This window comes from Capricornis sumatraensis, chromosome X (assembly GCF_032405125.1).
Source record: "Capricornis sumatraensis isolate serow.1 chromosome X, serow.2, whole genome shotgun sequence".
Classification (NCBI taxonomy): domain Eukaryota; kingdom Metazoa; phylum Chordata; class Mammalia; order Artiodactyla; family Bovidae; genus Capricornis; species Capricornis sumatraensis.
Window position 1 is genome coordinate 59,432,901 of NC_091092.1, and position 72,089 is coordinate 59,504,989.

Consider the following 72,089-nt stretch of genomic DNA (forward strand, 5'->3'; position numbering starts at 1 on the left):
CTGGAATGTGAAGTCAAAGGGGCCTTAGGAAGCATCACTATGACCAAAGCTAGGGGAGGTGATGGAATTCCAGTGGAGCTATTTCAAATCCTGAAAGATGATGCTGTGAAAGTGCTGCACTCAATGTGCCAGCAAATTTGGAAAACTCAGCAGTGGCCACTGGACTAGAAAAGGTCAGTTTTCATTCCAATCCCAAGGAAAGATAATGCCAAAGAATGCTCAAACTACCACACAATGGCAATCATCTCACACATTGGCAAAATAAAGCTCAAAATTCTCCAAGCCAGGCTTCAGCAGTGCGTGAACCGTGTACATCCAGATGTTCAAGCTGAATTTAGAAAAGGCAGAGGAACCAAAGATCAAATTGCCAGCATCTGTTGGATCACTGAAAAAGCAAGAGAGTTTCAGAAAAACATCTGTTTCTGCTTTATTGAATATGTCAAAGCCTTTGACTGTGTGAATCACAAAAAAACTGTGGAAAATTCTGAAAGAGATGAGAATACCAGAACACCTAACCTGCCTCCTAAGAAGTCTGTATGCCAGTCAAGAAGCAACAGTTAGAACTGGACATGGAAAAACAGACTGGTTCCAAATAGGGAAATGAGTACGTCAAGGCTGTATATTGTCACCCTGCTTATTTAACTTCTATGCAGAGTACATCATGAGAAATGCTGGAATGCAGGAAGCACAAGCTGGAGTCAAGATTGCTGGGAGAAATATCAATAACCTCAGATACGCAGATGACACCACCCTTATGGCAGAAAGTGAAGAACTAAAGAGCCCCTTGATGAAAATGAAAGAGGAGAGCGAAAAAGTTGGCTTAAACCTCAACATTCAGAAAACTAAGATCATGGCATCTGTCCCATCACTTCATGGCAAATAGATGGGTAAACAGTGGAAAGAGTGGCTGACTTTATTTTTCTGGGCTCCAAAATCACTGCAGATGGTGACTGCAGCCATGAAATTAAAAGACACTTACTCCTTGGAAGGAAAGTTTTGACCAACATAGATAGCATATTAAAAAGCAGAGACATCACTTTGCCAACAAAGGTCCATCTAGTCAAGGCTATGGTTTTTCCAGTAGTCATGTATGGATGTGAGAGTTGTACTATAAAGAAAGGTGAGCACAGAAGAATTGATGCGTTTGAACTGTGGTGTTGGAGAAGACTCTTGAGAGTTCCTTGGACTTCAAGGCGATCCAACCAGTCCATCCTAATGGAGATCAGTCCTGGGTGTTCATTGGAAGGACTGATGTTGAAGCTGAAAGTTCAATACTTTGGCCACCTGATGCGAAGTGCTGACTCACTGGAAAAGACCCTGATGCTGGGAAAGATTGAGGGCAGGAGGAGAAGGGGACGAGAGAGGATGAGATGGTTGGATGGCGTCACCAACTCAATGCACATGGGTTTGGGTGGACTCCAGGAGTTGGTGATGGACAGGGAGGCCTGGTGTGCTGCGATTCTTGGGGTCACAAAGTCAGACATGACTAAGCGACTGAACTGAACTGAACTGAACATGAACCAAGTAGCCTGGCTCCAGAGTCTTAGCCCTTAACTACTATGTTTAGCTGTCACTTTGCTAATGATGGGCTTCCCTGGTGGCTCAGATGGTAAAGAATCTGCCTGCAAATCAGGAGACCTAGGTTTAATCCCTGGGTTGGGAAGATTCCTCTGGAGAAGTCAATGGCTACCCACTCCAGTATTCTTGCCTGGGAAATCTCATGGACAGAGGAGTCTGACAGTCCATGGGGTCACAAGGAGTCAGACACAACTGAGCGACTAACATTTTCACTTTCACTTTGCTAATGATGTCAAATAGAATACCTGTAGTGGAATATATTCACATGGAAATTTAATGTATAATAAAGCTGGTACATCAGGTAAGTAGGGAAAAGATGAACTATTTAATAATAAGGGAGGTAAAGTTGGCTATCCATTTGGAACAAGTTAAGACCTACTTCATTCCACACCTTAAAATAAATTCCAGATGGTTTAAATATATAATAAAAAGAATATACTGAAAAATTCATGTGAAAAGGTAAAGTTAGCTGTAGACCAAAACACACCACAAATTATAACAGACTGAGGAAAATATATACAATATATATATGCCAGAGCTAGTGTCTCAAACCACCTCCTCTCAAAAATGGCAAAGAATAATAATAGACAATTTATGTATATATGGATAATACATTTATTAAAATAAGCTCAACCTTACTAAAAATCAGGAAAATGAGAAAATAAAGCATGTTCGATTGGAGAAAATTTTAACGATTGAGAATATCCAGCAATGATGATGATATATAGGGATATGAGCATTCCCTCTTCCTGTTGGTTGGAATGCCAACCAGAAAAACCTTTTTGGACAGCATTTTGGCAGTATCTATCAAATATTAAATGGGTTCATTTTAACCCAGTAAGTTAATTTCAAGGAATCTATCCTATGGATATATTTGCCTTTGTTGCTAAAACATATGAGATTATGAATGCAACATTTGTAGTAATGCTATAAAGCATATAATACATCAGTAGATAAAGAAGACTAGAAAACATGTGGCTAGAGAACCAAGAGGAAAACCAGAAATGTAGTATCATGGAAGCAAATGGAAAAGAATTTCAAAAATACAACATCAACAATGCCAAATGCTTTACAAGATAAAGATTCAATCAATTCAGGATAAAGTGTTCACTCCATGTAGCCACATGTAGCTCATTGGTTTGGAGAAGGAAACTGAGCGACTTCACTTTCACTTTTCACTTTCATGCAATGGAGAAGGAAATGGCAACCCTCTCCAGTGTTCTTGCCTGGAGAATCCCAGGGACAGGGGAGCCTGGTGGGCTGCCACCTATGGGGTCAGACAGAGTCGGATATGACTGACGTGACTTAGCAGCAGCAGCAGCAGCTCATTGGTTAACCTTGGTAAGCTCTCTTTTAGTGGAATGCTCTGGGAAAAATTCCATGGACTAAGAAGTGAGTGGGAATGAAGAATTAAAGAAAGTGAATGTAAACAATAATTTCAAGAAGTTTGGCAGCAAAGGAAGAAGATGTATAGGTTGATAGCAAGAGAAGAAGTTTGAAGATCGCCCTGAATCATCCTCTCTAACACTTTTTTTTGGGGAAAGTTAGAGTATAAGTCATAAGTCACAAACTGATTATGCCCACAGGTGTCAGAAACAGCCTAAATTAGAAGCAGACTCTATGTAAAGTGATAGATAGTAAGTGACACTAGCTTCTCTTTGGGAATCAGTAAAGTAGTAGAAACTATGGTGAATAGGAAATCACATCTCCCATCTAAAAGGAATAGCCATGACTTGGCTCTAGTAGATTATGGCTATGTTGGAATCCAGATCCTGTGTTGCTAGATCTTACAATTGTTCAACAAACAAAAAAAATCAAGACTACTAACACCATGCATAGCAATGCTGTGGACCAAACATGTCTATGGGTAATACCTAGAGCAACTACTAAGAAAATTATACAAAACATATGCTAGAAAACACTAAAAGCAAGTCAAGATGTAATCTTAAGAAATGTTCAAGTAACCCACAGGGAGTTAAGAAAAACAGAGGAAAGAAAAAGAGAAGAAGCAGAAAACAAAACAAAAAAAATGGCAGATTTAGGTGCCAACTTATCAATAAGCAATTTAAATGTAAACAGTCTAATTTAATAAAAACAAGAGAGATTGTCATATTAGGTGAAATAAAATCAAGACCCATGGTATGCTATCTACAAAAAACTCACTTTTAATATGAAAGTACAAATAGATGAAAAGCAAAAAGATGGACAAAGATGTAACATGTGGACTAATAAAAAGAAAACTGGAGGAGCTAGACTGCTATCAGACAAAGTAGGCCTCACCGTAAAGAATTGATCTGGGACTAATAGGGACAATTCAGAATAATAAAGAGGATGGTTTTTCAAGAAGATATAGCAATCCTATTGTTTTAGGGTGTATACACCAAATAACAGAGCTTCAATATATGAGACGCAAAATTTGATCAAGCTGAAAAGAGAAGTAAACAAAGTATTTCATGATCTAACCCAACCTAGCTTTCCAGGTTTCTTTCCTGCTTACACTGTTCTACATACTAGATACTCTATTGTTTTTCAAGCATTTAACAGATTTTCCCATCTCTAACTACACAGTCCTCTATGCCTAAAATGACTTCTCACCTATTACCATCTTCCCTCCACCCTGAATCCTCACATTTCAGAGACAGATTCAAATGCCACTTCATCAAAAAAAGCCTTTCCCTGATACCAGATATGATCTATCCTTCCTCTGAAACCTAACTTCACATGGTACAGAAAGTGAAAGTGTTAGTTGCTCAGTTGTGTCCGACTCTTTGCAACCCCATGGACTGCAGTTGGCCAGGCTCCTCTATCCATGGAATTCTCTAGGCAAGAATACTGAAGTGGCTAGCCATTCCCTTCTCAGGTCATCTTCCCAACCCAGGGACCAAACTCAGGTCTCCCACATTGCAGGCAGATTCTTTATCAGCTAGAGCCACCAGGTAAATGCTTCTCTTAATTATAGTACTATTTACAGGAACATTTCCTGAAGAGTAGAGATCTATCTTATTCATCACTGGTTTTCTAATGCCAAATTCTAGCACAGTAGCCAATAAATAAATGTTTCCTAAACAGGAAAAAATTTAAGCAACTTATAAGAGGAAAGTAATAGTTGAAGAAAAGGAGTTCTTAAGTGGTAACCAAGCTTGGGGTATGTTCAAATTTTATTAATTCATTTATTCATACACCCCGGCCTACTTTCTTCCTTCCCTCATTTCTAACAAGCTCCCAGGTGATTCTGAAACTGATGTTTCACTGACCACACTTTGGGTATCATGGTCTTAGAGAAATTCTCCAAAATATGTAAAAGAAGGCACATATAAGGATACTAATTAGAGCCCTGTTTGTAATAGCAGGGACGGAGAGAAAAAGAGAAGATCCCTTAAATATCCCTTAGTATAATAGATAAATAATCTGATTTTCATAAAATAGAACACTGTTCAGTAGACAAAATTGATGAACTAGACCTACCATGTATCAACTTGGATAAATATTTTAAAACATATTGATAACTGACAAAAGAATGTTTTAGAATATAGTTTGATACTTTTCAGATACATTAAAAATATGCAATTAGCCTCCATTTAAAATAAATAAATTTATATTTAAAACAATTTTACAAATATGCAATACAATATTATATATAGTTTATGGATCTATACCTGTATAGTTATAATTTTCTAGCTTTCATGGGAATGATACATGCTAACTTTAAGAGAACACTTACCCTCAGAGAGTGAAAGGAAAGAGATGTGAGATTCCATCTTTATTTTTCAAGAGGAAGTAAGGTCAGCAAGAACTTAGCTCTGAATCATATTTTCAACAAGTTACTGTCTATTGTATCCAGATGATTTGTTACATTTTTCTGAACTTCTCAATATGTTAAATATTTTTTATTAAATTTTTTAAACATCGAGGGCTTTAATTCTTATCTTATGTCTGACACTACTGTGAGGAAAGCCTTTGGTCTTAGTAATAGGAACCTCATTGTAAAATGAATTACTGTATTCTCTCTTTTGTATCTAGTCCTGCTCAGCTCCATTCAATCAGCAAATAAAAGACTCCCTCCAATACCCTCAACAGTATTCCTGTCCTTAGTCACAAACTTCTGAACTCTTTTTATACTCTCTTTGGCCCCTGATCCCTCTCTGCCTTAACATAGGAGTCTCAAGTAGAGGCTTCAACAAGTATGCTCCAAATCCTATAGTGTGACCTCAGTACCCTGGGATCATCTCTGTTTTAAGCCTCTTCACTAAGAAATAAATGTTGATGTTTTCCATAATAGGAAATTCAAGTAAAACTCAGAGAACTTCCATGTCTCTGAAGCATGTTTCTGTCTTATGACACCTCCAATTGTAATTGCTATAGCAAGATGGCAAATACTAGCATCATAAAATGAGTCTCCTCAAAATATGCCTGTTCCTATGTGATTGGGAGATGCCCCAAAAGAAGCTGTTATAACATTTAAAAACATAAATTGCAAAGTCTACCTTTAGCTATTCATTGACTTCCTTCGCCCCTAGTATGGACTAGCTTGGTGAAATGGAATAAAACTAAGGCTATAATACCTGCCAGTGACTAGAAGTCTAACTTTAGACAAGTCACCTAAGAAACATAGATGGTTCTAAAATTCCTCATCTAGAAAATACCAAATTTCTAGCCTAATATATATGGAGGACTGATAAATTTCATTATTTTTAAAGGTAAGGAATTAGTATTACTCATCAACCATTTCTCAACTTTCTCCTTTTCAGTCTCTGCTCTCCTTTCAATAATCTTTCTCTCACTTTTTCTAACACATATGTTTTTTCCTGCTATCCCTTGGGGACAGCTATCATTAAGATGCACTGCAAGTCAGCTATCAGTGATATTTTCCTTAAGTCTCTAAAATATCACTGACAGAATAAATGTCTTGAAGACCCATCTTAAAGGGCAATAGCAATGTACTTTGTACCTCAACTCACACTTAATGAATATATTGCCCAATATTTTCTGCCTGAATCTGTTGCATTTTTGTTCTACATAAAAACTTGTTAGGCATGAGCATTTCCATGGAAACCCACTAACAACTTAATTCCAGAGACTCATCTCCCTAAACATTTATAAATTTCCAACCTGCATATGGAATCAGGTGGTGTTAAGCCTTCCTGCTTAGCTATACCTACCATCTGGATGGTTTTTTGTTTGGGGACAGGGTCAAAGTGGGAAGAAGCAGTGGGAAAAGACAACAGTAACAACAATAGCCTTTCTTATGAACTGAAAAAGTTATAGCTTAAGGTCTCATCAGTTCAGTTCAGTCACTCAGTCATGTCCAACCCTGCGATGCCATGGACTGCAGCACACCAGGGCTCCCTGTCCATCAGCAACTCCCAGAGTTTACTCGAACTCATGTCCACTGAGTCGGTGATGCCATCCAACCATCTCATCCTCTGTTGTCCCCTTCTCCTCCCGCCTTCTATCTTTCCCAGCATCAGGGTCTTTTCCAATGAGTCAGTTCTTTGCATCAGGTGGCCAAAGTACTGGAGTTTCAGCTTCAGCATCAGTCCTTCCAATGAATAGTCAGAACTGATTTCCTTTAGTATGGGCTTGTTGGATCTCCTAGCAGTCCAAGGGACTCTCAAGAGTCTTCTCTAACACCACAGATCAAAAGCATCAATTCTTTGGTGCTCAGCTTTCTTTATAGTCCAACTCTCATAATCCTTTGTAACTCCCACTCATGGGTCATTGCCTGACTCAGGACACACAAAGCTTCTAAGTTTAAAAGTCAAAGCTTCCAAATCATCCCACCCTCTCCCTCTCCCACAGAGTCCAAAAGACTGTTCTATACATCTGTGTCTCTTTTGCTGTCTCCAATTAAAATAAATAAATTTTAAAAATAAAATAAATAAAATAAAAAACACAAAAAAGTCAAAGCTTCTCCGAGATGGAGCTTGTAATAAAAGTCAGAAAAGAAATAAAAAACTTTCCAAATACTTTTTCTTTAACTCATCTGTAAGAAAAACTAAAAATTAGTTGTAGGAAGGATCTGTGCATCAAGAAAGGCTGCATGGGGCTGTAGCCAGAGCAGATTTGAATTCAAGAAGACTGGCATGCCATTCTGGACCCTGCCACTTACTAGTTTACTCACTGTATACAAATAACTTAGGCTCACTGAGCCTCATTTTTCTCAACTGTAAATGGGAATCTCATCACTTCCTTGCTGGGTTTCTGTGAGGATTGTTCAGCTATAGTCTCTAATTCTCCACTGCCCCCTCTTCTACATAACCAATATATGCCCTCAAGGATGCCTCCTGACTGTTTCTTTTATTACTATTCTCTTTCCCATGATTCAGTTGCTATATGTCCATTGTTACCAAGTAGCTTGAGCTCTGAGCTTCAGACCTATGCATCAATTTGCCTATTTGATATCATGTCCCAAATGAACCTCAACATAACATGTTCAATATTGAACTAAAAACTTCTCCCTCCTTTTCTTGAACACATTTCACTTGCAGTCTTCCCAGTCCTGGTAAACGGTTTCACAAAATACCAAGACCTATTAATTATATTTCCTAAATGTTTTTTAATTCTTTCCTCTTCTTCCCAGCTTCATCATTTACTCACAAGCCCAAGCCACCATTATCTTTTTCCAGGACTCTTTCAAAAAAGATATTACTTGGTGTCCTTGCTTTCAATTTGCCCCTCTAATTAATCCTCCATGGGGTCGCAAAGAGTCGGACATGACTGACTGTCTGAACTGAACTGAACTGAATTAATCCTTCACACAGCATAGACTGTTCTTTTTACAATATAAATCAGAACCATGCCATTCCATCCCTCATTTCTGTTAGAACAAAGATCAAATTGAATATAATGTGATCTACTGGGTTCTACATGATCTGAACACTGTATACCTCTTCAGTTATGTCATGTCAGTCTACCCTACTTCTCTTTCTATTCCAATCACACTGAACTTTTTAAAAAAATATAAATTTATTTATTTTAATTGGAGGTTACTTTACAATATTATATTGGTTTTTTTATTTTTTATTTTATTTATATTTTTTTAATTTTACTTTATTTTACTTTACAATACTGTATTGGTTTTGCCACACATCAACATGAATCCACCACATGTATACATGTGTTCCCCATCCTGAACCCCCCACCCTCCTCCCTCCCCACACCATCCCTCTGGATCGTCTCAGTGCATCAGCCCCAACTTTTCTTAGTACTTGAAACATGCATGCGGGCTAAGTTATTTCAGTCATGTCTGACTCTGTGCAACGCTATGGACTGCAGCCTGCCAGGCTCCTCTGTCCATGGGATATACTCCAGACAAAAACACTGGAGTGGGTTGCCACATCCTCCTCCAGGAGATCTTCCCAACCCAGGGATTGAACCTGCGCCTCTTATGTCTCCTGCCTGGGCAGGCAGGTTCTTTACCACCAGCGCCACGTGGGAAGTCCTGAAACATACTATATCCTTTCCAATTCGGGCTTCAGCATATTCTATCCCATCTATGAGAACATAATCTACTTATAATCCCAACTCCTTTTATCTGGTTAACGTTTATTCTTTCCTTTGTCAGCAATTTAAACTTCAGTTCCCTAGGTGAACACTGATTTCCCCCACCTCAAACAATGCCAGGTCCTCTCCTTTAGCTTCCACAGAATCCTGTACTTCTTCATGGCACTTAGCACATATATAATCATTTAATCTAAACACTTAATATCTTCCCCACTCCCAAAATACTAAGCTCTAAGAGGGTAGGGGTTGTATTCTTTTGTTTAACAGTGTATCCCCAGTGTATAGCACAATACCTAGAACCTAGCTCGACTTCAATAAATTTGTGGACCTATTTCAACAACACTTAAGTATTGACCCTATTCTTATTTGTCCCCTTTAAACTTCTTTTATAACATGCAAATTTGAACAAAAGAATTAAATAGTTGCCCAGTGTCCTTGGGATAAAAGCCAAACTCAATATGATATATCATATTGCCTGATCAAGATACTTCTTGCCATCTAGGCTCATTTCCCAACATTCACCATTGCCACACTGGGCTCCATGCTAAACTATTTGCAGTTCCACAAATTCATCATGCTTTCTATCACCTCCCTTACTCTGCATATTGTTCCCTATGCCTACAAAATTCTCCTCACATTTCTTTGTCTGGGTAATTCCTATTTATCATTTAGATATCAGCTTTAGAAATTAATTCTCCTGAAAGCTTTCCCAGCATCCTCAGGATTGCATTATGTATACCTCTCATAAACTCCCATAGCATATTTTACTTATGTTATCAACGCATGTATCATTCAGTATTGCAACCAACTTTCTACATGGGTCTTTCCAAATAGACTCTAAATTCCTTAAGAGAAAGGCTGTATCACATTTACTTTTGTATCCTGCATACATGCATGCTAAGTCGCTAAGTCAGTCCAACTCTTTGAGACCCCATGAACTACAGTGCACCAGGCTTCCCAGTCCTTCGCCATCTCCTGGAGCTTACTCAAACTCATGTCCATTGAGTCAGTGATACCATCCAATCATCTCATCTTCTGTCACCCCTTTCTCCTCCTGCCTTCAATCTTTCCCAACATCAGGGTCTTTTCCAATGAGTCAGTTCTTTGCATCAGGTGGCCAAAGGATTGCAGCTTCAGCTTCAGCTTCAGCATCAGTCCTTCCAATGAATATTCAGGACTGATTTCCTTTAGGATTGACTAGTTTGATATCCTTGCTGCCCAGGGGACTCTCTAGAGTCCTCTCCAGCACTTATTACAAGATGTTGAATATAGTTCCCTGTGTTATACAAGAGGCCCTTCTTCTTTACCTATTTTATATACAGTAGTCTATATCTGTTAATCCCAGAGCAAAAATGAAAGTTGCTCAGTCGTGTCAGACTCTTTGCGACCCCATGGACTATACCATCCAAGGAATTCTCCAGGCCAAAATACTGGAGTGGGCAGCCTTTCTCTTTTCCAGGGGATCTTCCCAACCCAGGCATCGAACCCAGGTCTCCCACATTGCCGGTGGATTCTTTACCAGCTGAGCCACAAGGGAAGCCCAAGAATACTGGAGGGGGTAACCTATTCCTTCTCCAGCAGATCTTTCTGACCCAGGAATTGAACCGGGGTCTCCTGAATTGCAGGCGAATTCTCTATCAACTGAGCTATCTGGGAAGCCCAAACACCTATTTTATCTTTTTCAATTTTTATCTTTTCCAATCTTTCCCCCCAAGCCTATCCTCTATCTCTGAGTCCTTCTTGTTTCATAGATAAGTTCATTTGTGTCATATTTTAGATTCTACAATAAGTGATATAATATGTTATTTGTCTTTATTTTCCTGACTTATTTTGCTTAGTATGACAATCTTTAGATCCACCCATGATGCAAATGGTTGTATTTCATTCTTTTTTATGGGGTCGCACAGAGTCAGACACGAGTGAAGTGACTTAGCAGCAGCAGCAGCAATATGCCATTGCAGATGGTGACTGCAGCCATGAAATTAAAAGACACTTACTCCTTGGAAGGAAAGTTATGACCAACCTAGATAGCATATTCAAAAGCAGAGACATTACTTTGCCAACAAAGGTCCGTCTAGTCAAGGCTATAGTTTTTCCTGTGGTCATGTATGGATGTGAGAGTTGGACTGTGAAGAAAGCTGAGCACCAAAGAATTGATGCTTTTGAACTGTGGTGTTGGAGAAGACTCTTGAGAGTCCCTTGGACTGCAGGGAGATCCAACCAGTCCATTCTGAAGAAGATCAGCCCTGGGTGTTCTTTGGAAGGAATGATGCTCAAGCTGAAACTCCAGTACTTTGGCCACCTCATGTGAAGAGTTGACTCATTGGAAAAGACTCTGACGCTGGGAGGGGTTGGGGGAAGGAGGAGAAAGGGACGACAGAGGATGAGATGGCTGGATGGCATCACTGACTCGATGGACGTGAGTCTGAGTGAACTCCAGGAGGTGGTGATGGACAGGGAGGCCTGGCATGCTGTGATTCATGGGGTTGCAAAGAGTCGGACACGACTGAGTGACTGAACTGAACTGAACTGAATATGCCATTGTATATATCACATTCCAGGAAAACATCAACTTCTGCTTCATTCACTATACCAAAGCCTTTGTTTGTGTAGATCAGAACAAACTAGAAAATTCTTAAAGAGATGAGAATACCAGACCACCTTATCTGCCTCCTGAGAAACCTGTATGCAGGTCAAGAAACAACAGTTAGAAGCAGACATGGAACAACAGACTGGTTCCAAATTGGGAAAGGAGTATGTCAAGGCTGTATATTGTCACTCTGCTTATTTAACTTATATGCAGAGTACATCATGTGGAATGCCACACTGGATGAAGCACAAGCTGGAATCAAAATTGAAGGGAGAAATATCAATCACCTCAGATACACAGACACCACCACCCTTATGGCAGAAAGCGAAGAAAAGCTAAAGAGCCTCTTGATGAAAGTGAAAGAACAGAGTGAAAAAGCTGGCTTAAAACTCAATATGAAAAAAAAAAAAAAATAAGATCATGGCATCCAGTCCCATCACTTCATTGGCAAATAGATGGGGAAACAGTGACAAACTTTTTTTCCTTTGGCTCCAAAATCACTGCAGATGGTGACGACAGCCATGAAACTGAAAGATGCTTGCTCCTTGGAAGAAAACCTATGACCAACTTAGTGTATTAAAAAGCAGAGACATTACTTTGCCACCCAAGGTCCATATAGTCAAAGCTATGCTTTTTCCAGTAGTCGTGTATAGATGTGAGAGTTGGACCATAAAGAAGGCTGAGTGTGCAAGAATTGATGCTTTTGAACTGTGGTGTTGGAGAAGACTCTTGAGAGTCTCTTGGACTAGAAGGAGATTAAATCAGTTAATCCTAAAGGAAATCAGTCCTGAATATTCATTGGAAGGACTGATGCTGGAGCTGAAGCTCCAATACTTTGGCCACCTGATGTGAGCAACCGACTCATTGGAGAAAACCGTGATTGCTGTGAAAGATTGAAGGCAGGAGGAGAAGCGGACGACAGAGGACAAGATGGTAGGATGGCATCCCCGACTCAATGGACAAGAGTTTGCGCAAACTTTGGGAGATGGTGAAGGACAGGGAAGCCTGGTGTGGTGAAGGACAGGGAAGCCTGGTGTGGTGAAGGACAGGGAAGCCTGGTGTGCTGCAGTCCACGGGGTCGAAAAGAGTTGGACATGACTGAAGTGACTTACCACACACACATTCTGACCAATGTGAGGTGGTGCCTTATTGCACTTTGATTTGCATTACTCTAATAATTAGCAATGATGAGCATCTTTTCATGTGCCTATTGGACATCTGTATGTCTTTGGAGAACTGCTCATTTTTTCGATTGGGTTGTTTTTGTTGTTGTTATTGAATGTTTGAATGTATGAATATATGAATTTTTTGTATATTTTGGAAATTAAACACTGGTCAGTTGCATCATTTGTAAATATTTTCTCCCAAGCCATAGATAGTCTTTTCATTTTGTTTATGATTTCCTTTGCTGTGAAAAAGCTCATAAGTTTGATTACATGTCATTTGTTTATTTTTGCTTTTATTTCAATTGCCTTAGGAGACTTATGTAAGAAAACATTGGTACAATTTATGTCAGTGGATGTTTTGCCTATATTCTATTCTAGAAGTTTTATAGTGTGACTGGCTTGTTTAACTTAGCAAAATGTCTTCAAGGTTCATCCATATCGTTGCATGCATTATTGCATTGTATGTATATATCACATTTTATTTATCCATTCATTCATCCATGGACATTTGTGTTCCTTCCACTTTTTGTCCATTATGAATAAGGCTGCTGTGAACATTAGTACATAAATATCTCCTCAAGACTGCTTTCAATTCTTTTGGACATATACCCACAAACAGAATTGCTGGACCTTATGGTAATTCTATCTTTTTAATTTTTTGAGAAACTGCCACATGGTTTTCCAGAGCAGCTACCCAATTTTACATTTCTACCAGTAGTACACAAGGACTTCAGTGTCTCCATACCCACGCCAACATGTATTATTTTCTGGTTTCTTTTTTAATAGCAGCCATCCTAATGGATATGTGGTAAGCCATTAAGTTTTGGAGTAGTTTCTTACACAGGAATGAAAACTTGTTTAAAGAGGCCAGTTTTGCCCTGATTACAACCCACACAAAACATTATAAGAAAACTACATACTAACGTCAACCATGAACATGGGTGTAAATTTTTAATTAAACATTAGCATGTCAAATCCAACAATATGTTAAAATGTCATACAAAGTAAAATTTATCTCAAGAATTCAAGATTTGTTTAATGTTTATAAATCAATCAGGGTTAATTCAAGATATGCTAAGGACTGAATTTTCTTGACACCTGAAATTTATATGTTGAAATTCTAATTCTCAATGTGATTGTTATCAGGAAGGGCCTAAGGGACATAATTCAGTCATGAGGCAGAGTCTCATGAATAGGATGAATGCCCTTATTAAAGGGACTCCAGAGAGATCCTTCTCCCCTTATACTGTGTGAGAAGACAGCAAGAAGATACCAAATATGAACTAGAACAAGGGCCATCATCAGAATCCAAACATTCCAGCATGTTGGTCTTGGACTTCATAGCTTCCAGAACTGTGAGAAATAATTTTGCTGTTTATAAGCTACCCAGTATATGGTCTTTTCTTATATCAGTGCAAGTGGACTAAGATACAGTACTAACAGGTTAAAAAATACTATCACCTAAAAAATGCAGAAAAAGCATTTCACAAAATTAAACACCCATTCCTGATTTTAAAAACCTCTCAGAAAACTTGGAATAAATGTAAATTTTCACAATATAATAAAATCAATTCACAAAAATCTTACAGCTAACATTTTACTTATGAATAAAAGACAATATTCTCCCCTAAGATCAGAAACAAGACAGGAATATCCACACCCACCACTTCTGTTAAATACTGCACCATCAATTTGAGATATTGTAATCGGTCAAAACAAGGGGGAAACAAAATTCATCCAGCTTGAAAAGAATGATATAAAACTGCTTTTATTTGCAGATGACAGGATCATCTATGATCATTTATGCATCAATAGAAAACCATATGGGACTTACAGGGAAGTTGCTAATTACTAGTTATAGAAAAGTTAGCAATGTTATAAGATAAAAGATTAGTATATAAAAATCTATTGTATTTCTATATATGAGCAATAAAGAATCATTGAATAAAATTAAAAGAACTAATCAATTTCATTTATATTAGTGCCAAAAGAAATGAGCGATAAACCTGGAAAAAGATGTGCAAGTCTGAAAACCAAAAATATTTCTGAGAGCAATTAAAAATGGAGAGATATACTATATTTATGGATTATAAAAATCAATAGTATTTTGAGTCCAATGCTCTCCAAATTGACCTATAAATTCAGTGCAATCCCAACCAAAATTCCAGGAAGATCTTTTTATAAAATATCAAGCTGATTTTAAAATTGCCTTAGATAGAAAGGAAAAGAATCTAGATTAGCCAGAACAATTTTGAAAGAGAAGAAAACTGAGGGTTTATAGTACTGGATTTCAAGACATATTCTAAAGCTATAGAGCTGTGCTTGTCGCTCAGTTGTAGCCTACTCTTTGCGACCCCATTGACTATAGCCTGCCAGGCTCCTCTGTCCATGGTGATTCTCCAGGCAAGAATACTTGAGAGGGTTGCCATTTCCTCCTCCAGGAAATCTTCCCAACCCAGAGATTGAACCCAGGTCTCCCGCATTGCAGGTGGATTCTTTACAGTCTTAGCCACCAGGGAAGCCCTGGATACACCTATATACTTCCCTGTATACACCAGGGAAGCTATAGAACAAGACGGTATGATATTAGAACAAATATAGACAAATAGACCAATGGAATGCAGTCTAGAAATAGACTCATGTGTACATATGGTCAGTTGAATTTTTCCAGAGTGCAAAGGTAATTCAGTGAAGAAAGAATAATATTGCCAACAAATTGTGAAGGAATAATTGGATTGTATATGCAAAAAAATTAAACCTTGATGCAAATTGCACAGCATATAAAAAACTTACCTGAAAATGTATCATAAACTTAAATGCAAAAACCTAAATGTATACATCATCTATGATAAAATACTGTTGAGTTTGGATTATGCAAAGATTTATTACATACTAAGCTGAAAGCCCAACCAATGAAATAATTGATAAATTTAACTTCATCCAAGTTAATAAATTTTGCTCTTCAAAAGACACTGTTAAGAGACTAAATGGATGAGCTACACACTAGGAGAAATTATTCACAAATCACATATCTGATAAAGGATTGTATTCAGAATATATTCTGATGAGATGGATGAAACTGGAGCCGATTATACAGAGTGAAGTAAGCCAGAAAGAAAAACACCAATACAGTATACTAACACATATATATGGAATTTAGAAAGATGGCAATGACGACCCTGTATGCAAGACAGGAAAAAAGACACAGCTGTGTATAACGGACTTTTGGACTCAGAGGGAGAGGGAGAGGGTGGGATGATTTTGGAGAATGGCATTCTATCATGTATACTATCATGTAAGAATTGAATCGCCAGTCTATGTCTGACGCAGGATACAGCATGCTTGGGGTTGGTGCATGGGGATGACCCACTGAGATGTTATGGGGAGGGAGGTGGGAGGGGGGTTCATGTTTGGGAACACATGTAAGAATTAAAGATTTTAAAATTTAAAAAAATAAAAAATAAAAAAAATAAAATCAACAAAGTTTAATAATACGAAAACAACCCAATTCCAAAATGGGCAAAAATATTCACCAAAGCACATATACAGATAGCAAATAAGCACATAAAATGACGTTCAACATTGTAAGTCATGAAGGAAAAGCAAATTAAAATCTTGAGATACCACTTTAGGCATACTGGAATGTCTAAACTAAAAGGACTGCTCATACCAATTGTTGCTGAGGTTGTGAAGCAGCTGAACTTCTCATACACTGCTGGTAGGAATGCTAAAATGGTTCAGTGCTGGTAGGAATGGTACAATGGTACAATTTAGGAAAACAGTTTTATATATACTTACCATATGACCCAGCCATACCACCCCTAGGTGTTTACTCAAGAGAAATTAAAATATGTGTTCATACAAATACTTGAACATGAATCTTCACAACAGCTTTCTTCATAATATTTGAAAACTAGAAAGCAAGTCAATGGCAGCATGGGGGTAGGTCAGAATAATCATACAGGAAAAGGATTACCAAAGGGAGTAAGGAAACCTTTGGAGTTAGCAGATATGTTCCTTCTCTTGGTTATGGTGATGGCTTCATGGGTTAATACTTAAAACATATCAAATTGTACCACATAAATATATACAGTTTCTTTTATATCAATTGTACCTCAATGAGGCTATTTTTCAATGCTCCTCTGTTAAGAAAACTTTTAAAACACATTCAGGACTCACTTTCAAGATGGTCAATTAAGCACATGTTTACTTTTTTTCCTCAAATAGAAATGCATTGACTCAAAATAGTTCTGAAAGTGCATACTGGAGAACCTAATACAGTCTAGAAACTGAATCCAAGAAGATTTCCCAAAGGAAATGACATTTATTTTGAGATTTTGATGGTAAATAAGAGAAGGAAAGGCTAACAAAATGGGAAGAAAGTTAAGAGAGCTTCAGGTAAAATGAACCATGCGATAAATTTTCCAAGTTGGTTAAATATTCTAAACTTCCTTGGACCTTAATGAGATTAAGAAAATGAAAAATTTCAAGATATTTCTTGAGGATTTGGTTATATTTTGAATACTGATTTAAATAGAACTTGTTTTAAACATGACACCCTGGATTTTGCATCACACATAGTACCCTATAAGCATAAAGCTGGAAGGACCCCCAAGAGAGAATCAAAACCAGTGATTCTCAATTATAATCTCCCTCCCTCTATCAACAGTTATATATAATAAAAGATAACTTTCAAAAGAAAAGTAATTCTCAGTTTTCTAATATACCTTTTACATCCTCATGGGAGTCCCTACTCTCAACTGAAAGTTTTCATTTTACAAATGGAGAAACTAAGTCCCAGAGAGAGTAAGGGGTGGGGGTGGGGGGTAAATCACATAGCAAAGAAATAGCAAAGTTAGGATAAGAACTCAGGTTTTTTGAGTTGCAAGCCAGTACTCTTTCTATAACCTGTGAGACAGTATAGTGTAACATGGATTCTGGAATAAGACTGATGGGACCAAACCCTGGCCCTATTCCTTGCTAGTCATGTAACCTTGGACAACTTAATATTCCTGAGCCTGTTTCCTCCTCTTTAAAATTAAATGGTTAATATTTTGAAACATGCTTAAAAATGTATTGAAATAAGAATGAATAATTATTATTTAGGAAGAACTCTATAATGAGTTGCCATGGCTGGTATAGCACCATAAGAATTCACATCATGCCATACTTGATACATTTACTAGAATCATGGAAAGTGGGAAAAAGTCTGGCAGCTTGTCACTTGGAATGAAGTCCATCTGCATTAAATAACAGAAATAAAAACAAGTAGAAACTCAAACACTGAAAGATGCTGATCTTAAGGTATATGTCTAGCTAACTCACAGTCTCCCCTCCCACAGGGGCATGTATTGGGAGAAAAGGCTATAAAGACAAAATTTCCTAAACTCTTCCAGAAAAACCCTTACTATGACCTTAATCCCAGGAACTAACTATAAGTCTCCAGGCCAGGCTAGAAGCTATTGATCAGGCTCTAGGTATGGCAGCCTGCATTCTCTGGGAGAGACTTTAATATGCTGATCATGCTTTTTCTTATTCATTCAACAAATATTCACTGAGCACTTACTCTGTGCCAAGTACTGGTCTAGACCCTGGAGATACAGCAGGTATCAAAGTACTGCCACCATAGGGCTCACATTCTAATCAGGGAATACAGACAACAAACAAGCATGTAAATAGGATGTCAGAGAGTGATTAAGTGTAATAGAAAACTAAAGCAGGGGAAGGAGAATAGGGAATAGCACACAGAGGAATGTGTATATATATGCACACACACATACATATGCAAATTTGTTTATATACATATATATTCCTAAGCCACATACCTGATATACTTTCTATTCCCCTTAATCTGCTTTTATTTTTATGTATGTATATAAAACTCTTAAAGAGATGGGATTACTAGACCACATTACCTATCTCCTGAGAAATTTGTAGGCAAGTCAAGAAGCAACAGTTAGAACTGGACATGGAAAAATGGACTGGTTCCAAGTTGGGAAATGGGCGCGTCAAGGCTGTACATTGTCACCCTGCTTATTTAACTCATTTGCAGAGTACATCATGCAAAATGCTGGGCTGGATGAAGCACAAGCTGGAATCAAGATTGCCAGGAGAAATATCAATAACCTCAAATATGCAGATGACACCACCCTTATGGCAGAAAGTGAAGAAAAACTAAAGAGACTCTTGATGAAAGTGAAAGAGGAGAGTGAAAAAGTTGGCTTAAAGCTCAACATTCGGAAAACTAAGATCATGGCATCCAGTCCCATCACTTCATGGCAAATAGATGGGGAAACAATAGAAACAGTGAGAGACTTTATTTTCTTGGTCTCCAAAATCACTGCAGATGGTGACTGCAACCATGAAATTAATAGACGCTTGCTCCTTGGAAGAGAAGTTGTGACCAAACTAGACAGCATATTAAAAAGCAGAAACATTACTTTGCTGACAAAGGACTATCTAGTCAAAGCTATGGTTTTTCCAGTGGTCATGTATGGATGTGAGAGTTAGACTATAAAGAAAGCTGAGCACAGAAGAATTGATGTGTATATAATATGTATGAATATGTATATATGTGATATGTGTTAAAGTGTTAGAGACTCAGTCATGTCTGACTCTTTGTGATCTCATGGACTGTGGCCCACCAGGCTCCTTTATCCATGAAATTTTCCAGGCCAGAAGACTGGAGTGGGTTGCTGTTTCCTTCTCCAGGGGATGTTCCTGACCCAGCAATCAAATCTGGATCTATAAATTGGTACGTCAATGAAAAGTAAACATTTGAGCAGGGGCATGAAAAGAATCTGCCTGCAGTACAGGAGACCTGGGTTCAATCCCTGAGTTGGGAAGATCCCCTGGAGAAAGCAAAGGCTACCCACTCCAGTATTCTGGCCTGGAGAATTCCATGGACTGTATAGTCCATGAGGTCAAAGAGTCAGACATGACTGAGCAACTTTCACATGAAGGAGGAAAGGCAGCGATTTCATACAAATATCAGGGGAAAGAAGAGTCTAGAGAGAGGAAACATCAAGTGCAGAGGCCACATGCAGGAGTGTTCTTGGCATGTGTAGGGAACAACAAGGAGCCATGAATGGGGGCACTGGGGTATGGAAGAGCAGGTTTCAGATGTGGTGAGTAGCAATATCACATAGGGCCTTATGGAATGTTGTAAGGAATGTGGCTTTTACTTGAGCAAAATAGAAAGACTTTAGAGCATTTTGAGGGGAGGCAAAACATGCGATTTACATTTTTGAAAGATCACTCTGGCTGTAGTGTGGAGAACATACTCAGTGGAGTCAGGGCAGAAGCAAGAACACGACTTAGATATAATTGCAATAAGCCAAGTGAAAGGTGATGGTAGCTAGATACAGGGTGGTAGCAGGGAAGAAGATAAAAACTGGTCAGATACTAGATATATACTGAAGGGTTTGAAGATTGAGCAGATGTGTTATTTGTGAGAGACAAATCACAAGAGACTGCAAGATATTAGACCTGAACAGCTAGAAGCTTGCACTTGCCACATAGCAACACGGGAGGATTGTGTAAGCAATGTTTTTGGAGAATAAAGACAGAAATTCAATTTACAATACATTTAGTCCTGCTTTAATGTGACATCTGTTCCTGACAGTCACTGTACTATGCAAAATCACTCAATAAAAACCTAGAGCTTATAGAAGAAAATGGAAATTATGGACACGATACTCAAAAACTTTATCACTGAGACATAAAAAATATGAATGTCTTATAAAATATATTGTAATAATTTTACACATGTAAAATGGTTAAGAAATATATAAATACTGCACAATACATAAGGTGCTTTACCTTGAAAAAGATAGGAAGTTTACATGTGCAAGTGGGCACCAGAAAGGATATAGTTTGTGAGTTCTTTTGAAGAGGTAGAAAGAGGACCATCTGAAATCTGAGGCAAAGTTATAAAGCCAGAGGTAAACTGGTATGACTCCTAGCTTCAGTCCTTCCAATGAATATTCAGGACTGGTTCCCTTTAGGATTGACTGGCTGGATCTCCTTGCAGTCCAAGGGATTTTCAAGAGCCTTCTCTAACACCACAGTTCAAAAGCATCAACCCTTCTGCACTCAGCTTTCTTTACGGTCCAACTCAAACATCCATACATGACTACTGGACAAACCAGAGCTTTGACTATGAAAGGTTGTTGTTGAACCATGAAAGACGCCTGGATTCTTGGCCTCAGGAGAAGAATTCAATCCGGGGCCAGTGACGAGGCTTGATCACTCAGAGATTTTGTGTAATTATGTTTTTTTTTTTTAAGTATAAAAGAGATAGAGAAAGCTTCTGACAGACATCAAAAGAAGGCAGAAAGAGTGCCCCCCTGATAGTCTTTAGCCTAATGATATATAGCTACTAACAGTCTGCTAATTAGAGAAAGGAAATGTCTCAAAACTCAGGGACTGGCACCAGGCCCCTCACCCACAACATGCATTTTGAGATAACATTGGGACAAAGTGAGTTGTCCTGGGCCATAAAATGATTAACATGAATCGAAAAAAGGCTAATTTCCAAGCAAATACAGTTTCATTAACATAGCTGAAGAGAACATTTGCCTGAGTAAAACATACTGGTTTGTCAAGTTCTGAGTCTTAGCCAGAACCTACTTGAAGACAGAGTCTAGGGTAAATACATAGTTCATTAACATAGCTTAAGACAAACATTTCCATAAGAAAAAGGCATTGGTTAGCTCAAGGTTTGAGAAAAGTTAAGTTCATGCAGGAGATCTGGGTTCGATCCCTGGGTCAGGAAGATTCCCTGGAGAAGGAAATGGCAACCCACTCCAGTACTCTTGCCTGGAAAATCCCATGGATGGAGGAGCCTGGTAGGCTACAGTCCATGAGGTCGCAGAGTCGGACACAACTGAGCGACTTCACTTTCTTCTTTCTTTCTTTCACTCAAAGTTTCAGAAAAGTTAAGTTCAGGTGGCGCCAGATGCCATCATGGCAACACAGAATTTTATTTTTTTTAATTTTTATTGAAATTTCATTTTTATTTTACATTGGCATATAGTTTATTTACAATGTTGTGTTAGTTTCAGGTGTACAGCAAAGTGATTCAGCTATACATGTGCATATATCCACTCCTTTTCAGATTTTTTTTTCCATCAACTTGTTTATTTTTTACTTTTTAAATATAAATTATTTATTTTAATTGGAGGCTAATTACTTTACAATATTGTATTGGTTTTTCCATACATCAACATGAATCCGCCATGGGTGTACACGTGTTCCCCATCCTGAACCTCCCTCCCTACTCCCTCCCCATACCATCCCTCTGGGTCATCCCAGTGCACCAGCCACAAGCATCCTGTATCCTGCATCAAAATTGGACTGGCGATTCATTTCATATATGATATTATACATGTTTCAATGCCATTCTCCCAAATCATCTCACCCTCTCCCTCTCCCACAGAGTCCAAAAGACTGTTCTATACATCTGTGTCTCTTTTGCTGTCTCGCATACAGGGTTATCATTACCATCTTTCTAAATTCCATATATATGTGTTAGTTTACTGTATTGGTGTTTTTCCTTCTGGCTTACCTCATTCTGTATAATAGGCTCCAGTTTCATCCACCTCATTAGAACTGATTCAAATGTACTGTTTTTAATGGCTGAGTAATACTTCATTGTATATATGTACCACAGCTTTCTTATCCATTCATCTGCTGATGGACATCTAGGTTGCTTCCATGTCCTGGTTATTATAAACAGTGCTGCGATGAACATTGGGGTACATGTGTCTCTTTCAATTCTGGTTTCCTCACTGTGTATGCCCAGTAGTGAGATTGCTGGGTCATAAGGCAGTTCTATTTCCAGCTTTTTAAGGAATCTCCACACTGTTCTTCATAGTAGCTGTACTAGTTTGCATTCCCACCAACAGTGTAAGAGGGTTCCCTTTCCTCCACACCCTCTCCAGCATTTATTGCTTGTAGACTTTTGGATCGCAGCCCTTCTGACTGGCGTGAAATGGTACCTGATTGTGGTTTTGATTTGCATTTCTCTGATAATGAGTGATGTTGAGCATCTTTTCGTGTGTTTGTTAGCCATCTGTATGTCTTTGGAGAAATGTCTGTTTAGTTCTTAGGGCCATTTTTTTTGATTGGGTCATTTATTTTTCTGGAATTGAGCTGCAGGAGTTGATTGTATATTTTTGAGATTAGTTGTCAGTTGCTTCATTTTCTATTATTTTTTCCCATTCTGAAGGCTGTCTTTTCACCTTGCTTATAGTTTCCTTTGTTGTGCAGAAGCTTTTAATTTTAATTAGGTCCCATTTGTTTATTTTTGTGTTTTTTCCCAATATTCTGGGAGCTGGATCATAAAGGATCCTGCTGTGATTTATGTCGGAGAGGCAACATAGAATTTTAAGAGAAACCTCCTTTTAATTTTGTATAGAGAGGGAAAAAATATCCGACACTTGTTTGTTTCCTTCTGCCTCTTAAGAGAGAGATAAAAAATGTCTGACACTTGCAGCCTATTTCCTCCGTTTGGAAACCCCTGGCCTTCCTGCCTGTTACCCTCTCAACTATGTGGGCCTTTGTTGGGAAAGTAATGTCTCTGCTTTTTAACACACTGTTTAGTTTTGTCATATCTTTCCTTCCAAGAAGCAAGCGTCTTTTAATTTCATGGCTACAGTCACTGTCCACAGTGATTTTGGACTGGAGAAAATAAAGTCTGTCGCTGTTTCCATTGTTTCTCCATCTATTTGCCATGAAGTGATGGGGCCCTTTGAATGCAGAGTTTCAAAGACTAGCAAGTAAAGATAAGAAAGCCTTCCTCAGTGCAAAGAAATAGAGGAAAACAATAGAATGGGAAAAACTAGAGATCTCTTCAAGAAAATTAGAAATATCAAGGGAACATTTCATGCAAAGGTGGGCTCAATACAGGACAGAAATGGTATGAACCTAATAGAAGCAGAAGAAATTATAAGAAAAAGCAGCAAGAATACACAGAAGAAATATACCAAAAAGATCTTCATGGCCCTGGTAACCACTATGGTGTGATCACTCACCTAGAGCCAGACATCCTGGAATGTGAAGTCAAGTGGGCCTCAGGAAGCATCACTATGAACAAAGCTAGTAGAGGGGATGGAATTCCCATTGAGCTATTTCAAGTCTTAAAAGATGATGCTGTGAAAGTGCTACACTCAATATGTCAGCAAATTTGGAAAACTCAGCAGTGGCCACAGGACTGAAAAAGGTCAGTTTTCATTGCAATCCCAAGGAAAGGTAATGCCAAAGAATGCTCAAACTACCGCACAACTGCACTCATCTCACACACTGGCAAAGTATTGCTCAAAATTTTCCAAGCCAGCTTCAACAGTACATGAAGCGTGAACTTCCAGATCTTCAAGCTGGTTTTAGAAAAGGCAGAGGAACTAGAGATCAAACTGCCAACATCCGTTGGATTATCGAAAAAGCAAGAGAGTTCCAGAAAAACATCTACTTCTGCTTTACTGACTATGCCAAAGCCTTTGACTGTGTGGATCACCCAAAACTGTGGAAAATTCTGAAAAAGATGGGAATACCAGACCACCTGACCTGCTTCCTGAGAAATCTGTATGCAGGTCAGGAAGCAACAGTTAGAACTGGACATGGAACAACAGACTGGTTCCAAATAGGGAAAGGCTGGATATTGTCACCCTACTTATTTAACATATGCAGAGCACATCGTGAGAAACACTGGGCTTGATGAAGCACATGTTGGAATCAAGATTGCCAGGAAAAATATCAATAACCTCAGGTATGCAGATGATACCACCCTTATGGCAGAAAGTGAAGAAGAACTAAAGAGCTTCTTGATGAAAGTGAAAGAGGAGAGTGAAAAAGTCGGCTTAAAGCTCAACATTCAGAAAACTAAGATCATGGCATCTGGTCCGATCACTTCATGGCAAATAGACAGAGAAACAGTGTAAACAGTAGCTGAGTTTATTTTTCTGGGATCCAAAATCACTGCAGATGGTGATTGCAGCCATGAAATTAAGACACGTACTCCTTGGAAGGAAAGTTATGACCAACCTAGATAGCATATTAAAAAGCAGAGACATTACTTTGCCAACAAAGGTCCATCTAGTCAAGGCTATGGTTTTTCCACTGGTCATGTATGGATATGAGAGTTGTACTATAAAGAAAGCTGAGTGCAGAAGAATTGATGCTTTTGAACTGTGGTGTTGGAGAAGACTCTTGAGAGTCCCTTGGACTGCAAGGAGATCCAACCAGCCCATCCTAAAGGAAATCAGTCCTACATATATATTCATTGGAAGGACTGATTTTGAAACTGAAAGTTCAATTCTCTGGCCACCTGATGCGAAGAACTGACTCATTTGAAAAGACCCTGATGCTGGGAAAGATTGAAGGGGAAGATTGGAGGAGAAGGGGATGACAGAGGATGAGATGTTGGATGGCATCACTGACTCAATAGACATGAGTTTTAGTAAACTCTGGGAGTTGGTAATGAATGGGGAAGCCTGGCATGCTGCAGTCCATGGGGTCACTAAGAGTCGAACACAACTGAGTGACTGAACTGAACTGAACTGATGGGACTGGATGCCATGATTTTAATTTTTTGAATGTTGAGTTTTAAGCCAGCTTTTCCACTGTGCTCTTTCACCTTCAAGGAGAGGCTCTTTAGGTCCTCTTTGCTTTCTGCCATAAGGGTGGTGTCTGCATATCTGAGGTTATTGATATTTTTCCTGTCAATCTTGATTCCAGCTTGTGTGTCAACCAGTCCAACATTTCTTATGATGTACTCTGCATATATGTTATATAAGCAGTGTGACAATATACAGCCTTGACATACTCCTTTTCCAGTTTGGAACCTGTCCGTTGTCCATGTCCTGTTTTAACTGTTGCTTCTTGACCTGCATACAGATTTCTCAGGAGGCAGGAAGGTGGTCTGGTACTCCCATCTCTTGAATAATTTTCAACAGTTTGTTTTGGTCCACACAGTCAAAGGCTTTAGTGCAGCCAATGAAGCAGAAGTAGATGTTTGTCTGGAATTCTCTTGCTTTTTCTATGATCCGACAGATATTGGCAATTTGATCTCTGGTTCCTCTGCCTTTTCTAAATCCAGCTTGAACATCTGGAAGTTCTTGGTTCATGTACTGTTGAACACTGGCTTGGAGAATTTTGAGCATTACTTTCCTAAGCATGTGAAATGAGTACAATATTGAGGTAGTTTGAGCATTCTTTGGCATTGTCCTTCTTTGGGATTGGACAAAATATGATAAACTGGTAGATATTTGAAATGTCTGCATATGTATATTATATGGAATCCTACATGGCTCAGTTCAGCCAGAGTTTTCTGTGTTCTCCAAGTGATTTTCTTGGAGAAAAACCACACAGAACCCAAATCCACATTGCACTCAAATTGTCACAGAATTCATCAATCACATTGGAATAAATTTGTGTTCTCAAGGCACATGTTATAGTGTAACTGACTCTATGTTAGACATCAAGATAGATATATCAAGTAAGCAACTAGATTTATAAATCTGGAGTTCATGGTAGAGGTATCAGTTAAATCTAATTTAAAAGTAATAAATATATATGTGTGTGTGTGTGTGTGTGTGTGTGTGTGTGTGTGTGTGTGTGTGTGTGTATCTCTGTTGAAAGTGATGGGATTGGATGAGACTACCTAGGGAGTGAATATAAATGTAGAGGTCACCTAACTGAACCCTAGTAAAACACAGCAGGACCCTTTCTGTCCCCAGTTTTCTTGTCTGTAGGGAATAGACTCCAGCCTCCATGACCTTCCCTGAGTTCCAAAGGACAGGTTCAAACCTTGCTAATCAAGGGAGGAGCAGCCAAAAAATCCTCTGAGGCAAGATCAAAGGGAGTGCAGTCCCTGAAGACACCCAAAACTTGTCAGCAACCCCACTCTTGAACCATTGCTATGAAACCCCTCACCGAATCCTCCCAGGTGCGGATGCATAGTTTTTCAGGGCAGGAGTCCACTGTGGCCCCCTTTGCCTGGCAGATCAATAGAGCTATTATTTTCTACTTCACCCAAAGCTCTGTCTCTAAAATTTTATTTGTATCAGTGCACAGAGGCCAAGCTTTCATCATCACTGGGACACCTACAGCATTTAGAAGTCAAGAAAGTGATGAGGAATAAGAAAAGGATTCTGAGAAGGAGCAGCCAGAGGCGAGGTTGGAGGAGAATCAGGGAAACGATCTCTTCCTGAAAGCCAAGTGAAGAAAGCCTACAAGGAATGGGGAACATTCTACCAGATCAATATATAGCAGATAGGTCCAAAAAGGACTAAGAATTGTTCCTAGAATCTGGTTAACTGACCGAGTGAGTGAAAGTCACTCAGTCGTGTCCAACTCTTTGTGACCCCCTGGACTATACAGCCCATGGAATTCTCCAGGCCAGAATACTGGAGTGGGTAGCCTTTCCCTTCTCCAGGGTATCTTCCCAACCCAGGGATCAAACCCAGGAGTCAAACCCAGGTCTCCTGCATTGCAGGCGGATTCTTTACCAGCTGGGCCAGAAGGGAAGGTTAACTGAAGGTGACTGCTAACTTTGGACAAGAACATTCGGGTGGTATGGTGAGAGAGAAAACCTGATTGGAGGTAGTTGAAGGGGAAATGGAGAAAGAGGGACTGAGGAGAGTATAGGGAGCTTTTTTTTGAGGGGAAGATAAATAGAAACAAGGGCAAAGTGAGGCATTAGCTGTTTTAAGATTTTTTAAAATTACAGCTTTTTTTGTATACTGATCAGATTAGAGGAGAAGGAAAATTTGACCATATAGGAGACAGGGTAGATTTGCTGGATCTGCCACTGTACTAACAGACTAGAGGAAAAGGAATCCAGTGCTAGGAGTATGGACAGTTGATCCTCAGCAACCAGAGTGAAGACAGAGTTCCTGGGCATAGATGTGAGTAAGTTGAAGAGATGCTAGCAGTATGTGCAGATTTTCTTCTGTTTTCTCCGTTTATCTCTGTTTTCCCAAGGAAGTAAGAAGCAAGGTTATCAGCAGAGAGTGTGGTAGGAGAGGAAATGCTAGACATTCCAGAAGAGAAAAATCAAACTGTTGTTCAGGAGAGCTTATGAGTGAAAGAACTAGGGTAACAGGAGAGTACATTTGCTTAAAACATTTCTTATACATAGAACTGCTGTATATAACAAAGGGTACAACTATTTTAATTTTGTTAAATATTGAAAGATTCCCCTCTGAGGTTTGGCTCACATTCCCACATGTAACAAGTCTGCTTCCCCAAGCTTTTGCCAACACAGTATGCTATCAAACATTTTCACCCTTCCTGATCTGATAGTTGAGAATGTTATTGGTGTGATTTTAATTTGCATTTTTCTTATTTAAATGAACTTGAATATATTTTCTTCTGATTAATGATGAAAGACCACAGATAGAACTGTATCCTCCCAGGGAGCTGTGACTTGGTAAATTAGACAAGCAATTTCTTTTTGTCCTAGGTTTTCACTCTTTCAATCAACATTGATTGTCTAGTATGGATCATGTATTATTCTATTAATTAAGGGATACAGCAGTGGACAAAAATAAAACAAAATAAGGTCAGAGCCTGAACTGGGCACCATAGCCCAGAATCACAGAAACTCCAGGGAAGGAGATGTCTCAGATAATAACCTATAGTCCAAGATCACAAAACAAGGGTCCAGATTAGTACCCAGTTTAGTTCAGTCATTCAGTCGTGTCCAACTCTTTGCGATCCCATGAACTGCAGCATGCCAGGCCTCCCTGTTCATCACCAACTCCTGGAGTTCAACCAAACTCATGTCCATTGAGTCAGTGAAGCCATCCAACCATCTCATCCTCTGTCGTCCCCTTCTCCTCCTGCCCTCAATCTTTCCCAGCATCAGATTAGTACCCAGGCAGAGATAAATCTTTCTTTTATGTGCTATGGAGAGAGACAAAAGGATTTTTCTTTCTTTTTATATACTTTTTTAGTAAATTTATTTATTTAAATTGGAGGTTAATTACTTTACAATATTGTATTGGTTTTCCCATACATCACCATGTATTCACCACAGGTATACACATGTTCCCCATCCTGAACCCCCCTCCCTCCTCTCTCCCCATACCATCCCTCTGGGTCATCCCAGTGCACCAGCCCCAAGCATCCAGTATCATGCATTGAACCTGGGCTGGCGACTCATTCCATATATGATATTATACATGTTTCAATGCCATTCTCCCAAATCATCCCACCCTCTCCCTCTCCCACAGAGTCCAAAAGACTCTGTGGATGTTCTATACATCTGTGTCTCTTTTGCTGTCCCGCATACAGGGTTATCATTACCATCTTTCTAAATTCCATATATGCACATTAGTATACTGTATTGGTGTTTTTCTTTCTGGCTTACTTCACTCTGTATAATAGGTTCCAGTTTCATCCACCTCATTAGAACTGATTCAAATGTATTCTTTTTAATGGCTGAGTAATACTCCATTGTGTATATGTACCACTGCTTTCTTATCCATTCATCTGCTGATGGACATCTAGGTTGCTTCCATGTCCTGGCTATTATAAACAGTGCTGTGATGAACATTGGGGTACACATGTCTCTTTCAATTCTGGGTTCCTCGGTGTGTATGCCCAGCAGTGGGATTGCTGGGTCATAAGCTGATTGCTGCTGCTGCTGCTAAGTCGCTTCAGTCATGGCTGACTCTGTGCGACCCCAGAGACGGCAGCCCACCAGGCTCCCCCGTCCCTGGGATTCTCCAGGCAAGAACACTGGAGTGGGTTGCCATTTCCTTCTCCAATGCATTAGTAAGTGACATAAATCAGTTCAGCCTTAGGAAGATGGATCAACCCATGTATCTGTTAAGGATGGAAGAGAAACAGTGGCTGGTTCATAGTAAATGCTTAATACATATAAAAGGAGAAAAAGAAGAGAAAGGACCAACCAACAAGGAAAAGTCATCCCAGATACAATAGTATCCCTCTTTTTCATAGAATTCTAAATCAAATGGTCTGGTAAAACTCTGCAGGAGAAATAGAGTACAGAGAAAACAGTTGCTGGAAGCTGTTCTTAGCCATTCTCCCAGGTCCTCTAGACTCTGTAATTTTCCAGGCTTGTATGCAATGGCAAATCTAGAGCAGAGCTGGAGGTGTAATGCCTGTTTAAAGATAGATTTTCAGCCTTAAATAAATTCCTCTTGGCAATGCTCTCAGCTATTGCCCCTGGGGACTAGTACACATTTCCATTCAAGTGTCAAATGACCAAATATGCTGAACTATTTAACTCAAATTTGCCTGAACCAAGTTCCTCAGTGACAATCGAACATGCAAACCAAAAGAGTAATGCTATTTGAAAGGTTTTGTTGCTTACTCCTGCCACCAGTAGTGCCCATGTGTGCACAATTCCAGTCTACCAGGTAAATTAGCTGACTGTCTGATCCAAATAGGAAGTATCCAGAGGGCTCAAAAAAAAAAAAAATAGTGGTGTAGGAGGTTCCTTATCTTCCCTGTTTTCCATGCACACACACCAAATGGACAGCTGTACATGGAGCAATTCCCTCTGAAGGAAATCCAGAAAAGTAGCTGAGTGATTCCTACATATCAGGCAAATGAGAAAATATCCATATCAAAACATGTAGGAAAAGCTGAGACACACTTGTACCATAAAACCCACCCCCGTCCAGTGCCATACAATTGGGAGGATGGCCCCAAACCCCAGTTTCTCCCTGAGAAAGGTTTGGACCACAATCGAGTGTCCCAGCTTTTACAGTTCTAGCTCAAGGGATGAACCCCAAAACATCTACCTCTGAAAGCCCACAGTACTTGCATCCATAAGACCTACAAGACTATAGCAAACAAAGAAGCAATTCTTGACCAGTGAAGCACACAAGCAATGGCTGTGGCTATTCCATCAGGGCTCAGCAGAAAGAACAGAAAAAATGCCCATCTTTTGGTCTTTCCCTGAAAGGAGTCTAAATGCAGACTTCATAAGCTGCTGTCTGAGAGTCTGGCTTCTAATTTGAGCATGCATCTAGAGACTGGCTGCCATCCTCCCCAGAGCCCAGGGAAGCCAGTGGGAACTTCTCCCATCTCCTCCTTCTGGCTGGTTCAAATGATAAAACCAAATGACCAGTATCTCCCTGGAAAGTGCTTATACACACATCTGATACCCCACCTTTTGCAGCTGCTGCCTAATGGAAGGGACCACAAATCACCTAGCTCTGATAGCCAACAGGGCTAGCATTCACAAGTCCTACAGGATTACACTAAAGAAGCAGTTTTTACATAGGTGGAGGAAGACCCCCATCATGGCTCTCCCTCCAGGCCTCAGCACAGAGGAAAAAGCAAATCTCCCATCTCCCAGTTTATTCCTGGAAGGGTCTTAACTATATATTTTCCTAACTACCACCTGAGGGCCCAGCTTCTAACCAGCCTGCATCTAGGGGCTGACTGCGCTCCTCCCCTCTGGGACACTGATGGGTCTTGGCACACCTTCAACTACTAGGAGCCACGAAGGACAAAGAAGGTGGTTGGGCAATCACAAGGGTTTGAGCGGCAACCAGGAGCTCAGACTAGACAGACTGACAAGTTTCATTTTCTATACAAGACCACTCTGCCACGACTGGGAGAGGTGTCTGTTTTATCTGATGTAGAGAAACCAACACAGAAAGTCGAGGAAAATAAAGAAATAGAGGACTGTGTTCCAAACAAAATAACAAGATAAATCTACAGAGCAGATCTTTTTTTAGGAACAGATCTTAATGAAATGGAGATAAATGATTTACCTGATAGAATTCAAGATAATGGTCTTAAAGAAGCTCACTGTGGTGTGGAGATCAATTCATGAACAATCTATGGAATAGGAGAATATTTGCAAGCCACATATCTAATAAATGGTTAATATCCAATACATATAAGGAACTCATATAACTCAATAGCAGAAAACCACAAAATCACCCAATTTATAAATGGACAATGGACCTATATGGACATTTTCCCAAAGAAGATAAACAAATGGCCAACAGGTACTTGAAAAACCCATGTTAAACATCACTAATCATTAATTAATGTAAATGAAAGCCACAATGAGCTATCACCTCACATCTGTTAAGATGCATATTATCAAAAAGACAAGAGATTACAAGTATCGGTGGTGATGAGGAGTTAATGAGGATGTAAGGATGTGGAGAAAAGGGAACCCTTGTGTACTGTGGGAATATAAATTGGTATAGTCACTGTGGAAAACTGTCTGGAGTGTCCTCGAGAAATTAAAAATAGAACTACCATATGAACCATCAATCCCACTTCTGGGTATATATACAAAGGAAATAAAATCATTATCTTGAGGAGATATATGTGCTCCCATACTCATAGCAGCATTATTCACAATAGCCAAGGTATGGAAATAACTTATGTATGTGTCAGTAGATGAATGGATAAAGAACAGGTGGTATCTATGTACACTGAAATATTATTCTGCCTTTAAAAAGAAGGAGATCTGCTATTTGCAATAACACAGGTGAACCTGGAGGGCATTATGCTAAGTTAAATAAACCAGACAGAAAAAGACAAATATTTCAAGGTATCACTTGTATATTGAATCAAAGAAAGAAAGAGAGAAAGAAAAAGAGTCAAACTAATAGAAATAGTAAGTAGAAAACTGGTTGAATGGTTACCAGGGCAAGGGCTGAGAGGTACAATAGAGGTTGGTAAAAAGGCACAAACTTTCATTTATAAGATGAATAAGGTCTGAGGATCTAATTAGTGTATAACATGGTGATATAGTTGACAACAGTGTATTGTATAATTGAAATTTGCTAAGAGTAGAACTTACATGACCTCACAAAATGAAAAAAAAGTAAATCTTTGAGGTGATTTATATGTTAATTAACTCAGGGAGGGATATTATTTCACAATATACACATTCATCATGTTGTACACTTTAAATATCTTACTATTTTCTTTGGTAATTGTACCTCAATAAACCTGAAAAAATAGAAGCATCCATCAAATTTAATCATACAACTCTTGGCCGTAACCTCCAGTTAGTAGAGCTAGTAGTATAAGCAATCCAACAAGTAGATATCTCACGTAACTGCTGAGACTCTTCTTCCCCCATCTTCTACTTTTGATGTTAGAACTATGACATACATAATGATGTCCCAGTAAATGCACCAACTGTACTGTTCCTCTACAGTCTTTTATCCTACTGACCTCCTTGCTTTACCTGTATTTCAGTCCAGGCACCTATCACCTTAAGCCAACTTTACTATGAACAACAACATCTGCCCATACTGAATATAACCACCAACATGAGAAGACAGCTGCTCTATTGTTGAGTGTTTATAATTCTTACAATAGATGTCATGGTTACTGTTCAGAAAAATAATCGCTATACTCTGGCCCTTTAACTGGAGGACTTTTTGAAGGTACTTCTATTGTTTATAAGCTTGAGTCTCCAGGAAGCAGATCATGAAAAGGAGTTTGGGAATGCAAGAGGTTTACTGGAGAGTAATATGCACGGAAGATGAAAAAGGAACGAAGCAGGATAAGCAGGAAGAGCCCTCCAGTTGTGATGCAGATCTGACCTATGTGAAAGGAAAGTAGAACGGAAGCAATCTTTAGCAAGAAGAGTTTCAAGAAGTTAAGCAAAAAGGTCAAAGTACAGATCTGAGAAAATCTTGGCAAATCTGCTGGGGATATCTGGAGCGAAGGAAGATATCCCATTAGAAGTAACCCCCACTGGACAGAAAGGACCAGTCAGTAGTAAGTACACCATTCTCAGTCATTGGCTGGAGGCCATCTGGGAAGCCCATGGCTTCCCCTCAGACACTGAGGCAGACACTGAAGGTGACGAGGAAAAGTTAAAATTTTACATAACCTCCTGCTCCTTCTGCCTCTGTAACTCAGGTTGCCCCTTGCAAAGTCTGGATCCCATAGTTCATGTAGTCTCAGAAAGTAGGAACTTACAATACTAGGGACTGGAGCTTAGCTCACTCACCTTTGTCCTGCTCTTTGCATCCATCCAGCCCCTGCAAACCTGCTTAATCATGCCTGTCCATGTAAGGGTCAGGTATCCCCCTCTGAATCTTGATCACTGTTCTCACGAGCATATGAAACCCCTTAGTTTAAACCAGCCCATTAGCAGCTAGTGTTACCCACTATAGTCTGTCTATAAAAACTCTGTAATCCCTTTGTTCAGGGCTCAGAGCTTGGAGTGTAAACTCCTCTGGGCTCAACGGCATACTAAACCTGAGTTCTCCAACTCTCTGAGTGTGTTGCGTGGTTTCTTGATTACTGATTTCTGCAACAAAGGTACTGTACCTAGAGAGGGTCAGCTCACTGCACAACTTGCAGAGGAACAGCAAGTAATTTTTTGAAAGGAGATCCTAGCAGCGTACCTCCATGGCTGCCATACCTGGAATCAAATCGCACCTGGAAGTTACAGCCATCCGTTGTTTCAATCCTCTGTGAATGAGGCAGTTCCCTCAAATTAGAAACCAAAGCTGAATGGGAGAGTCTTAGGTAGGTGACAGTGTCAGATTCTGGACTTTTGCATGTGTTCCAAAAGAGAACACATTGACCAATATCTGAGAAGTGGAAAATGAGATGACTCTGACCATGTGACAATTAATTAGGAGGGTAGAGGCCAGGCAAAGGAACTATGAAGACACAGCTGCCTTTTAAGGCTTCATGTTAGTTACTTTGGGCCAGAAATTTGGGTTCAAAGACCTGGTGCCATGGGTAATTTTTAATTGAGATTTTATTGATAAATTGTAGTTTTAGGAAATGACACACAGTTCTCATGTACAATTTAGCCTGTTTCTTCCAATAGCAACATTTTGCAAAAATGTCCATTACCAACTCCTGGAGATTACTCAAACTCATGTCCATTTAGTCAGTGATGCCATCCAGCCATCTCATCCTCTGTCATCACTTGCTCCTCCTGCCTTCAATCTTTTCCAGCATCCGGGTCTTTTCAAATGAGTCAGTTCTTCACATCAGGTGGCCAAAGTATTGGAGTTTCAGCTTCAGCATCAGTCCTTCCAATGAATATTCAGGACTGATTTCCTTTAGGATGGGCTGGTTGGATCTCCTAGCAGCCCAAGGGACTCTCAAGAGTCTTCTCCAACACCACAGTTCAAAAGCATTGATTCTTTGGTGCTCAGCTTTCTTTATAGTCCAACTCTCACATCCATACATGACTACTGGAAAAACCATAGCTTTGACTAGACAGATTTTTGTTGGCAAAGTAATCTCTGCTTTTTAATATGCTGTCTAGGTTGGTTATAACTTTTCTTCTGAGGGGCAAGGAGCAAGTGTCTATGATATCACAACCAGGATACTGACATTGATTCAATCCACTAAACTCATTCAGATTTCTTGTTTTATTTGCACTTAACTGTGCACACACCATGATAGTCAAGAAACTGAATGGTTCCTCATATTGCCCTTTTAAAACCTCATCCACTTCCTTCCCACCTTCCTATCCCCATCCCTGGCCCTTAGTAACCACTAATCTGTTCTTTCTCTCAAATTTTATTTCAAAAATTTTATATACATAGAATCATCCATCATGTAACCATTTGAGGTTGTCCCTTTTCACTCAGCATAGTGCCTTGAAATCCATCCAAGTAGTTGCATGTATCAATTCCTTTTCATTGCTGAATTTATTTCATGGTATGAATGTGTCACAAAATGTTTAACCATTTACCCATTGAAGGACACATAGGCCTTTTTTCCCCCAGTATTTGGCTATAAACATTCTTGTACACATTTTTGTGTGAGCGTAAGTTTTCACTGCTTTGGGATAAGTACCCAGAGATGCAATTGATGAGTCATATTGTAGTTGCGTGTTTAATTTCTTTTAAGAAATTGCCAAATGTTTTCTGGAATAGCTGTACCATTCTACATTCTATCAGCAATGTACGAGTGATTCAGCTTTTCTGCATCCTCTCCAGCATTTGGTGTTGTCACAGTTTTTCATTTTAGACATACTGCATATAGTGATATCTCATTGTGGTTTTAATTTGCACTTCCCTAGTGGCTAATGATGGAGAAGGCAATGGCACCCTAATCCAGTACTCTTGCCTGGAAACCCATGGACGGTAGAGCCTGGTAGGCTGCAGTCCATGGGGTTGTGAGGAGTCCGACACAACTGAGCGACTTCACTTTCACTTTTCACTTTCATGCATTGGGGAAGGAAATGGCAACCCACTCCAGTGTTCTTGCCTGGAGAATCCCAGGGATGGCAGAGCCTGGTGGGCTACCGTCTATGGGGTCGCACAGAGTTGGCCATGACTGAAGCGACTTAGCAGCAGCAGCAGCAGTGGCTAATGATGGAGAAGGCAATGGCACCCCAATCCAGTACTCTTGCCTGGAAACCCATGGATGGAAGAGCCTGGTAGGCTGTAGTCCATGGGGTTGTGAGGAGTCGGACACAACTGAACGACTTCACTTTCACTTTTCACTTTCATGCACTGAAGAAGAAAATGGCAACCCACTCCAGTGTTCTTGCCTGGAGAATCCCAGGGATGGCGGAGCCTGGTGGGCTGCCATGTATGGGATCACACAGTCAGACACAACTGAAGTGACTTAGCAACAGCAGCAGCAGCAGCAGCAGCAGCAGTGGCTAATGATGTTGAACATCTTTTCATGTGGTCATTTGGGCTTTGACAGTTTCTTTATTAGCTTCTTGGCATTTAGCCAAGTTAGTTTTGAAAATACCAATATGATTCAACTAAGCAAAAGAAGCCACGGTAAAGGGAGAGTGGGATCAGAGGAGGTTGGATTTTTAAAGGAAAATATTTATCCATTCCACAATCTTACTCAAACCTTTCTTTCCATCTCCATGTCATACTCTTCATCCATTCCAATTCACTTTCCAGAAAAAGATCACCCAGTGCTCTCTACACATACCGCATATTTTCTGCCCTCTGTGCTCCCTTACATTATTCTCTGCCTAGGTTGTTTCTCCATCTCCAAATGTCCAGATTCCAAGAATCACAAAGTTTAAGCTCAGATGCCAACTTCTCCATGAAACTGCACCTGATCCCAGCGGCTGGAATTAATCTCTCCCTCATCTGAACTTTCCTAAAAACTTTCTATATATGTTTTTTGCTATGTACCACAGCTGTATGTCATATACCTTAACCACCCAAGTAGTCTATGAATTCAAGAGCTAGTGAAAAAATAGGCCAGGTCTTCTATCGCCTAGTCCCGTTGTCTATCTTGCCTACATCAAGCTCCTCATATTAAAGTGCAGTCATTAAAGACCAAGTCCAAGGGGTTCCTTCTGTGAGGAAACAATTCTCCACCTAATTTTCCAGAAAGGTGTCTCCCAGTCATACACCATTTAAAACACTATCAAAGTCTGCCAATTTTTGCATTTAATCAGTTCAGTTCAGTTCAGTCACTCAGTCGTGTCCGACTCTTTGCGACCCCATGAATCACAGCACACCAGGCCTCCCTGTTCATACTCTTTCTTCATATCAAAGTTTGGATAATGTTTTCATTGTCAAAGGAATCACCAGATAAATGAGAATATTGGTCTCTCCCTCAGAAAATAGGACTAGAAGTTTATACAGTAAACACATGAAAAGAATTAATTATTGAAAAACAAACACAGAAAGGTAGAAATAAGATGTGACAGCAGACATTTTGTGATGCAGTGTCATTTCTAGAGAACTTACAAGAGAGAAGACTATAAAACCCAGGAATTTTTATGCTGCATCTCTTTAAAACCTAAGTAGATGTTCAAACCCGTGGTGGATTCATGTCAATGTATGGCAAAACCAATACAGTATTGTAAAGTAAAATAAAGTAAAAATAAAAATTAAAAAGAATAAATTTCTTCACAATATTGATCCAAAATAAAAGATGCAATTAGATGTAACTTTAGAGGTAAAAAGGATTAACAAACATTGCAAAATGTAAAGCAAAGAATCATCACTCTGTATACTTAAAATGTATAAATTTTATTTTATGTAAATGAACCCTCAGTATAACTAATTGAAAAATGAGATAGGGGTTACAATATTACGTAGACAAGTTTGAGAAGACTTCTGTGAGTATAGAACATTTTACCTGATTGCCTTTCACCTCTAATCCTTTTAATTCACAGATAGGAAACTGACTTTTTCCCATTGCAGAAAGAAGTCCTCCTACTCTCAGATTGTGGGAAGCAAGCTAGAGATAAACTCCAGAGTCAGCTTTCCGCACCATGCTCTATAAGAAAAAAAAGTGATTCTTTACTGCCAGAATCCTGTGATTCAGTTTTATTTATAACAACCTACATATTTCAAAAAGAATGGCTAACATAAAAAGTCATTAATATGGAGACAATATACTGCTGGTGGGAGTATATGATAGCATGACCTTTTAAAAGGTAATTTGAAATTCCTTTGACCCAGAGTAATATAGTAATATATCTTGTAGTAATATATCTTCACAAATTCATTTATTCAACAAATACCAAAGGTCTACAATATGCCAGACACTGAGCTGGACACTAAAGAGACAACAGTAAACAATTCAATCTCACAGTCTCACATGGTTGTTACATTCTAGCATGGAAGATGGCTACAAAACTACAGCAGGTGGTAATCAGTGCTCTGATGGAAAGTAAAGTACAGTGGTATTCACTTTATTGCTTTGTTCAAATCACCCATAACTAAAATATACATGGTATGCATTATCATGCATGCAGTTGTATATATTAAATGACACATAATGAATAAAAGAGAAAACAGGAAAAAGGGACTAGCCTGATGGGGGAAAGCAACAGTGCCATTGTTTGTTGAGTGGACAGCCAGGGAACACTTCTTTAACAAGGTGATATATCAGAGAGAACTGAAGAAGCAGGGGGTGAGCCACCCAGAAAATCCACAGGTTCTGAGGGGCTTGGTGTGTTTAAGTAAGAGTCATTGTGACTGGAGTGGAATGAGCAAAAAGAAAAATGACAGCTGTTGCAGTGTCAGATAGCCACATCCTAAAGGCTCTGGTAGTCCATGGTAAAGAAGTTAGATTCTAGCTAAGTGTGATGGAAGTATTGAGTAGGCTTACATTTTAAAATCATACACTGGCTGCTGTGTTGACGACAGACAGCAAAGATGCTGAAATGTACAATGATGATCATTGCCTCTGCATTTAAAAGAACAAAAATAGAAACAGCTCACATATCTGCTCGTGACAATAGAATAAAGAAATGGTGATAAAACCATCTCCTGGACCACAGACAGCCATTAAAAAGAAAGAGGCCAAAGTATATGTAATGATTAACATATAATATAATGATTTACATATGATATACTGTTAAGTGAACAAAAAGTCAATTGTGAAACAAAATGTCTATTAAGATCCTTGTTTACTGAAAAACAAAAAGAAAAAAAAATACATAGATCTACACACACACACGCACACCCCTATTTGCAGAAGCAGGAAAAAAATAGAAGTATTCAGAACAAACTGGTAAACTATGGTAGGTAGAATAATGGCCTCCCCCAAATATTCACATCTTAATACCAGGTGTCTGTGAATATCTTATTTACATGGCAAAAATGGCCAGATGGGTGTGATTAAATGGACTGGTTCCAAATCGGGAAAGGAATATTTCAAGGCTGTATATTGTCACCCTGCTTATTTAACTTCTATGCAGAGTACATAATGAGAAACACTGGGCTGGATGAAGCACAAGCTGGAATCAAGATTCCCAGGAGAAATATCAATAACCTCAGATATGCAGATGACACCATGCTTATGGCAGAAAGTGAAGAGAACTAAAAAGCCTCTTGATGAAAGTGAAAGAGGAGAGTGAAAAAGTTGGCTTAAAGCTCAACATTCAGGAAATTAAGATCATGGCATCTGGTCCTATCATTTCATGGCAAATAGATGGGGAAACAGTGGAAATAGTGACAGACTTTACTTTTAGGGGCTCCAAAATCACTGCAGATGGTGGCTGCAACCATGAAATTAAAAGATGCTCCTTGGAAGAAAAGTTATGACCAACTTAGTATATCAAAAAGTAGAGACATTACTTTGCCAACAAAGGTCCAGTAGTCATGTATGGATGTAAGAGTTGGACAGTAAAGAAAGTTGAGTGCCGAAGAATTGATGCTTTTGAACTGTGGTGTTGGAGAAGACTCTTTAGAGTCCCTTGGACTGCAAGGAGATCCAACCAGTCAATCCTAAAGGAAGTCAGTCCTGCATATTCATTGGAAGGACTGATGCTGAAGCTCCAACCCTTTGACCACCTGATGAAAAGAACTTGACCCATTGGAAAAGACCCTGATGATGGGAAAGATTGAAGGAAGGAGGAGAAGGGGACAACAGAGGATGAGATGGTTGGATGTCATCACTGACTCAATGGACATGAGTTTGAACAAGCTCCAGGAGTTGATGATGGACAGGGAAGCCTGGTGTGCTGCAGTTCATGGGATTGCAGAGTCGAACACGACTGAGCAAGTGAACTGAACTGAATAGGTATATAGTTGTTAAAAACTAGCAAGGTGCACTCTTTCTGCCCCTTTCTGATGTCTATGTCAGAAGTTTTCTTTATCTCTTTTATACTTGAATAAAACTTTATTACACAAAAGCTCTGAGCAATCAAGCCTCGTCACTGACCCCAGATCAAATTCTCCTCTGGAGGGCAAGAATCCTGGTATTGTTCATGGCTCATAGCAACAACATTTCATTATATGCAAGTAAATAATACAGATATTTTTTAGAGAATTATCTAGCTTACTTTCAACACACTAATATTAAAAGAAAAGAGAAATAGAAACAGCAGAAAATACGACACCAAGTTGGGTTTTGACCAACATCCAGACTTAATCAGCACTAGAAAGTCCCATGTCACAGCACATCTGGAGTCCCCATTGGGAAAAGGGGCCCAGGCAGCGTGGCTGAGACTTCAAAGACTGCAGTTTGGGGTTCCACTTATAATCCCAGGATGGTGGCAACCTGATATCACCATCAACCTGTGACCAAATTGCAGCTCTGGTTTCAGATCAATGCTGTTTGTTTTCTTGTGTAAAACTTGGAATGTAGTTAAGCCTGGCCTTGGTTGGCCAGCCCTCTCAGGGTCTCAACAGTTCTCAAGATTCCTCCCCCAATCTTATCTCTGGTGCTGCAAGTCTTGCACTCACAGCAGGCAGCCACTCACAGACAGGGCAGTGTCCAGGCAGGTTAGAAGCAAGGTCAGAGGCCTGATCTGCTTTGTCTCTGAAGCCTAATTCATTTAATTTCCCTAACACCCTTCTATTAACTTTTAGATTAAATCCTTTATAGATGGACCTCTTTCTTCAACAAACCTGGCCCTCAGTGGGGTAAGGAAGGCCTCCAGCTATAGACCAACAATCATCTTCTCCTTTCCTGCACCTTATCCTTCACTCTTCTTACCCCGTTTCCATTGACGGGGAAATGCCTCAGGAAAAAGGAACTGCTATAGCAGCAAATCTCTTTTACTTAGGCTTCTATTGCAGTAGGGCTTCCCTGTGGCTCAGAGGTTAAAGTGTCTGCCTCCAATGCCAGAGACCTGGGTTCGATCCCTGGGTGGGAAGATCCCCTGGAGAAGGAAATGGTAACCCAGTCCAGTATTCTTGCCTGGAGAATCCCATGGACGGAGAAGCCTGGTAGGCTACAGTCCACGGGGTTGCAAAGAGTCGGACACACTGAGTGACTTCACTTTCACTTTTCTATTGCAGTAGTTGGTCTGGCCCACTCTGAACAAGCTACAGAATTATTGTGCTGGTGGAGATTTGATGACAGATACCAAAATGACAAAAGTTATTTACCTCAACTTTTGCTAAACTAAACAAAATAGTTGATGCGTAATGCCTGTCTTTTTGATAAGCTGCCTCATGTTCGAAAATATGGGGCTTATAAATAAGTTCAATTAAGAGACAGGGCTTTTCAAATTGTCAGTCTCTATTGGCAGCAGCGGCATTTTCATCTAAACACTGACAAGGCCAGCAGGACATCAACTCTCAGCCTCTTCTCTTATTTGCAGACTGAGCCATGCTGTGGCCTCTGCCAACCCCTCACCCACACTCTTCCCCTAACCAGCAGTCACTAGGCAGGTTTTCTGACTAACTGTATCCTTATCTACGATAACTTTGAACTCAGGGAAATTTACACAGGGTGTTGCAAATTTTACTGGTAATGAGTTAATTTACACTTATGGTTATCACTTCTCATCCAGTTCTCCAGGCACTCCACAAAAAAAGCCTGGGAGCTGGTTGCAAAGGAGGGGAGGTGGCGAGGGTCCAGGTGCCCAAACTGGCTCTGTCTGCCAAGCACCAGGACCCCAGTGGCAGCATGTCTTCCTCCACTGGCCCCAGAGCAGGTCCAGTCTTGCCCACCAACTGTGCCAACTCCAGGCCTGTACCTTTAAGCTCTGTGCTGTTCAGATCCTTCACAGAACTGGAACAAGGCCACTCAATACATCAATTAGAGGTAGGGGGAGATGAGATTTAATTTTAAGTACTTTTTAAATCCCAGAAGATCCATCTTTGCAATTGCTTGTGTTGGCTTTCCCACCCAGAAGGCCCCAGGTGTCTGCTAAAGCATCTTGTAAAAGTGCTAATGGGGAACACATCACCTCCTCTGAGTCCAACATTGCCAAATACAGTATCCTCCAGCAAGGAGTGCAGTGACCTCCTTGCTGTGTGAAAAACCTTTCTGCAACACCACCTCCTAGCTTGCCCACCTGCCCATGGGGAAACCAATGGGAAATTTTATTGATAATAATTACATGTACTATTACATAATAATGTTATGTGGAATGACAGTATAATGGTGTCAAATATAATTCTTTCTTTGTTAACATTTGGCTTTCAGTGCCCTAACCCAGATATCCCCAACATTTTTGGCATCAGGGGCCAGTTTCATAGAAGACAATTTTTCTAAGGATGGGAGCAAGATGGTTTTGGGATGATTCAAGTACATTACACTTATTGTGCACTTTATTTCTGTTATTACATCAGCTCCACCTCAGATCATTAAGCTTTAGATGTCAGAGGTTGGGGACCCCTGCCCTAACCCAAAGGTTAGCTAAAATGTTCTGATCACCTAAGGAGCTTTGCCAAACCCAGCTAACATCCCATATCAATCAAATTGGATTCTCTGGGGTTATGAGTCAATGGACAGTATTTGTGAAAATGGTTCCAGATCATTCCAACTTACAGCAAAGTTTGGGAACCGCTGCTGCTGCTGCTCAGTTGCTTCAGTTGTGTCCGACTCTGTGTGACCCCATAGATGGCAGCCCACCAGGCTCTGCCGTCCCTGGGATTCTCCAGGCAAGAACACTGGAGTGGGTTGTCATTTCCTTCTCCAATGCATGAAAGTGAAAAGTCAAAGTGAAGTCACTCAGTCATGTCTGACTACTCACGACCCCATGGACTGCAGCCTACCAGGCTCTTCCATTCATGGGATTTTCCAGGCAAGAATACTGGAGTGGGGTGCCATTGCCTTCTCGGTCCCTGAACCCAAACAAGAGACCCTGGGCAGACCAGCAGGAGCTAACTTAATGAGCTGAGACAAGTCTCCACATTAAGGACTATCTCCTCCATCCTCTTGCCTGTTCCAACCTTGTTCTAGTACTTATGTGTGTGTGTGGGAGGGGGTGGGGAGGGGGGAGTGGGGAGGGGCATTCCCCAGCTATACAATGTATTTAAGGCAGGAACAATAATAAACGTTTACAAACCTACCAACTAGTAGCCTGGGCTCCTTCCAGCCTCCTCTTACTCATTTTGGGCTCCAGTCAACCTGAGCCACATGCTGTTTCCTCGCCTACCCTCTCACCTCCTAGTCTGTGGTCATCTTGTTGCCATCACTGTAGTGCATTCCCAAATCCTGACTCCAGCTATCCACCTTCTCAGCATCAGTGCAAGTACAACCCAAATGCCATGCCCTCCATGAAACATACTCTGATCCTTCCTCCAAGCTGTCACTTCAAATCTGAGAATCAGGCCTATAGATTTAGTGGAAAGAGCATCACATATGGGTCAGCATACCAGCATGTGAGGCTTAGCATTCTAGCAGAAATGCTAGTTGTTGATTTGGATCTCCCCTTCTTCCTTAATAACTGACTTGTGGCAGCAATATATCCAGCTCAAAAAAACTGTATTTCTAATCTCCCATGCAGATAGGAGTGTCCAGTGAGATGGAAATTTTAGATGACATCTCTGGGGAAGCCCTTATTATACTGAATTGACTTGGTTTGGAGACAGACACCCTTTACATCTCTATCTTTCATCACATCATCACCAGAATGACAGTAACCCTCTTGAGCCTCTGAGCAACATTGAAGAAGGAACACAGCACTCAGGATGGCAAAGCATAAAAACAAGAAGCCAGGGTCCCTGATGACTAAGCAGCTGCTATGCAGACCCTGCACTGTCTAACACTGTGCCAGTGTTATTGTGGGGGAAAATAAACCTCTATCTTGACCCACCAAGCCTTTCAATCATTGGCTGAGCCTAACTAGAACTGAAACAAGCAACTGCTGCCTGTGAGATCCTGAATAAGCTATTCTTTCCCTCTTGACTTTAGTTTCCTCAACTATATTTTTTTAAAATGGAGAAAATAAAGTTGTGAGCAATAATTAAAATCACCAAACAGTTGCAGGAACATGAGAGATTTAGATGAATCTAAGTTAAGATCTTAAGGAATCTCATAAAACCTCACTTTGTAGACAATGAAACTGAGCACTTAAAGGGAAAGTGATTTGCTCAAGGAAACAAAAAAATTAGTAGCAGATGCAAGGTTGAAACCAGAGCTGTTTTGATTTGAGGTCCAACTTAATACATCAACAGAGATCATATATAACTACCTACAAATTCTTGAGAGCAGTAATGAGAAAATATTGATTTAAAAACATGGTAGTAGATGATTAAAAAAAGAAGCTATGTAAACTAATGAGAATTGCTTTTAAGCTTTCAGAGTGTGGGAGTTTCCTTATAGATAAATAACCAACAGCCAATTATTCCCACACTATCTTTAAAAAAAACATACACTCAAATGCACACAATCTCATGGACCTATTTGTATTCCAGTGTCAATAACTCATTATGCTGATTAATAATAAGACAAACCCTTCCACTATGTTATTTGTGAAAAAAAAAAATTTGGCTGTTCTTTCTCACTTGCTAAAAAATTTTAGAATCAGCTTCTCAGATTCTATAAAGTATCTCACAGGGATACTGATTGAGACTGGATTCAGTTCAGTTCAGTCACTCAGACATGTCCAACTCACTGCAACCCCATGGGCCGCAGCACGTCAGACCTCCCTGTCCATCACCAAACCCGAAGTTTACTCAAACTCATGTCCATTGAGTTGGTGATGCCATCCAACCATCTCATCCTCTGTAGTCCCCTTTTCCTCCTGCTCTCAGTCTTTCCCAGTGTCAGGGTCTTTTCCAATGAGTCAGATCTTCGTATTAGGTGGCCAAGGTATTGGAGTTTCAGCTTCAGCATCAGTCCTTGCAATGAATATTCAGGACTGATTTCCTTTAGGATGGACTGGTTGGATCTCCTTGCAGTCCAAGGGACTCTCAAGAGTCTTTTACAATACCACAGTTAAAAGTATCAATTCTTCGGTGCTCAGCTTTCTTTATAGCTCAACTCTCATATCCGTACATGACTACTGGAAAAACCATAGCCTTGACTAGATAGACATTTGTTGGCAAAGTAATGTCCTTGCTTTTTTAATATGCTGTCTCAGTTGGTCATAACTTTCCTTCCAAGGAGCAAGTGTCTTTTAATTTCATGGTTGCAGTCACCATCTGCAGTGATTTTGGAACTCCCCAAAATAAAGTTAGCCATTGTTTTCACTGTTTCTCCATCTATTTGCCATGAAGTGATAGGACCAGATGCCATGATCTTAGTTTTCTGAATGTTGAGCTTTAAGCCAACTTTTTCACTCTCCTGTTTCACTTTCATCAAGAGGCTCTTTAGTTCTTCACTTTCTGCCATAAGGGTGGTGTCATCTGCATATCTGAGGTTATTGATATTTCTCCCAGCAATCTTGATTCCAGCATGTACTTCATCCAGCCCAGCGTTTCTCATTATGTACTCTGCACATAAGTTAAATAAGCAGGGTGACCATATACAGCCTTGACATACTCCTTTTCCTACTTGGAACCAGTCTGTTTTTCCATGTCCAGTTCTAACTGTTGCTTCCTGACCTGCATACAGATTTCTCAAGAGGCAGGTCAGGTGGTCTGGTATTCCCATCTCTTTCAGAATTTTCCACAGTTTCTTGCGATCCACAGGGTCAAAGGCTTTGGCATAGTCAATAAGGCAGAAATAGATGTTTTTTTTCTGGAACTCTCTTGCTTTTTCGATGATCCAGCGGATGTTGGCAATTTGATCTCTGGTTCCTCTGCCTTTTCTAAAACCAGCTTGAACATCTGGAAGTTCACAGTTCATGTATTGCTAAAGCCTAGCTTGGAGAATTTTGAGCAGTACTTTGCTAGCGTGTGAGATGAGTGCAATTGCACGGTAGTTTGAGCATTCTTTGGCATTGCCTTTCTTTGGGATTGGAATAAAAACTGACCTTTTCTCGTCACTGGAAAGGCCACTCAGCCACTGCTGAGTTTTCCAAACTTGCTGGCATATCGAGTGTAGCACTTTCACAGCATCATCTTTTAGGATTTGAAATAGCTCAACTGGAATTCCATCACCTCCATTAGCTTTGTTTGTAGTGATACTCCTTAAGGCTGACTTGACTTCACATTCCAGGATGTCTGGCTCTAGGTGAGTGATATACCATTTCTATCTTTTATTTGAGACCATCTTTGCATTTAATGTTCCCTTGGTATCGCCAATTTTCTTGAAGAGATCTCTAGTTTCTCCCATTCTTTTATTTTCCTCTATTTCTTCGCACTGATCACTGAGGAAGGCTTTCTTATCTCTCTTTGCTATTCTTTGGAATTCTGCATTCAAATGGATATATCTTTCCTTTTCTCCTTTGCCTTTAGCTTCTCTTCTTTTCTCAGCTATTTGGAAGGCCTCCTCAGATAATCATTTTGCCTTTTTGCATGTGTTTTTCTTGAGGATGGTCTTGATCACTGCCTCCTGCACAATGTCACAAACCTCCATCCATAGTTCTTCAGGCACTCTGTCTATCAGATCTAATCCTATGGATCTATTTGTCACTTCCATTGTATAGTTGTAAGGGATCTGATTAAGGCCACACCTCAATGGTCTAGTGGTATTCCCTACTTTCTTCAGTTTAAGTCTGAATTTGGCAATAAGCTGTTCACGATCTGAGCCACAGTCAGCTCCCGGTCTTGTTTTCACTGACTGCATAGAGCTTCTCCATCTTTGGCTGCAAAGAACATAATCAATCTGATTTCGGTGTTGACCATCTGTTGATGTCCATGTGTACAGTCTTCTCTTGTGTTGTTGTAAGAGGGTGTTTGCTATGACCACTGCGTTCTCTTGGCAAAACTATTAGCCTTTGCCGTGCTTCATTCTTACTCCAATGCCAAATTTGTCTGTTACTCCAGGTGTTTTTTGTCTTCCTACTTTTTCATTCCAGTCCCCTATAATGAAAACGACATCTTTTATGGGTGTTAGTTCTAAAAGGTCTTGTAGGTCTTCATAGAACTGTTCAACTTCAGCTTCTTCAGCATAACTGGTTGGGGCATAGACTTGGATTACTGTGATATTGAATGGTTTGCCTTGGAAACAGAGATCATTCCATCGTTTTTGAGACTGCATCCAAGTACTACATTTTGGACTCTTTTGTTGACTAAACTATGATGGCTACTCCATTTCTTCAAAGGGATTCCTGCCCACAGTAGTAGATATAATAGTCATCTGAGTTAAATTCACCCATTGCAGTCCATTTTAGTTCGCTGATTTCTTGAATGTCGATGTTCACTCTTGCCATCTCCTGTTTGACCACTTCCAGTTTGCCTTGATTCATGGACCTGACATTCCAGGTTCCTATGCAATATTGCTCTTTACAACATCGGACCTTGGTTCTATCACCAGTCACATCCACAACTGGGTGTTGTTTTTGCTTTGGCTCCGTCCCTTCATTCTCTCTGGAGTTATTTCTCTACTGATCTCCAATAGCATATTGGGCACCTACCGACCTGTGGAGTTCATCTTTCAGTGTCCTATCTTTTTGCTTTTTCATACCATTCATGGGGGTTCTCAAGGAAAGAATGCTGAAGTGGTTTGCCATTTCCTTCTCCAGTGGACCACATTTTGTCAGAACTCTGCACCATGACCCGTCCATCTTGGGTGGTCCTACACAGCATGGCTTAGTTTCACTGAGTTAGACAAGTCTGTGGTCCATGTGATCAGACTGGCTAGTTTCTGTGATTGTGGTTTCAGTCTGTCTGCTCTCTGATGCCCTCTCTCAGCGCCTACTGTCTTACTGAGGTTTCTCTTACCTTGGATGTGGGGTAGCTCCTCTTGGCTGCTTGCCACTCCAGTGCCACACAGCTGCTGCTCACTGCTCAGCACCACACAGCCGCCACTCAGAAAACCTAAATCTGGAGACTGGATTACATTTATAATTTCTAGAGAACTGACATCTTTACAGTAATAATAGTACTTTTTATGTGCCAGATTCTATGCTATGTGCCTGGGCATGTGCCAAGTAATTTTCTAAGTATTTGGGATACATTTGCCAAAAAATATAGACATTTACAAAAAATTGAAAAAAAAAATAGCAGAATTGTCCTTAAGGAGCATATAGTCACTCAATTGTGTCCAACTGTTTATGACCTCATGGACTGTACAGTCCATGGAATTCTCCAGGCCAGAATACTGGAGTGGGTAGCTGTTCCCTTCTCCAGGGAATCTTCCCAATCCAGGGATCAAACCCAGGTCTCCTGCATTGTAGGTGGAGTCTTTACCAGCTGAGCCACCAGGGAAGCCCATATTTTAGCAGAAGTAGTCAATAAACAATTAAGAAATAAGTAAATATACAGCATGTTAGAGGGTAAAAAATGCTACAGAAAAGAAAAAAAAAAAGTGGATAGACTAGGATCTGAGGGCCAGGGGAGCAGGGTACAGGTCACAGCCTTATATAGGTTAAGTCATGGGAAAGTAAACTCATTTAGTCCTACCTCTATGAGGTGGTTTTTGTTCAGTTGCTAAGTCATGTTCAACTCTCTGCGACCCCATGGACTGCAGCACACCAGGCTTCTCTGTCCTTCACTATCTCCTTGAGTTTGCTCAGACTCATGTCCATTGAGTTGGTGATGCCATCCAACCATCTCGTCCTCTGTTGTGTTGTCCCCTTCTTCTACTGCCTTCAATCTTTCCCAGCATCGGGGTCTTTTCCAATGAGTTGACTCTTCGCATCAGGTGGCCAAGGACTAGAGCTTCAGCATCAGTCCTTCCAATGAATATTCGGAGTTGATTCCCTTTAGAGACTATCATGTTATCACCATTTCAAAGATAAAGGAAACTGAGGCATAAAGACATTGAATAGTAATAACTTGCCAGGGTCACACAGCTAGGAAGTAGCAGAGTCAGGATTTGAATTTGAGCTTAAGTTGGTGTTCTTAACCCTTCAGGTGAGTTTCTGGAGGGTTAAGACTCCAGGTGTATTTCTCCATTTATTCATGTCTTTTTATTCAGCAGCAAATTATAGCATTTCTTATTAGGTTTCTTTCTAGGTATTAATAGTATTTCTTGCTATTATGATGTGGAATATTTCTACCATGACATTTTCTAATTAACTTTTGCTAGTGTATGAAAAAGTCATCGATTTTTATGTGGTAGTCAGCCATCTCTTTGAGTGCTTATTAGTTCCAATAGTTTTCAGGTTGATTTTCTTGGATTTTATAATTAGAAACACATATAATGACAGTTTGTCTCTTCCTTTCCGATATGTTTTTATATTGTTTATCTTAGTTCTAAGTATTTGCTAATTTCCACTGTAATTCTGTTTTTGACCCACTGGTTATTTAGAAATGTGTTGCTTAATTTACAGTCCTATGGGGATTTACTGGTTATCATTTTGTTTTTTGATTTCTTGCTTAGTTCTACTATGGTCAAGCCAATGTGCTCTGCATAATTTTGGTCCTTTGAAACTTGCTTTATGGCCCAATATATGGTCATTTTTGGTAAATGTTCCATATGCACTGAAAAAAAGTATATTCTGCCATTTTTAAATGCACTGTTCTAACAAAAATGTCAATTAGATCAAGTGTGTTAACCATATTTGCACATTCTATATACTTATTTTTTAATCTGCTTATTCATTTTAGTAGTTAGTTTAGAGATTGCAACATGCATGGTTGAATTTTCAGAGTGTAATAGAAATTAGTACAGGACCATTCAAGGACCCTAAAACACTTATTTTATTTACATTCTCCTGCCACTTGTGCTATTTATAATACATAATATTTATATTTATATGGCATTGCCATTTCTATTTAATGTAATCAATATTTATTTATATTTTTCCCTATAATAATATGTATTTTTTTTCTTGCATCTAACAACTTCCACTTGGGATAAAGTTTTGCTGCCTGAAGGTATTTCCTTTAAGGTATTTCCCTTTAAGGTATTTCCTTTAGTGCAAGTGTCCTGGTGATGTCTTTTTTAGTTTAAAATGTCTCTGTTTTGCCTTCATTTGCAAAAGATAGCTTCATGAATAGAGAGTTCCAGATTGGCAACTATTTTATTTCATTACATTTAAGATGCCATTTTGTTTGCTTCTGGTTTCTATTGTTTCAATCATATTTTTTCCTTTGAAGAAGGTGTGTCTCTTTTTTTTTTCCTTCTGGCTGTTGTTAAGATTTTTGCTTTGTCTTTGGTTTTAAGCAGTTTGACTATGATGTATGTAGGAGAAATTCTGCTCAGTTTTACAAAACTTCTTGAATTTTTGCTTCAATGTAAGAATTTCATGAATTTTAGAAAAGTCACAACTGTTATCTCCACAATCGTTATCTCCACATTGTTTTTATTGCTTCTCCTTTTGAAATTCCAATCCCACGTACTCTATTTTTTCACATATATTCTTTACCTTTATTTCTTTATTTTTAATCATTTTATTCCTCTGTGCTTCAGTCTGAGATTTCTTCTTCAGAATTATCTTCTTGTTCACTAGTTTTCCCTCCAGATATATTTAATCAGTTCTTAAACCTACCCGTTAAGCTCTTAATTCATTGATTTCCAAGAGTCTGCCAAAATCTCAGCTCAACTGCTTAGCTTCTTATCCACAGCTTTTCAGAATCAGCAATTTCTTAGAAGGCTGCTGCTGCTGCTGCTGCTGCTGCTGCTAAGTCGCTTCAGTCATGGCCAACTCTGTGCGACCCCATAGACAGCAGCCCACCAGGCTCCCCCATCCCTGGGATTCTCCAGACAAGAACACTGGAGTGGGTTGCCATTTCCTTCTCCAATGCATGAAAGTGAAAAGTGAAAGTGAAGTTGCTCAGTCATGTCCGACTCTTAGCAATCCCATGGACTGCAGCCTACCAGGCTCCTCCATCCATGGGATTTTCCAGGCAAGAGTACTGGAGTGGGAAGCCCCACCAAATACCAGACTCCCCTCCCCAAGCTTCCATCCTCTCTGGAATCTTGGCCCTGCAAATCTTCTCTTCTCTGTTAGCTCCCTTTCAAAGAAGTGTTTTTAAATATTTCACCCAGTTTCTCTAGCTATTTTCAGTGGAAGTGTTGGTAGGGTATAATCTAGTCTAACATTGCTGGAAGTAGATTTTCTCCATTATTTTGGGAGGCAGCATACTGGCTAAATGGCTTTGAACTGTGTCTGGCACAATAATATGTACTGAATAGGTTTCTGATATTATTAGACATGAAATTAGCCTATAGTTCCCTTTTTGTGTTATCCTACATCAGCTTTAGTATCGTGATTCTGACAGCTTTGTAAAATGAGTTGTATAGCATTGCATATTTCCCTATCCTCCAGAACTCTTTATGTAACATAGAGATTATCTGTTCCTTGAAGAGATGATAGAACTCATCCATAAAATTACTTACTGTATGGTCAGGCCATTCCTGTTGACTGTTCTCTTGCTCTCTGTACATATCCCCAGCTCGATCAGTTCTACTTCACTCACGCAACTGTCCAACCCTCTTAATTAAAGGGCTTAGTCCATAACTGCCTACAGGCTTGCCGCATGCCCTAGGCCAATGGTTTCCTTGGTAACTGATGAGCCCCCACCTGACGTCAATTCTCCCTATAAACAGTAGTGGCCTCCTTCTCTCCCAAGTAGTAAAGGTGGCTGCCATGTCCTGCCAGCTGTCTGCTATACACAGAGGGGTGTCCCTCCAGGAGCCTTTGTTTTGGACGTGTAAGATGCCCCTGTCCAATAAACCAATGATGTCTCTGTCACTGTCTTTAAGCTCATTCTTTGGTCTTGAAGCTAGGCAGTTACATGGCTTTCAGCTCTGTAGGATGCAGCCCAACACTTGGACCTATTATTATTGTAGTGATTAACTTTGGGCTATGTTTTCAATTTGTCCTTTAGTTATTCTCATACAGCAATTATTCACAAATTCTGTTAGGAACTCAAGAATTATTCCTGTTTAGGTTTTATATCTCTTCTTGAAAATTTTTAAAATTTCTAAATTTAAAAATTCCTAGCAGAGTCTGTGGCTACACCTCAGTTGATATTTCTAATATCATTTGTGTTTCTCTTGCTTTTTAAATCACACCTGACTAATTTTACTTTATGCAACTTTTAAGAAAAGAGGTTTTGGTTTTATGGTTCAAATATACTGTTGTTATATCAATTAGAATGTGTGGCTTTGGGGCTGAGGTGGTTTATAGCCCTCTCTTCCCCTGCCTTAGTGACATGGAGGCCACATGTTCAAGAGGGGAACAAGACAGATTGAGTGACACCCAACCCACATCAGGTTCTGTATAAAAAGTAACCCTTAACTTTGTTCAGTCACTGAGATACCAAGGTTTATTTGTAATTGCAACATAGTCAAGCCAATTCTGATTAGTACACGCAGTAAAAATTCTGCTATCCTAAAATACAGTAAAATTTTTAAAGTTTCATTGTTGTTTAAAAGCAATTTTGTATTATTGGCCTCTACTTGTGTAAACCTTTATTTTGTAGTTGTTTTGAACTTATCTCATTTTTAAAATGTTTCCAAAGTATTAAGAACTTTGAGGTAGGAAAGGGCATGTACTCAGGCCCACTTTGATCCACTTTGATCCAGCCTCTATCTTTTGTTATATTCTGGAAGAGTTTGCTTCTTGTAGCTGAAAATGGATGTTTAAAGAAACAAGGTAGTAAACGTCATGTAGGCTTTATCATTTTAGTGCTAAGGAAACATGGGCTTTGTAACTTTAATCTCATTATTGATAAGTCAGAAGGCAGTGAGCTATAAACATGAACCCTTCCCCTCCTCCATTGCCCTGACGATGTCTTTGTCTTCTGATAACATCTCAGGTAAAATTCACAGCATTCAGGTCACTTGCAGCATGAAAAACTCCATTACAGGCGAATTCAATCAATTGCAAATTTGAATCTCAGACCCTCCCCTCCTCAGCCAATGGCAGCTAAACTTCTCCCAGTAGAGATAGAGATTCTCCCTCTGACAACTAATCCTTCCCTCCTGTGGATCTACCTTTCTTCTGAGATGTGGAAATGAGTTTTAGTCCTGTGAAATGTGTCAAAAGATAGGGCGATTTAGATCATAGGGTTACTCAGAAGCTATCATTGACAGAGTTGAATACAACAGAAAAGATCTTATTCAGCATACTCTAATCACATACATCCTAAAGAAATGCTTACAGAGATGAAAGGCCATAATACTCTCATATTGTTTTTTTTTTTCATTTTTAAAAATATTGTATTCATACTACTGGTGATAAACATTTTGTATTCCTTCTTTCAAAGTTTGGTAAAGCTTAAGTATGCATGAGTTATTGGTAAAGCTTAAGTATGCATGAGTTATTGGTAAAGATTTAAGATTATGGAGTATGGAAGTGCCAATACAGACGCAGTTCGTCTCCTCCAGGAGCTTACATTCTAGTAAGGGGTAAATATACCAAAAGCAAGTAAATAAAAGTTCTGGTAAGTGATAATACAGAAATAAAAGTGAAGGATGTAGTAGAGAATGAAGGGAGACTACTCTGAGGAAGGATATTTGAGACAACATCTGAAGGAGGCAGGGAACTCAGGCTAGAAGCTGTTGCCAAATCCTTTTCACAGGATGATGACTAGATATGATGAGAAGCAGATGAACTAAAAATAAAGTTTAGAAATGGAATTACGAAGACACACTGACACATTTTCTGGGGAAGACAAGGAAATAGCAGGAATCAAGGATGATCCCTAGGTTTGAGGTTTAAACAACTGTGTTAATAGTGGTACCGTTTACTGAAATAGGGACTTCCCTGGTTGCTCAGATGGTAAAGAATCTGCCTGCAGTGTAGGAGATCTAGGTTCAATCCCTGGGTTGGGAAGATATGCTGGAAAAGAAAATGGCAGCCCACTCCAGTATTCTTGCCTAGATAATTCCATGGACAGAGGAGCCTGGTGGGTTACAGTCCATGGGGTCGCAAAGAGTCAGACACAACTGAGCAACTAACACTTACTGAAATAGAGTAGCGCTGAAACATACACATTACCACATGTAAAAGTGATAGTGGGAAAACACTGCACGGCACAGGGAGAACAGCTCAGTGCTCTGTGATGACCTAGAGGGGTGGAAAGGGGTGGCAGGTGGAAGGGAGACTCAAGAGGGAAGGAATATATGTATTCTTATGGCTGACTAATGCTGTTGCAAAGCAGAAACTACCACAGCATTGTAAAGCAGTTAGCTTCCAATAAAAAATATAGGACTCAAGTATAGTGAGATCTGGCTCATGACTACAATATTTCTATCCTAATTTTTGTAAAGCAATTTACAAGGAAGAACATGTCTGTAAAAAAGGAAGCTTGGGGAAATAACAATAGCTCACTAAGATATATTCACAGAATCAAAGAGAATTCTCTCAATTTTCCACTCAATTACCTTCAACCACCTCCCACAGCAGAAGAAGGCTATAACTTTCACTCCAACAATTAGAATGCTGAATACAAGGCCAGAGCCCTCTCATATGTGGCAGACAGGTAAGACAGAGTTAAATATTTTTCTCATTACAGCCTGATGCAAAACAAATAAAATAATTAAAATCTGTAACAAAAATGAGTAAGATCCCTAATTGTACCCAGGTGTTTGTAGTTCCCTAAACCTTGCTCTAAATTATATCCTATTTATATTTAATATTTATGCTAATACTAGTTACCATTATGCACAGTTGATTTAGTAAAGTGTTCTTTTGTATGAAAAAATGTAAATTAGTGGAAAATCATGATAATTCTCTTTAATTCTGTTTATCATGCTGAGCTGTTCATGACATGATATCATAACCAAAACACGCCTTCCACTTGTCAGCAGCTTGTTCAAATTGCCGATAAAACAAGGGTGAAATAAACAGTCTCTGGAGTGTTAACCTCGTATAACAAAGGGTATATGGAGACTGCAAACAACATAGATACTAAAGACTCACCAATGTGAAGAAGTATTGTCAGAATAACAAGAATTACAGCAATTAGTCCCTTGAAGTAGAATCACTCTGCAAGTAACTTGCATATTACTTTTCATATTTACATGAGTAAATCCTTGCAACAAAAAGAATCTTATCTCACTGCTTCCAAAAGTAAATTCCAAGCCAATGAATGGCACAGATGGATAAATTAAATTAGCCATATCAATGTATTTTTTAAAGTATTGGGTTCATCAAAATTCCAGTTATTTATTTTTCCTGAGACATAAATATTTCTCTTACCAAAAAATATGTGGTTGAATCAGAGGTAGATACAGTAAAAGACACGAAGTTTTTCAAATGTTTCAAAGAAATAATACCTATGTATCTCCAGCACTAGTCACATCATCAGGGACAGAAGGGGTATCAGGCCATTTTTCATCTGTGTCATGGCTGTTAGTAAACTAAAAACCAAATATGAATTTAAATCACAGTCATGCTATCAATATGATAGCCTAATTCTGTCCTCATTTCCTTAATCCCATTTTATATTTTTTCTTGTTGAGTAGGCAGTGGTATTTCACAGAGCCAAAATGCCCATGTCATCCACTCTGGAAATCCCAATTGCTTTTCATCTGTCTTCTTCCCAGACTTGTTCTCTGTAAACCATGAAGATAACCACAAGTTGTACCCTAAGATCTTGGGCTTGGTAAATTTGCCTTGTAGTCCAATATGGTTTACTGAAAACAAGTGAAGAAATTTACAAAATCGTTTATCTTGAGGTTTTGATCAGATGACTTAAGGTTTTACCATTAAGCAGTGGTTAGCATGATGGTTTGTGTTAATGGTTGAAAGCAGACATCAATATGCTTTGGAAACCATTCAAGAGATTGGTAGACCTATGGTCCAGCAATCCAGTTCTGGGTATATAACCAAAGAAATTATAGCCAAGATGCGAAAGAGACACCACACTACTGTGTTCACTGCAGCATTATTCACAACAGCCAAGGCATGGAAGCAACCTAACTGACCATCAACAAGTGAATGGGTTAAAAAAAATGTATTCTATACTTACAATGGAATATTATTGAGCCTTTAAAAAGAAAGAAACCCTGTCATTTATGACAGTACAAATGAGCATGGAGGACATTATGCTAAGTGAAACAAGCCAGACACAGAAAGAAAAATACTATGTGATAACACTTATAAATGTTATCAGTATACTGAGAAATCGAAATAGTTGAACTCATAGAAGCAGAGGGTGGAATAGTGGTTACCAGGGGCTGGAAGGAGGGGAAACAGGAGATATTAGCTAAAGAATATGAAGTTTAAGTTATGCAAGATGAATGAAAGCCTAGAGATATACAGCATACTGCCTATAGTAAACAGTACTGTAGTGTGTACTTAAAATTTTACTAATAGGTTAGATGTGTTAAGAGTTCTTATCACACACATGCACACAAAATAATAACAATAATAGAGTAGGAGAAATCATTTTGAGGTGACGAATAGGTTTATAACATAGATTGTGGTAATAGTTTGCTGCTCAGTTTGTTCTTCTGTAATATGGAGATAGTTTTGTTAACCTCTAATTATAACTTGTGACAATGTTGTAATATCCCAAAAAATGACATGTGTGAAATTATTTTGCAAATCATCAAGAGCTAAATCTACCTAAAGAACTAGAGATGGGAGACTTAAGTAGCAGCCAAGCCGACAAAATCAGAACAGAAATGGCAATTGTTTAGGGTTTCTTTCTCACATGTCATTTAGTTTCACATTCTTTCTAACCCAGTATTAGCATTTAGAATATTCCTGTGATTTATCCCGCTAACAGCCTCTGCTTTTCTTTATCTTTTCAGTCTCTCCATTTGATGCAGGTACATCTTTAGTCTCTTGGGTGGCCACTTCCACCTGTTTTCCCTTTGCTCCCCTTTTCTCTTTTGTTTGCACTTTTCTATCTGAAGATTCATCCTTTCCTGCTGCCTTCTTTGGTGTTGTCTCCACTTTGGCAGGAGCACGTTTAGTTGACAGCCTCCCAGCTCTCCTCTTGGGCTCCTCCTCCCCAGCCCCGATGCAGAGCTGACCTTCCTCTGGGGCACCCTGGCAGCAAGGTGGACATGGACTAGGAGTGTGGAGAGGAGTCTGGAAGCTGGTCTGCCTGGCCACGGCTGCTCCTTCTGCTGCTGGAGCAGCTATGGGCTATTCTTGGTTTTGTTTGTTTGTTGTGTTTTTTGTTTTGTTTTGTTTTTATTCTCTTTCCTTTTTGCTATTCTGATTGAGTGACTTCTACTACCCTTTTCACCCACATCACCTCCCTAGTTTCTACTCAAACTGATCTTTATAGGCAAACATACTTTGGGTGCCTCTTCAGGGGAGGGAAAATGAGAGGAAAATGATTACTAGATTACTTTGTGTCATGTAGCATAAGGACATATACTGGTAATAATCCCTTAAATGCATACGGTATAGACCTGGGCCTACATATCTGATTAAATACATAGACAAATATGTATGTGTTCACACACACCACAGTAATGTCCTCACGCTCCTTTTTTCACCTAGTACATCACATTGATAAAGGGGTGACATGGTCTATGGGAAGGAAGGTCTGTAATCTAGGTCACATTATTAACTTGGCTCACCCAGTGAGATGCTCCACTGATTTCACATGTTCTGTTTCTATTTTAATGTGAATTGAGGCAGAACTAAATCATCTTAAAGCATCTGTCAATAGGCAGTTATCCAGATACTTAGTTTCATGTTCTTCATAACCCAATATTAGCATTTGGAATATTTTTGAAATCCATTTATATAACAGCTTCTGAGTTTTTCTCATTTCTTTTACTTTCTATTTCAAATTGATCTTTGATCCTGAATATTCATCGGAAGGACTGATGCTGAAACTGAAACTCCAATACTTTGGCCACCTGATTCAAAGAACTGACTCATTGAAAAAGACCCTGATGCTGGGAAAGATTGAAGGCAGGAGGAGAAGGGGACAACAGAGGATGGGATGGTTGGATGGCATCATGGACTCAATGGACATGAGTTTGAGCAAGCTCCAGGAGTTGGTGATGGACAGGAAATCCTGTCTTGCTGCAGTCCATGGGGTCGCAGAGAGCCAGACCTGACTGAACAACTGAATTAAACTGAGGCCCTAAGTGGTCACAGACTTCATCAGGAAGCAAAAGTAATATATGTCAGTAATTATCCCTTGGATTTATACAAAGTGCTTTGAAAACAGCCCGATGCTAGTTATTTGACCACAAGTGTCACTTCACTTTCCTCTATCTATTTCTTCATCCGAAAATGGTGATAATATTGGTGATTTAAATAGCCTATTTGAGATATGGTCACTCAACCAATTAGAAATTGACCTAATCACTTTCTCGTTCCGCTCCCTTTTCTCCATCTTGTCCATGAGGATATCATGAACAACTTTGTCAGATGCCTGGCTGAAATCCAAATTCACTATGCTCAACATTTCCCTTATCTACAAGGATAGTAAGAAACCTGATCAAAAATTGAAAAGGATGCTGTATGGCTCAGGAAACTCAAACAGGGACTCTGCATCAATCTAGAAGTGTGGGATGAGGCAGGAGATGGAAGGGAGGTTCAAAAGAGAGAGGATATATGTATACCTATGGCCGATTCATGTTGAGGTTTGACAGAAAACAACAAAATTCTGCAAAGCAATTATCTTTCAATTAAAAAAAAATAAAAAGAAAAAAATTGAAAAGGAGAAGAAGAAAATGAGGTGGTTTGATCTCTCCATATTCATCTGCTATGTTCTAATGAGAGTCACCTCACTCTACAAGTGCCCACAAGACATATGTTTCCACTTGGCCTAATGACAGAACTTCAGCTTCACTGGTGGATATTTTCTAAAAAATGACCATTTGTTCACTTTGAAAGTAAAATCAGCTTTTCCCCAGTTGTCGCTTCTCCTCAACACTGTTTCTTAAAAGTCCTGTAGAGGAGCTTACATCAGAGTTTGGAGGTCATAGCTCATAGATGCACATCCGCATTCATTCCTCCCTTGACTTCAAAGCACATTCAATTCCTCCTAAGGAGTCTCACAGCCCTCCTGGGTCCATGACAGAATCACTGGAAATGTCCTGAGGAGGCGGTAAAGTCACTGTGTACACTTTATTTTCATTCCGAGTAACATTCACAGAGGAACCACTCTATGCCAAGGTCCTATAGACACAAAGGAACTCTTTCCACATAATTTACTGCCTAGTGTGAAAGATAGATGCATGACCAAATAAACATTGGCCTAATTTCAGAACTTCAGTTTCACTGGTATGTATTTTCTAAAAATAACCATTTATTCACTTTTTTTTTTAATTTTACTTTATTTTACTTTACAATACTGTATTGGTTTTGCCATACATCAACGTGAATCCACCACGGGTGTACACGTGTTCCCAATCCTGAACCCCCCCTCCCACCTCCCTCCCCATACCATCTCTCTGCGTCATCCCAGTGCACCGGCCCCAAGCATCCTGTATCCTGCATCGAACCTAGACTGGCGATTCATTTCTTATATATTATACATGTTTCAATGCCATTCTCCCAAATCATCCCACCCTCTCCCTCTCCCACAGAGTCCAAAAGCATACAGGGTTATCATTACCATCTTTCTAAATTCCATATATATGCATTAGTATACTGTTTTTCTTTCTGGCTTACTTCACTCTGTATAATAGGCTCCAGGTCCATCCACCTCACTAGAACTGATTCAAATGTATTCTTTTTAATGGCTGAGTAATACTCCATTGTGTATGTGTACCATAGCTTTCTTATCCATTCATCTGCTGATGGACATCTAGGTTGCTTCCATGCCCTGGCTATTATAAACAGTGCTGCGATGAACATTGGGGTACATGTGTCTCTTTCAATTCTGGTTTCCTCAGTGTTTATGTCCAGCATTTATTCACTTTTGAAGTAAAATCAGCTTTTCCCCAGTTGTCACTTCTCCTTAACAGTTTTATGTGCATTTGAACTTACATTAGAAGAGCTATGGTTTCAACTCGCTCATCCTCCCATTCTTATGGGTATTTCTGTTCTAGCTAAGGATGGGGCCAAGTATGACTTGGTTTATCAAAGGAAAAGATGGGCTGGATGAGACCAAGACCTGAAAATATGCTGGATTAGTATAGCAGAACAGGTACATGGATGACAAGCCATTCTCTACATTCTAGAAAACAATTTGCTCTGGAGGATTAAAGTGCTATGTAGCAACAGCGATAGCTCAGAAAGATGGGATGACAAGGGTTCAAGTCTAGTAGATACTTAATCTCCCAATGGGTGGCACAAGTACAATAATGGGAAATTTAAATACCAAGAAAGCAAGCCATCGGCATCAAGATGATTCACTAGCAGGTATCAAGTCCTGGCCACTCAGGTGAAGTTCAAGGGAAGTTCTCCAGTTACCAGTTGCCCTACCTACAGTACATTCTGAGATGGTAAAATTGACAGTTTAAGCCAACATAGTAGGCCTCACTGCACATCTGAAAGTCTAGTGTTCCCTATGGATAGTATGTCTCAACTTTAGAATTACCTACAGATATGACTTAATACACCTCTCAGCGTGTAGTGAACAAGTTGTGGCTGCCAGATAACCCTAAAGATTAACTCGAATGCCTGAAGTGCCCATTTCTGAAATCTGCCTCCAGTTCAAACCCATGTGAATGTTTCCACTGAGAGAACCTCAAAACTGAATTATGAGGCTTGTAAACCACTGGAATTAAGAATGAGAAGAGAGGGGTAATGATTGCATGGATTAGTGATTTTATTTGGAAGGGATTGGCATGGGACCAGGAGAAGAGAAGAGGGGCAGGGAATTTATAATTTGAATATATTTTCCCAAGTTCTACTTTCTCATCTATACATATCTAACTGAGGCTCAGTAGCATATTTGAATGATTTTATTTAATAGCAGAATCTCTATCCTGGGAGACTGAACTGTTTGTGATACTTGGAGAAGAAAGTAGAATATTCACAGTCAGCTAAGGCTGACTGACATTCAGGAGAAGGAAATCCACTAGCCTTTCAATTAAAAACTCTAACCCTTATAGAAAGTATATAAATACTCCCATTTAGCAAGAATGTGCTTACAAGCAAAGTGCTTATTGCGGCTTGAGCACTATGACTCAGAATTCTCTTTCAACTAGAAATTAAGCCCCAATTGGAGGTCCATAAAAACACTGATGCACCACCACTCAATCTCATCCCCACAGTTTTCTGACAAAATTCCAGGGGATGAAAATGTCAAACGACATTTTCTGAAAGACTTAAGTGGCTTACAAACATCACGAAGCTACACTAAAACCAGATGTGTTGAAAGGAGGGCTCCAGGATCAGTTCCTGGTGCTGATTCCCAGCATGAATATAGTGGCCTAAGAGTGACCTCTGTGTTGAAGGAATTGAAGCAGGAAGGGTATTGAGTACTAGGCCTGAAGAAGTCTGTGAGATGGGCCAAGTGTATCTTCTGCATTCTCACCTACACTCAGAATACTTGGTTCTAGCTTGTAAGTTTCTCCTGAACTCAACCAAGATATTTATTATATTTTATACATTTCTGAGCTTATTGCAGTAGGAAGGCTTTTGAAGAATGTTTAGTTAACCCAAAATTCCAGAACCATAAGTTCAACCCTTAAAAATTACAAGGAAAATGTGTCCTTTGGTTCTCATTAAATTGATATTAAACATTAGAGTATTTGATGGATATAAGGATGTGTCACTTAGAACACCTTCAAGAAGGGAATTCCTGCCCGACTGAAAGTTGACGTTCTCTAGTCATGAGCTCCTTCAGAGCCCACCTCAGCATGTGAGCCAGTGAGGTTCTTCATAGGAAGGCCACAACTAATGACTAAGCAAAATAATACAGTATAAGTATTAGTAATTATTGTAATAGTACAAGGACCCACCTGGTTCCATACAGCAAGACTTAGCAAGACATTTCAGCAGGAGTCCTGTAAGTTTTCACTTTTATCTCCCCTTTGGGGGGTCAGAGTCTATCAGCTCAGTTCAGACGCCCAGTAGTGCCCAACTCTTTGTGACCCCATGAATTGCAGCACACCAGGCCTCCCTGTCCATCATCAACTCCCGGAGTTCACTCAGACTCATGTCCATCAAGTCGGTGATGCCATCCAGCCATCTCATACTCTGTTATCCCCTTCTCCTCCTGCCCCCAATCCCTCCCAGCATCAGTCTTTTCCAATGAATCTACTTTTCGCATGAGGTGGCCAAAGTACTGGAGCTTCAGCTTTAGCATCATTCCTTCCAAAGGAAACCCAGGACTGATCTCCTTTAGAATGGACTGGTTGGATCTCCTTGCATTCCAAGAGACGCTCAAGAGTCTTCTCCAACATCACAGTTCAAAAGCATCAATTCTTTGGCACTCAGCTTTCTTCAGAATCCAACTCTCACATCCACACATGACTACAGGAAAAACCATAGCCTTGACTAGACGGACCTTTGTTGGCAAAGTAATGTCTCTGCTTTTGAATATGCTATCTAGGTTGATCATAACTTTCCTTCCAAGGATAAGCGTCTTTTAATTTCATGGCTGCAGTCACCATCTGCAGTATTTTGGAGCCCCCAAAAATAAAGTCTGACACTGCTTCCACTGTTTCCCCATCTATTTGCCATGAAGTGATGGGACCAGATGCCATGATCTTTGTTTTCTGAATGTTGAGCTTTAAGCCAACTTTTTCACTCTCCTCTTTCACTTTCATCAAGAGGCTTTTTAGTTCCTCTTCACTTTCTGCCATAAGGGTGATGTCATCTGCATATCTGAGGTGACTGATATTTCTCCCAGCAATCTTGATTCCAGCTTGTGCTTCATCCAACCCAGCATTTCTCATGATGTACTCTGCATAGAAGTTAAATAAGCAGGGTGACAATATACAGCCTTGATGTACTCCTTTTCCTATTTGGCACCAGTCTGTTGTTCCATGTTCAGTTCTAACTGTTGCTTCCTGACCTGCATATAGGTTTCTCAAGAGGCAGGTCAGGTGGTCTGGTATTCCCATCTCTCTCAGAATTTTCCACAGTTTATTGTGATCCACACAGTCAAAGGCTTTGGCATCAGAGTCTATATTGTGGTCTGTTTGCTCCCTCTGCCCAGTTTTACTCCCCCCATCTCTTTTCACAGGCGTTACTACACAAACAATGTTTCACACTGCTAAGTCCATCCCGTGTCCGTTTCCCATAAACCCCAACTTGGCACATGGATCATATTAAAAATCTGGGAAGATTTCATGGATAGAATGATTCACAGGATCACTCAAAAGTAAGGGTATAAATGCTAATAAAATATACAAGTAATACTATTCTAAGTAAGACTATAAAAGGCAGAAGTGAACTTGGAGTGGTATACTAGAACTCTGAAAACAGGAAAGCACTGGAAATGAACAAGGCTGACCTGTTAAGCTACTCCATGGCAACAAACACATCAGAGAGATAACAGTGGAGTCCAGGTGGATTGAAGGGGTTTTCTAGGATATTTTTACCTTTCTTGTTTGTCAGTTTGATTTCTAGAGAATAAAGGTTAAGTGTTGCAACCTTGTTCAAAATACTGCAACGCTCTATTGAGATTAGAGGTTCAGTGTGGGAACTGACATTTCTGCATTCCCAGGCAAGGGAAGAAAAAGAAAGAATAGAGCAAAAGTGAGGGACAGAGACAGAGATGGGCAGAAACAGAGACAGAGCCTAACAGAGTTCAGGAGGCAGCTCAACATAAGACTTGTCCTCGCCGACTTGTCCAGTTCAGTAGAAGCAACTGGCCTTACTTTAAACCAATGCTATCCCAGCCAGGAATACATGTTGCATGTAAAAAAAAAAAATGAAATGTAAGAAAGGAGAAAATATAGTAGAAATAGGAAATTGGGAAGGAGATTACAGGAGCTAATTTTTTTTTAACTGATTTTTCTCTTTATAGTATTAAAGGCAATACTGATAGGAGGGTATGGCTCAGTACACAGATAGTAGGTCGTCTATCATGAAATTTGCCTGATAATCCTTCCTCCCAGTACTCTGTCAAGAGTCAGCCCTCTCTGATCAAATTCACACAAATGACTTACTTTCTTGATCCCACTTCTGCTTCAACCAAGAACTTAATCTCTTCGAAGGCAGTCATTTAATCTAACAGTCTAAGGTCACACAGCCACTACTGAGCAGATAAGCTAGGAACAGAGTTCAGGTCCCTGTGGGAATGGAGCTTCAAAAAGACCTAGAGACCCATCCATTTGCACAAGCTTACTTGTATGGCCCACATAACTACAGGGGAGCGGGGAAGTATAGCTAAGCCGAGTTTCCAAGGAGAGAAGATCCAAGTATTAGCAGTTTCTATATAGCACTCTATTTCCAACTGTTCTTAAATGTATGTGGTACCCACACCCATCTGTTACACTGGAGGCAACAAGGATATTAGTACCTCTTACCCAGGGAATACTCATCACCTTGCCCCAGGATCTGACAATCTCAAGGAAGTTAAGAGTGGATGTGCCTTCTCTGTACTCTGTTTCTCAGCCAGTCAATTGAAAGGGATTCAGTAGAGGACTCCCAAAGGCACTAGTTACTGGAAGCTAGATCTCTGAATCACCATTTAGAGAACAACTACCCAAGAGAGCCACCAAACTCTCATCAGACTGTCTTATGTGTGAGAAATAAACTTGTGTTAAGCCACTGAGATCAGGAGTTGTTTATACAGCAGCTAGCATTAATTGTCTTGACTAATATAGAATCTGTATGTTCCTGAGAAGGGCCCAGGTGGAGTTAGTCAAAGGACTGGGAGGGATCATACCCCCATCCAATGTTGTATTCATTTGCTTGGGGCTTGCTTACCAAAGTACCACAGATTGGGTGGCTTAAAAAAAAAAAAAACACAGAAATGTATTGTCTCTCAGTTCTGGAGACTAGAAGCTCAAGATTAAGGTATTGGCAGAGTTTTTCCCTCTGAGGCCTGTGAGGGAAGGCTCTGTACCAGGTCTTTCCTAGGCTTATAGACACATCACCCCAATCTCTGCGTTGGTCTTTCCACAGCCTTCTCTGTGTTCAGATTTCTTCTTCTCGTAAGGATTCCAGTCATTTTGAACCAAGGACCCATCCTACTCCAGTGTGACCTCATCCTACTGTGAAAAGTGAAAGTGAAGTCACTCAGTCGTGTCCGACTCTTTGCAACCCCGTGGACTGTAGCCCACCAAGCTCCTTTGTCCATGGGATTCTCCAGGCAAGAGTACTGGAGTGGGTTGCCATTTCCTTCTCCAGGGGATCTTCCTGACCCAGGGATCGAACCCAGGTCTCTCGCATTTCAGGCAGACACTTTAACCTCTGAGCCACCAGGGAAGCCAGGTCTCTAAAAGCCTACTGTAACTGACTACATCTGCAATCATCCTGTTTGCAAACAATGCCACTTCTGAAGTACCGAGGTTTAGGGCTTCAACCTATAAATCTGGAGGCATTCAATTCAACCCCAAATCAGGAACTACCACTCCTCATTCCCCTCATCTACCTTGGGATAGGCTTTTCCTGTGACTTATCTTTCACTAGGTCTATAGATTCAAATAATGAGCGGTGACTCTGGAAACTGGATTTCATAAGAAAATAGTGAGTGAACAAACCTGTGTGATAAATTTCAGGCCGTGTCAGAATGGGCACCAGAGCTCCGGTTGAGAGCCTTTCCCCAAGAGCAGGAAGAACTGCAACCTAGGCCTGAAGGCAACTAAATGAGCGTCCTATAGTTAGTGATTCCTTTCCTATAAACCTCTGCTTCTTAGTGCATGGTATATTATAAGGCTTATCCCCACCACACACATGCAAGCTGCCTCCTGGTTTCCTGACTCACTGAATGTCAAATGTGGTGCGATGCTGAGGTGGCACTGCTAAACTTAGAAGGCTCAAAGTTGCCAATTAATTCTGTGCAAAAAAAAAAAAAAAGTGTTTGTATCAGCCTTCACTTTTGGCTCAGCCTGATATTCTCCAGCTTCTGCCAGTGTGGGGCCTCCTCAGAAGTAACTGCTTGCCTCAGGCCTGGGAACAAAGCAATCATCACTTGGAGCAAAATGACTGGCCTATTTGTTGGACAGCAACTGGCTATATTTATCCCACTCCCACCGCCTCTCGCCCTGTATTAGTTTTATATTCAGTTCAGTTGCTCAGTCATGTCCAACTCTTTACGACCCCATGAATTGCAGCACACCAGGCCTCCATGTCCATCACCAACTCATGGAGTTCACTCAAACTCATGTCCATCGAGTCGGTGACGCCATCCAGCCATCTCATCCTCTGTCATCCCCTTCTTCTCCTGCCCCCAACCCCTCTCAACATCAGAGTCTTTTCCAATGAGTCAACTCTTCGCATGAGGTGGCCAAAGTACTGGAGTTTCAGCTTTAGCATCATTCCTTCCAAAGAAAACCCAGGACTGATCTCGTTTAGAATGGACTGGTTGGATCTCCTTGCAGTCCAAGGGACTCTCAAGAGTCTTCTCCAACACCACAGTTCAAAAGCATCAATTCTTCGGCACTCAGCTTTCTTCACAGTCCAACTCTCACATCCACACATGACTACTGGAAAAACCATAGCCTTGACTAGATGGAACTTTGTTGGCAAAGTAATGTCTCTGCTTTTGAATATGCTATCTAGGTTGGTCATAACTTTCCTTCCAAGGAGTAAGCGTCTTTTAATTTCATGGCTGCAGTCACCATCTGCAGTGATTTTGGAGCCCCAAAAAATAAAGTCTGACACTGCTTCCACTGTTTCCCCATCTATTTGCCATGAAGTGATGGGACCGGATGCCATGATCTTTGTTTTCTGAATGTTGAGCTTTAAGCCAACTTTTTCACTCTTCTCTTTCACTTTCATCAAGAGGCTTTTTAGTTCCTCTTCACTTTCTGTCATAAGGGTGGTGTCGTCTGCATATCTGAGGTTATTGATATTTCTCCCAGCAATCTTGATTCCAGCTTGTGCTTCTTCCAGCCCAGCATTTCTCATGATGGACTTTGCATGTAAGTTAAATAAGCAGCCTTGATGTACTCCTTTTCCTACTTGGAACCAATCTGCTTTTCCATGTCCACTTCTAACTGTTGCTTCCTGATCTGCATACAGATTTCTCAAGAGGCAGGTCAGGTGGTCTGGTATTCCCATCTCTCTCAGAATTTTCCACAGTTTATTGTGATCCACACAGGCAAAGGCTTTGGCATAGTCAATAAAGCAGAAATAGATTTTTTTCTGGAACTCTTTTGCTTTTTCAATGATTCAGTGGATGTTGGCAATTTGATCTCTGGTTCCTCTGCCTTTTCTAAAACCAGCTTGAACATCTGGAAGTTCACAGTTTATGTATTGCTGAAGCCTGGCTTGGAGAATTTTGAGCATTAGTTTACTAGCTTGTGAGATGAGTGCAATTGTGTGGTAGTTTGAGCATTCTTTGGCATTGCCTTTCTTTGGGATTGGAATGAAAAGTGACATTTTCCAGTCCTGTGGCCACTGCTGAGTTTTCCAAATTTGCTGGCATATTGAGCATCATCTTCAAGGATTTGAAATAGCTCAACTGGAATTCTATCACCTCCACTAGCCTTGTTCATAGTGATGCTTTCTAAGGCCCACTTGACTTCACATTCCAGGATGTCTGGCACTAGGTGAGTGATCACACCATTGTGATTATATTGCTGTGTAACAAATGACCACATGTTTAGGTATTGTAAACAGCACATGTTTATTAACTCGACTTTCGTGGGTTAGGAGTCTGGATACCATTCAGGTGAGTCCTCTGCTCGGGCTCTCACAAGGCCATAGTGGAGGTATCAGTCAGGTTGCCTTCTCATCTGGAGTTTAAGTCCTTTCCCAAGCTCCCATAGCTGCTAACAGAATTCATTTCTTTATGCTCTAGACTGAGGGCCCTGATTTTTGCAGCTTCTTAATGATAGGCTCCCTCTAGGTCCTAGAGGCTGAGGCAGTCACAGCATAGCTGTTTGCTTCTTCAAAGCCAGCAGTATAATCTCTCCAGTTTGCTAGAATGCAGTCTTAAGTAACCAGAGAAGGCAATGGCATCCCACTCCAGTACTCTTGCCTGGAAAATCCCATGGACAGAGGAGCATGGTAGGCTGCAGTCCATGGGGTCGCTGAGGGTTGGACACGACTGAGCGACTTCACTTTCACTTTTCACTTTCATGCATTGGAGAAGGAAATGGAAAACCACTCCAGTGTTCTTGCCTGGAGAATCCCAGGGACGGGGGAGCCTGGTGGGCTGCCGTCTATGGGGTCGCACTGAGTCGGACACGACTGAAGTGACTTAGCAGCAGCAGCAGTCTTAAGTAACATGATGTAACTATGCTAATTACCTCTTATTATCTTTGCCATACTTTATTGTTTCAGGTGTGGGAAGGGATTATACAAAGTGTAACTCATTGAAGGTCACTTTAGGGTATGTCTGCCACCCCTACTCCCTGACCACTTACCTCCAAGCACACCAGTTGCTGACTGTTTCTGCTCATAATGCTATCAACAAAGCTTGGGATGGGGCTTAAGGTGCCATTTTTGGTTATTGTGTTCTCCTTAACTACTTGTCAGGGCAAGGACATTCCTTTGTGATCATCATTATCATACCAGGTTAGTCACACATAGGTTATTACCTATGTGGGCACCAAGGCTTAGCCAACCCCACAGAATTACACAGGTGATCCCTGGACCAATAGCATCAGCATCCCATGGAAGTTTGTTACAAATGCAAATTCTCAGGCTCCACCCAAGACCTTATGAATCACAGACTCTGGGTTAGGGTCCTGGAGTCTGTATTTTAATCTGCTATCCAAGGGTTACTGATACATGCACAAGGTTGAGTACCACTGAGTTTATAAACAGGCTTTATGAAAAAGGGGGAACTTAAATAGCCAACCAAGAGCTCGAGAATAGAATATACAGTTTCCGCTTTGTATGAGTTTACTTGGCTTCCCTGGTGGCTCAGATGTAAAGACTCTGCCTTCAATCCCTGGGTGGGGAAGATCCCCTGGAGGAGGAAATGGCAACCCATTCCAGTATTCTTTCCTGGAAAATTCCATGGACAGAGGAGCCTGGCAGACTACAGTCCATAGGATCACAAAGATTTGGACAGACTGCTGCTGCTGCTAAGTCGCTTCAGTCGTGTCCAACTCTGTGCGACACCAGGCTCTTCTGTCCCTGGGATTCTCCAGGCAAGAGCACTGGAGTGGGTTGCCATTTCCTTCTCCAATGCATGAAAGTGAGAAGTGAAAGTGAAGTTGCTCAGTCATGTCCAACTCTTCTCGACCCCATGGACTGCAGCCTACCAGGCTCCTCCGTCCATGGGATTTTCCAGGCAAGAGTATGCCTTCTCCTCGGACACAACTGAGCGACTAAATAACAACAATGAGTTTACTGCTATAGCAAAGTACCATAGAATGGGTGGCTTAAACAACAGAAACTTCTCTCACAATTCTGGAGACTGGAAGTCCAAGATCAAAGTGTTAATAGGGTGGTTCCTTCTATGGCCTCTCTCCTTTGCGTGTAGACAGCCATCTGCTCCCCGTGTCTTCACACAGTCTTCCCTCTGTGTGCGTCTGTGTCCTAATTATCTCTTTTTAAACGGATACCAGTCAAATTGATATTTCTAATGATATCATTTTACATTAGTTACCTCTGTAAAGATCCTATCACCAAATACAGTTACATTCTGAAGTACAGGGGCTTAGAGCTTTAACATATGAACTTCGGGGAGACAGCAAACACCCTGTCCATCCTCTGTTCTCAAAGAGAGATGTGTTGAGATCAGGATGCTGTTGGGACCAGAAAATGACTCAATTATAAGACAGGGAGGCCTCTACATTGCAGGTCACCCTTTTTGTCCTGTTTACTGGGGGAAAGAACAAGCTGTTTGGTGGCTGACAGTCAGGATTTTAGGTGTCAACTATTTCCAGGCATTGTTTTGAAATGCCAATGGCTCAGCACTGGGAGATCTTGGGACCCATAGGATATTGTCAGTCCCCTGTTAGAAGAGGCACTGCTGGTCCTATTAGAAGCTGGAAATCAAAGTCCAGTGAGAGTAATACTTGAGAGTGTCCACTGGATATGGCAACAGGGAGGTCTTTACTTATCTTCACAAAAACAGATTTTTCAGACTGACAGGAGAGAAGACATATGGGAACAGCTGGAGAGAGGTGTGTAGACTACCTTTTTTAAAATGTAAAGAGTAAAGAATTTTTTAAACATAAAGAGTAAAGATTTTTTTAAAATATAAAGAGTAAAGAAAGGACAATAACTGGAGGGAGGTGTGGATTAAAGGAAGAGGAATTTTTAAGATGCAAGATAGAGAATATTTCAATCCTGAGGGGAAAGATCCAGTTAGAAAGAGAGACATTAAATGTGCACAAGGTGGGAGGACATAACCAATGCAGCAAGGTCGTTTAGAAAGTGAGAAGGCATTGGATTCAGAAAGAGGTGTGTTGATTAGCCTTTGATAGGAGGAAGGCCATCCCTTCTAGTAAAGTACTGTTCAGACCAGAACATGCCTGTGAAACCTCTGCATCTATCAAAGGATGTATGAGTAAAGAAGATGTGGTATATGTGTACAATGGAATATTATTCACCCATGAGAAGGAAGAAAATCCTGCCATTTACAACAATATGGATGGTCCTTGAGAGCAGTATGTTTAGTGAGATAAGCCAGACAAAGACAGATATTGATTGTATCATATCCTAAAACTGTAGAAACAGAAAGTAGAATGGGAAGTTCAGGAGGTATTAAGTGGTACAAAGTTGCAACTAGAAGATGAATATGTTCTGGAAATCTAATGTACAGCATAGTGATTATAGACAGCAATATCGTATTATACATTTCAAAATTGCTGAGACTAGATCTTAAATGTTCTCACCACATTAAAGAAATAATTTCTCTATTGTGACATGGTATTAGCTAAAGATATGGTGGTAATCATATTGCAATATGTTAAACGTATCATATCAATGCAATGCACACCTGAAATTTATATACTTATATATCAATTATATCTCAATTAAAAACAAAGAAAATAAAAACACGTGTAATAAAAATTTTTATAAGAGTGATATTCACTACATAGAGAACATTTTTATTTAAGGGAATGGATATGATAGCCATTCTTTTTTTTCTTAATTTTATTTATTTATTTTTGGCTGTGCTAAGTCTTCGTTCCTGCAAGGGCCTTTCTCTAGCTGTAGTGAGTGGGGGCTACAGATTTCTTATTGTGGTGGCTTTTCCTGTTGCAGAGCATGGGCTCCAGGGCACACAGACTTCAAGTTGCGACACATGGGCTCAATAGTTGAAGTGCCTGGGCTCAGTTGCTCTGCAGCATGTGGAATCTTCCTGGATCAGGGATCGAACCCATGTCTCCTGCATTGACAGGCAGATTCTTTACAACTGAGCCACCAGGAAAGCCCTGATAGCCATTCTGAAAGGCACATAAGAGGTATTTATAAGCACATGTAATACAGATGGTCATAAAACTACTACACACATACAGAAAGAGTGAAGTGAATGAGGCAGGATGAAAGCAACTTTGAAAGATATTTTTGCTATCGCATGACTTGGCCAGATTTGCCTCCTTAAAAAAACAAGTATTCAAATTTATTTTTAGCAAAAATATGTGCACTCAGCTTTTAAAAGTAAAACAACATAAAGAATTAATAGTGCAAACCAATAGTCCCTTACATGACCCTAGTCCTACTTCCTAGAAGGATCCCTTTGAATTCTTCTGCATGATTCTATTTTCTATCTTCTGAGAACTTGTACCACATTGCTAAA